Here is a 72,089-nt window from a genome sequence, read left to right as displayed (position 1 = left end):
TTACTTTCATACTTTCTCCACATTTCAGAGGATATTGACTTAATGACTGATGAGCTTCAGCTTTCTTTCGTCCCAATGGATGTATAGTGAAGACAAAAACAGGAGGGAAGGACATTGAGAGATGATCTGAGTATGAACCATTGATTTTTTTTTTATCTGCAAAGAACTGACAGCTGCTGTTTGAATGTAGGAAATTATGGTAAGTCTAAAAAAAATGAAGGGTCTTTGTAAATAAATGTACATTAAGATCCAGTCAGAACCAGTATTCCCTGCATAACAATGTCCAAGGCACTCTGTCTTGTCACAAAACTAAAATGCCTTTATTTCACATGATAAGAATAGATTAAAATGCACTGAGACAGACTGGCTGGTTTTGACTGGATCTTACTGTGTATTTACCAGGCCGTCCCGTGCCTTGGCCCAGTGTGACTCATGTGTGTGTGTGTGTGTGTGTGTGTGTGTGTTGTTGTTGTGGAGGTGAACTCTCCAGATGTCGGGTTGGACGGTGACACAGTCGTGTTCAGTGGCTCTGCTCTGGGGCCTTGATGAAGGCTTCAGCAGCCAAACTGCTTCGGTTTGTCTTCTGGCAGCAAAAGAGCGTTTTGTTTTTTTTTGCAGCGTTTTGTTTCTGGCCTCAGCTGCTGCAGGAGAGAAACCGACCGGCAGAAGAAGAGTCAACTGGTCTGATCCACACACAACAAAATGAATATCAACATACAAGACTGAGACTCAGTTGTGAGTGATGGGTGGGATTTAGGCCTGGGCGATATGGTTGAAATCAATATCAGGATAATCATAAGGATTTTTTTCGACATATTTCACGATAAGGTGTATGTATGTAAAGTCACATGTTAAATAATCAAATTGATGTTCATTGCATTGAACTGCATGGTAACTTTAAAGGAGGGGTATCATTTGCTTTTTCAGCAATTTTATATAATTACCTGGTGTCTATAAAATACATCTGTTAAGTTTTTTTCAGTAAAAATCGTTTAGTTCTAGCTTTAGCTATTCACTTCCCAGTGTTTGTTTCCCACCTACAAGAAAATAGGTTGTTTTACATTAGCAGCTTCTTATGCTAATGAGCTACTGCTCTGATTGGCTGGCCATTCTGGAAGGCCCGCCTTCCTCTTAGCGCTGATTGGTCGATTTCAGACAGTCCAGTGTCTACATAGACACTGGAGCTGAATCTGACTGGCTTGTACAAGGGGGCGTGTTTTATAGTTGGTGACTGTGGGGAAACAGCATAGTAACATGATTCAATTTTTTACTGTGATTACTTCAAGGCAAGGCAAGGCAAACTTTATTTATATAGCACATTTCATACACAAGGCAAATACAATGTGCTTCACATAAAACAGAAAAAATACATAAAATGACATTAAAAACGAAAGAAAGAAAGATATTGAGCAGTCACTCTCACACTGGTGACACCTCTGGTCAGCCAGTAGAACTTCTCTGAGAGTGACTCCCTCAATTTTTCCTCTCAAAAAGGAAATCAATTTAGATGAGATCTTGAAAGATTCTTCGAAGGAGCCTAGAGTCTTTCCGGTGGTCTTACCCCCCCCCCCCCCCCTATAGGCAGGCCCCACAGCCCCTATAGGACTTGTAAATGTTCCTGTAGAACAATACACAGATCATCTAAACAATTACAATTATAAACTTCAAGAAATCCTTCAATTCTCAATACAGGTTTGAGGATCCCGTCAGAGCGGATAAACTACTCACCAGAGTTCCTCTAGACTCCTGTTGGGATCCTGTTCATGATGCCAATTTATGAATAATTTTGCATGAAATAGGTAAAACATAAATAAACGAAATAAAAGAAATAAATAAAGATAACACCTATTGCATCTACATACAGATGATTTAGCAGAAGGCCACAGAGAAAAGGAATGTTTTGAGCCGACTTTTAAAAGAGCTGACAGTGGGAGCACATCTCAGTGCTTCTGGAAGTGAATTCCAGTAATTGGGAGCATAATTACTAAAATCAGCTTCACCTGATTTAGTTTTCACCCTGGGAACAACTAACAGACCGGTCCCAGATGACCTCAGAGGTCTGGGTGGCTCATATCCTAGGGGCAGGTCAGAAATGTATTTTGGAGCTAAGCCATTTAGTGCTTTATAGACAAGCAGCAGAATTTTAAAATCAATTCTATGGCACACTGGAAGCCAATGCAGTGACCTAAGAACTGGTAATATGTTCTGTTTTCTTAGTCTTAGTCAGAAATCTGGCAGCAGCATTCTGAATGAGCTGTAAACGCCCCAGAGTTTTTTTGGGGGAGACCGGAGAGAAGACCATTGCAGTAGTCTAACCTGCTGGTAATGAAAACGTGTATCAGCTTTTCTAAATCAGGTTTTGACATAAGACCCCGTACTTTGGTTATATTTTTAAGATGATAAAAGGCTGATCTTGTAATGGTATTGATATGTTTGTTAAAATTGAGATCAGCATCCATAATAACACCAAGATTCCTAGCTTGGTCTTTACTCTTGAGAGACAGGGAGTCAAGGTGAGCCCTAATTGTCTGTCTTCCTTGGTACCAAAGATAATTACCTCAGTTTTGTCTTTCCTTTATTTATTTATAAAATTTTGGCACATCCAGTCATTAATTTCCTCAATACACTGAATCAGAGAATCTACAGGACCAAACTCACTTGAAGAAAGAGATATATAGAGCTGAGTGTCATCTGCATAATTGTGGTAGTGAATGCCATTTTTCTGTATGATATGTCCTAGTGGAAGCATGTAGAGGTTGAATAAAAGAGGGCCAAGGATTGAGCCCTGTGGAACTCCACATGTCATACTGACCCTTTCAGAGACAAAGTCACCAATAGACACAAAGTAGTTCCTGCCTTGCAGGTAGGTCTTGAACCAATTTAAGACCGGGCCAGAGAGTCCAACCCAATTTTCTTGTCTATCTAATAATATTGTGTGATCAACAGTGTCAAATGCAGCACTAAGATCCAGAAGTACAAGGATAGAAAGCTTGCCTGAATCTGTGTTCATACGAAGATCATTCACAACTCTAATAAGGGCCGTCTCAGTACTATGATGGGGTCTAAATCCGGATTGGAAATGGCCAAAGTGGGCATTTGAAATGAAATAGTTGTTAAGCTGGTTGAAGACAATTTTTTCCAGGATCTTACTAATAAAAGGGAGATTGGAAATAGGTCTGTAATTACTTATCACAGAGGCATCCAGGTAACTCTTCTTTAACAGAGGCCACCAGACAAAAGAGAGCTCTTAACAATTTGCAATAGCTCATTCGCCAAACAGCTAAAGACATTTTTAAAAAAGCTTGTGGACAGAGGGTCAAGGCAGCAGGTGGATGACTTAAGCTGTTGTATAGTGTCCTTAAGTGTTGTGTAGTCAACAGCAGTAAAATCTGCCATATTACTTACATTATTTATGCGTGAAGGAAATGGAGGCATAACCTTCCTGTTAGACATGGAAGCACTGATAGTTTGTCTGATACTCACAATCCTATCACTGAAAAAGGCGGCAAATTCATTACATTTAGCAGTAGAGAGAAGCTCTGGGGCAATTGATGCTGGGGGTTTTATCAGTCTATCAACAGTAGTAAAAAGTGTACGTGCATTGTTTGTATTTTCACTAATGATCTTGGCAAAAAAGGATTGTCTGGCATTTCTCAATTCTATGTTGTAGTTTTGGAGCTCCTCTTTGTAGATTTCATAGTGAACCTGGAGTTTTGTTTTTCGCCATTTACGTTCAGCCTTTCGGCATTCTCTTTTCCATTGTTTTACAGACATAGCATTTCTCCAGGGTGCTTTTTGCTTACCAGAGATTTTCACCTTAACTGGTGCAATGTCATCAATGGCATTCCTAATTTGACAATTAACATTTTCAACAAGGTCATTAATACAATGCGCAGTGGGCATTTGTGACATAGATATTGCGTTCATAAAAGCTGCAGCAGTATTATCATTGATGTAGCGTTTTTTAACAATTTTTGGCCTAGCTTGTAGTTCCAGATTTATAGACACATCAAAGAAAACACAGAAATGATCAGATATGGCAACATCAATAGCAGCAGTTTTAGTGATATTGAGACCCCTAGTGATAATCAAGTCCAAGGTATGCCCCTGATTGTGGGTGGGCCCCGACACATGCTGAGACAGACCAAAAGCCTCTAGCATGCTAGTCAGGTCTCTAGCATGGTTATCATTTGGATTATCAATGTGAATATTGAAGTCACCCGATATAGCCAGACAATCAAAATCTGTGGAGATTTTGGACAGTAGTTCACCAAATTTGTCAAAGAAATTGTTGGACTGTTTAGGTGGTCTATATACAATCAGAAATAAAACTTGAATAGTACATTTCAAAGTAAAAGCAAGGTATTCAAAAGATGCAAAATCCCCAAATGACACCTGTTTGCACTGAAACACATCAGAGAAAAGAGCTGCAACACCTCCTTCTCTCCTGTCAGCTCTAAAAACATCTAAAAAATTAAAATTGGGGGGTGCAGATTCAATAAGAACAGCCATTCTGCCATTTCTGTCTAACCAGGTTTCAGTTAAAAACATAAAATCAAGTTTATAAGTATTAATTAGGTCATTGATCAAAAGAGATTTGTTAACCAGAGACCTAACATTAAGCAAGCCAAGCTTTATGGTTTTTTGGGCTAGTTTTAGATTATTGGTCACAGGCCCTGAGGCAGGATGTCTGCAATTGTCAAGTTGTTTCACTCTTATCAAATTTGATAAGTTTGCAGCATGGAGAGGGTACGTCTTGCTTATTCTACTGCTAGTCAAAACAGGAATGGGGAAAGTTACAGGCACTGACGTAAAAACTCTTGGTGGTGGTTGTGATCCAGCAATACGTGTACTGGGCCCCAGCTTGATATGGGAAATTTCATGAATACCAGCTACATTGCAGCGGGGACCCCAAGGCCATCAGTTGTTTGCTTCTCCGGTGTTGATATCAGCAACGCTGGTGTGACACAGTGCGCTTGGCACCTCCAGGATGGATGAAGGTCGAGGGGGGCAGGGAGGGGGAGGACGTCTGGGAGTTGAAGAGGGGGGGCATGGGCGAGGGGGACGAGGGGGGAGAATTGAAGAGCGGGGCTTTGGGGGTGGTGGAGCCTGAGGGTTGGCTAGGACGGGGCGGGGAAGGGGTCGGGGGGTGAGTTTAAGTCCGGCATTCACCAGTTCTTCCATCTTATCTGTGAATCCTAACAGAGGGGAGGCGGGGGAGAGGGCGAGGGAGGGGGAGGGTGAGGGTGAGGGTGATGTGGAGGAACAGAGAGCTCCAAGCTGATGCTGGGTCAGGGACTGGGGCTGTGGTGAAAGTGACTGGTCGTCTATGGGTTGCTGTTGAAGTTGGGACTGAAGTGTGTCAGAGTTGAGTGCCTCCGGGAGCGGGGCAGATGGGTGATGAAGGGAGTAGAGGAGATTGTCCGTTAGTAGTTTCACTCCGGACCCGTTTAGATGGCGGCCATCTGCTCTGAAAAGGTCTCTACGTCCCCAGAAGAGGTTAAAGTTATCAATGAAGTTCAGTCCTTTTAAATTGCAGGTTTTGGACAGCCATGTATTCAATCCGAGTAGCCTGCTAAACTTATTGATTCCTCTGTCAGCTGTTGGTAATGGCCCACTGATAACGGATTGAATCTCTAGTTTGCCAAGTCTGTTAAAAAGTTCAATGAAATCCAGCTTTAGCAGTTCCGACTGCTCTCTGCGAATATCATTTGTCCCCACATGTACAATGATTTGATTCATTTCTGGGTGGTCAGACAGTACTTGGGGGATTTTTTCACTGATGTCACAGACTGTTGCACTTGGAAAACAACATGTTTTGATCATCTTACCGCTTATGTTTCTGATAGCGGCGTCTCCAACAATGAGAATGTCCGGCCCAGGTGTCTGCTCCACTGGGGGGGCGGGCTTCTTGTCCGTCCAAGCCTTTGACTTTAACCCTTTATCTGTGCGCACCTTAGTCCGTCGCCGTTCTTCCTTGTGCAAATAATCAATAGTGGTCGCCATTTCTGATTCACACAGATTCAATAGTGGTTCAAATCTATTTTCCAGCCGTAATGTCGGGGATGACTGCAGTCTCTTATTTGCATTAGTCTGCTGTCTATTTGTATGTTTATTTTTGGGCTTTGCGCCCAGCGTATACCAGTGGGTAGCAGACTCAGTCTGTTCAGTTAGTTTCTTCGGTACTGGTTCAGGTTTACCAAGTTTTGGGAAGGTTATGGAATCCTTCAATGCTGGGACTTCATTAGCACTCTGAGCCTGAGTTCTGGGCTGTTTCAACTCACCGACTGAAGACATTGGAAGTGTGTCATGCAGTTCTCTGTCATTTTCCAATGCAAAAATTCTGGTTTCTAGTAAAGCAATCTTCTGTAGCAGTTTATGGCAGTCTGAGCATTTTAGAGATTCCAGAGTGTGAGGAGGCATCGTGTAATCCCGAATGGTGAAAAAGTTTGAAAATAGGTGATCACGACCTCTGATCACTTTAATCCTGTAGAATTAGTAGTTAACAGGAACTCCCACTCATAGTTTTGTGCATTGCAGCCGGAAAAACAGGAAAATATTGCTGAAAAATAGATAAGCAGGCAGGAGCAAAGCAGAGAGCGTCTGTAGTGTCGGAGAGGCGGAAACTAACACCTCCAAGTACCAAAATCACCATAAATACTAAGAATTGCCACATCCTAGGACACCCCCCCTTTAAGTGTGATGTCAAACAAAACACTGAAATTTTAAAATAATATAATAATTTAAATGTTTCATATTTAATTTTGTCAGAGCTTTAAAATAATATTAGCTCGTTGTAATTAATTTAGACAGCAGAACTGTGTCAGGATATCAAAATATCTTCATATCATCACGATATGAAAGACATTGAAAGACGATAAACGATAATATTGAATATATTGTCCTAATTGGAGTCCCATTGGAAGTCATGGGAGTTCATCGAAACATGTGACCCCATGAGTGTCTCTTTAAGGCGGTGTACAAGTGTTGTTTTAATTTGTATATTATGCTGTGTGTGTGTGTGTGTGTGGGGGGGGGGGGGGGAGTTAATGTATGTATATGTGATGTATTGTTGTTGTAATCTGGTGGTAATCTGATACCGAAGGTCAGATTACCGGCCTGTGACAGCACATGCAGGCGGGGCTGATGAGAACGTACACACACACACACACACACACACACACACACACACAGTAGTACACAATAGGGTTCAACGGATTTTGCCAATATTGACCTTTTATTAGAAATCAGATATTGGACAGAAATCAATCCAGTGTGTTGTGGGAACCAACACACGGCAGAGAAAATGTGTTTGTTTGGGTTCCAGTGGAGAGTTTTAGTGTCACATGAATCTTTGTCATTTTTTGGAATTGTTTGGCATGTAAATGGTGAAAAAAAAACTAAAAGAAAAAATGGTAAAAATATCGGCTATCGGCAACTCCAAAAGTATCAGTGGCTGTATTGGCCTTCAAAAATCCATATCAGTCCACCTGTAGTACATAATCAATAGACAGATGCATGAGACAGAGTGAGGCACACAGTGTTTTCATGTATCTGTCATGTAGGAGCTCGCTACTGAAAATCCAAACAAGTTTTAATGTTTTTCTGTTCATTTCAAGCCAAACAAACAGTCGCTGTGTGGAAAAATCCCCGAAAAAAACAGCCAAAAATCAGCCAACGGGTGAAGAAACTCTCCGGCTGGTTATCTGTGGGAAAGTGAACATACTGCCGATGTCAGATGAAAACCTTACATCTCCAAAATGTTGACTTATTTTCAGGAACTAAGAAAAACAGCCACCATGTGTTTGTCAGTTTATCCGGTTGGTTTCGACAGTTTGTTTCATCAGACAAAGGCTTGTAGGATTTTCTCATACAGAAATTTATGTTAAAACATGAAAATCACCAAAAAAGAGTTATGAGGTTTTCGCCCTACAACAACGAAAAGCTATTAAGTGAAGACCTAAGGACTTGGATTTCTTTTATTTTTTACCTTGCTTATTTCTTCATTGTGTTTGCTGCTTTTTTTTTTTTATTATTTGTCATGTCTGTAGCTCTAATCTGTTGGGTGGTCTATACATTTTAGACAAGGGTGGAAGTAACTAATTACATTTACTCACAGTATTATAATTGAGTAGCTTTTTTGTGTACTTCTTGAAGTCAGAAATTGTACTTTTACTTAAGTTACGTTTGTGTCTCTGCATCAGCAGCAGAAACTGGATCGACGTAAACTGACAAACTGTGGATCCATTCACAGTGAGAAGAGGAATCTGACTTTACTTTGTTTCTGCACTTTATTTTGTCGTTTCTAATGTTTCCAGTGAAAAGAATCCAGTCTGACCTCTGTCCTCTCTCCTGTTAGAATCACATGGCAAAGATCACAGCTGACAACGTTCTCTGTTCTAAAGAGGAACTCAGGAACTTTTAAATCAGACACTTTTTACTGTTACTGAAGGAGATTTTTACACCTGTACTTTCACTTCTACTTCAGTGAAATATCAGCAAAGTAACAGTACTTCTACTGGAGTAGGACGTTTTAATACTCTTTCCACCGCTGTACTGTAAGCGGCTGCTGACTCCGGACCAGTTTAAGGTGTTCGCATTCCTGAGGCAACGTGCTTTATACACAACAGATGAGAGGATGGAGCGAATCCAGACACACACACACACACACACACTGTACACGCAGGCAGACGTGCAAGCATGTGTGTATATAGACACACATGCAAATGGCCAGGCATCCATGAACCCAAACACACACACACATAAAAAAAAAGAGATAGGGAGCAAACCAAACCATCCCACTCTGCTGAAGGGAATAAAGGATTCACTGGCAGCTTTCAGCAAATTCATGAAAGAGCAAAGAACTGGAGGCAGACTGACGCTCACTTCATGCCAGACTGTAACATGGAACCATCTATCATGTCTAAAGAGACTCTTATTTTACTAGAAAATATTTCTAACAATACAGTTGTTCACTCAAAATTTATTTTATTGTTATTTTACTAAATGCTACTTATTTTATATCTAAAGAGACTGTTGTTGTAAAAGTTCTGTGTTTTCCTCCTGTTGTTGTCATTTAATTTGTGTGTTCTCCAACTAATTTGGGCCATTTCTTGTGGGTTAGGGTTAGAACTTTTTCTTTATGTTTCATAAGTATTAGGTGTTTATAACAAGTTACTCATATCGTGATGATATGAAGATATTTTAATATCGTGACACACATTTCTGCTGTCTAAATTGATGATGACAAGCAAATTTTACTTAAAAACTCATAAAATGAAGTATGGTAGGAATATTATTTGAATACTTCTGTTTTGTTTGACATCACACCTAACATCACCATTCGGTTCAATGAGATGAACATTAATTTGATTATTTAACACGATGTTGCATACATGAACCATATGGTGAATCATATTGATATCGAGAAAAATCCTTATGATTATCATGATATTGATTTCAACTATATCGCCCAGCCCTATTCAACTGTTTTCTTTAGTTTTATGCCGATTCGTCCTCAGTTGAAATTCAGGAAATACTGTATTAGGAAAAAAAGACTGAAATGCTACAAAGGTCTGGAGATGGACTGAGGAGAAGCAAACACAGTTCTGGTGCACAGCGGCCATATTTTGTTCTGAAGTGAACTGGACCTGGTTCTGGTTCTGTTTGGTTCTGACAGAAACCTGCATTCAAGTGTCAAAGGACCTTTAGCAGCACCTAGTGGGCATCGGTTCACCTTTGTGCCCATAAAAAGTGTGGGCAGGACTGGCATCTTAGTTTTAGATGTTATTGGTGGAGTCAAAGCCACTTACAATGTGTGTGATTTGCTGCTATAGCCGACACAAATACACATCACTTTGTGCAGAACTTGGAGGTTAAAGCTCAGTCCAACTGGGAACACAACAGTCTGAATCTTACATTTAGAAAATACTCATCTGCCATCTGTAAACTATAACAGCTTGATGTTTTTTCTTTTTCCTGCCCTCAGATTCAGAATTCAGAATCCAGGATCCAGATTCACTTCAGCTACAGCCCAGGATCTATAGCCTATAATCAATAAAACTAGCCAGATGGAGCTCATTTATCAGATGAACTTCCAAGAAACTGCTTTAGTTTTCTGGACAGCAGTCTGCTTTGACTATTTAGATGAAGAAGCGGTTACAATCCTGTAGTTCCCCAGGAATCTCCTGCTACTATTTAAATATTTTATTCCTTTTCAGTTGGTTTGTACCCAAAACTGGTACAAATGGGAGTTTTTCAGGGTTACTGTGGCGTCTTTTGAGAACTAAAATAAACTATAAACACATTCTGCTCCGGTGTTGCTGTGAATCTTATTCAACAAAACATCTGTGACAAATACCCAGACACTCACCCATCCCCTTCAATCTGACACCAAGTCAGGTTTCTACATAGAACAAGGATTAGTTAACATGAGTTCTGTGTATTGGAAAGACTAGAAACAGAGGAAAAGAATAGAATCTGCCCACTGGATAGCTGCTGATGCAAAAATAAGTTAACAACACCGCAGTTAAATAATAATAATTTAATTTTGCATCAGGAACAATCCAGTGTGCGGACTCTATTCTTTTCCTCTGCCTGTTTATTTTCGATCCGGCACACTTTCTGTCTGATGTGTGTTTTTATCTGTTGTCTGAGAGTAAGAAGGCAAAACACAAAAGTCGTGGTTTTCCACATTTATTCTCCAGTCACAGTCCATGCTGGCGGCTCAGAGCAGCCGCTCACTCGTCCGTCTCCGACTCCTCGTCCTCCTGACTGATCTGGAAGTAGCGCAGCTCGTACGTCTCCTTGTCGGACGCCACCACTCTCAGCCAATCACGGAGGTTGTTCTTCTTCAGGTACTTCTTCGTCAGGTACTTCAGATACCTGGGGAGCGGGGGTGAACAAACCGTTACGGAGGCTGCGGCTTTGGAGAATTGTTTGCGCTATTGTGTGTCTTCTACTTTTAATAGAAACTCATAATGTTCTTCACTTTCATGCCAACATTTTGTCCGATAGATGGATGGTGGATGTGTCATTTTGTGATAAAATCCTTTAGTGCTGAAACGATTAGTCAATTCTAATTTTTAATAATCGATTTATCGTTTGAGTCATTTATCAAGGCACAGCATATCAAGCACAGATGCTAACATTTGCTGCTTTTCTCCATTTCATATAACTACAAATTAATCATTTTTTTGGCTGCTCGTCAGACTAAATAAACAAATTTAAGACATCACTTTGAGTTCTGGTAACTTGTGTTGGCCATTTGTCAGTATTGACATTTTGTAGATTAAATGATTAATAAAAAAAGAATAATAATAGATAATGAAAATAATCGTTAGTTGCAGCCCTAAAACTCTTGACATATACACATTTGAAATTCTATCACTAGGTAGAGGACCTGTTATGATGAAAGGTCGCATCACATGTGTCCGATTTATAAAATTGATGGAATCTTTGATGGAACAGATGGACTGTACAAACCTACACTTCAGTCAACTGTCTATTGTTGGATGAAGGTAAAGTACGGTGGGTGACACTTCTATATAAATCTCAACACTGTATATTTCTTAACGCCGTTTCACCCTAACCTCACTGTCTCCCATCTCACCTCTTGGAGAACTGCTTCTCAGACGTGACGTTGATCTTGTTCTTCATCCGGCCGACCTGGACCATGTTTCCCAGGTTCCCCGTCTTCCCGTTGACCTTAATCCTCTCTTTGAGGAAGGTTTCCTATTGGACAGAGCAGAGTGACACACTAGGGAAGAGAACCCTAGTTTTTTTTCGAGCTAGGGAAGGGAACCCTAGTCCACACACAGCGTTAGCCACTCGCTCCGGCAGACTACACAGGCTACAGGCAACCAGCGTACATTAAGTTAATTAGTAGATAAAGTAAAAGGCAAAAAAAAAAGTCTAGTTAAATGAAGAATCATCACAACAGCTATCAAAGAGAATGTTAAACAGGGTTCACACACATTTTCTCCATTTCAACTTTTTCCCCTGAGCTTCACTTCATGACTGGATTTGAAGACTAGATGATATGTTGATGTTCAATGACGTATATGGATAGTCATATTAATCCTATCAATCCCTATCAGCAACATCATAATCTATAGATTATAATTCTTCCCAACAAATATTGTGTGAAATGACAGGGGGTCTACGACTGCATAATATATAGTCATATAGATAGGAAATTAACAACATTTTACTATTTTTACCCAGTTCCTTAACTTTAACCTGAAAATTAACATGTTTATTCATGTTCATTATAACATTATTATTATATTATAACATGTTCTTTATCCAGTCAGGAACGCTGGTATGAAGCTTTAAGGGCTTTGCAGCAGACATGTAGAGACTTACAAAGTTAGCAGAGTCCAGGATGCCGTCCTCCACCGGGTGGGTCAGGTCCAGGGTGAACCTCCATGAAGCTCCCTTTTTGGCCTTCTTACCAACTGTCGGTCTCTTCTGTTTGAGCTGGGCGGCAACACAGAAGTCACAAGATCAGAAAACTTTGGCAGACACTGGGTTCCCACACTCCCTTGGACAAATTCAAGGTCCTTTCAATGACTTTCAAGGACTCAAAATTGGCCTGTTTTGGGGTTAGACATGACATTGGTCAAAATTAGATATCACAGAGGCCTCATTTTGTATTCACGATCTTGTCAAATCAATAACTCATGGTGAAATCATTCATTAAAATAAATTCTGCTGCTGCTGCTATATCAACACAAATATCCATCATAGGGTTTTCCTCAGGATGTGAGGAGAGATCCATAGATGAATTTGGGTGCTTTACTGTGATAAAAAATGAAATGCTTTTAAGGCCATCTATTCGTTTTCTAAATCTTTAAGAATCTTTCTCAAATCCACAAATTTTACAGGATTGTCAAGGCCTGTGGGAATCCTGCAGACAGCAGGCCAGATGGGCGCCGTTCTGTCCCTCTCTCTCTCTCGACACGTTGGAGAAAACGCTACGTCGAACCGCAATTTGACAGGTTATAATTTTACCTTACTTGTCTGCAAACAGACACACGTCGTAGAACAACACTTTAAAGTTTCCACAAATCGTAAGGGTCCACTAGTAACTTCGGCATTCATATGTTCAGCCAGTGATCCCTTATTTTACTAAAATGTCAAATACTAAATTGATTCGCGCTGTCGCCTGGTGCGTTTCGCTGGAGGGAGACTGTAGGACTAGTGGAGACATCAGTTATAAAAGTTTACATTGTAGTGAAATATGTGCTGTTGGGTGGATCATATGTACGCCGAAGTAACCAGCGGACCCTAGACTAGCAGTAGTGACAGACTTTATCAGTATCAGTACGGTACACCGGCAAACTCTGCTGTCATGCACTCAATGAATGGGACACGTGTATAAACGTTAAGCGTGCAAGCTAATGCTAACACTGATAGCCTCTTGTCTTATTCCATAACAAAACACGTCCAGGGTCAAGCACGTAGCTGTACTGTTAAGAGTTTTGTTGTATCTGAATGAATACTAGGCAAAATAGCAAAAAACTACACGAAATGAACAATAAATTGAACACATCTCTCGGGAGCTATCAGTACATACCGGCGCCATGTTGAGCGAGCGGACGGGAAAGGGAGTACCGGACGTGACGCCGGGACGTATATCACGTCATCTGGAACGCTCTTACCAAATATGGCGATTCCAGTGTGCAGCTTTTATCAGATCAGGAAAGCGTCGGGTCGCCTGGCATAGATAGGAACTCGTTTCTCACATGAATCAGGAAATAGACGGTTACATGAATTATGAAGCAGTGCGGGATGTTTCAGTAATGGCCGATTGTTTTTATTTTATAGAACTTGGAAGGATTTTGCACTTTCGCTATTGTCTTTATTTTAATTCCTTCAAACTGAAAAATCACGCAGGAGCTAAAAACCATTGCAGCAGTCGCGTATGTAGAATGATGCGAGTCCAAGGGCAGCAACAGCCAAACACACCCAAATAAACCTGTCTGCGGTCAATGATTGACCGGCCTGCAGTCTCTCACACACACACACACACACACCATCCCTCCCCTGCTGCAGTGGATGTGCATCAACCCTCCTTCCTAGTCGTGTTTGAACAAACTGACATTTATGTGGATGTTAAGAGGGGGAAAGAGAAACCTCCCCGTGACTCATAGAGCCCATTACTGGTTAGACAGGCATGGGCAGAGAAAAGCGGACATGCCTTTTTTGTTTTTTTCTTTCCCCCATTGTGGTGCAACTTGTGGCTCAGTGTGTCGACCTGCAGGCAGGAGAGGTGCACCAGGCTGAGCATGAGTCATCTTCACATTACCATATCAGGCATCCAGGCAGGGTGTGTCCGCAACTGCCTGAGTCTTGACAAACCATGAGACGCTTTGAAGAGAGTTTGAGCAAGCTGCACTATTGTGTCTGTGCATGCTTGTCTACTGAAGCAACACAAGATATATATATATACACACAAGACACAAAACCAGACAGACACCGGTTGCAGTTTTTTGTCCATTTGTTTCAACTTTTATTTTTTGCCATCTCCAGTCAGGTGACAAAGGCCTCGAGTGAACAAAGTTTGCAACTCTACCACCCTCCCCTCCCCGATTGAGTCCCTCAAAACACACACCTCACTGCAAACCGCCTCCCACAACATTTCGGAGGCCCACACCGCTACACATTCACGCCTCAAAACACTCCTTTTGTATTGGGGGATAGCCAGGGCAGCGGGGCAGGCCCTCGGCTGCCCTGGTGGACAAGAGGTAAGCGCACAGGACCCTCACGCCCCTCAGACTTCTACACAGACACGAGACTGGCATTAAGAGGATAAATCACTGAAGTTTGTTTCCATTTGTCCAAAAAAAAGTGTTCTCTTTTCTTGTTTTTTTTAGAGCTTTGAAATGCCGGGGTGGACCTCAAGTGCTCTTAAGTGCTAGCCACCGGCAAACCCAGCGTTTTGGGAGAAACGGACCTTGTTGCGCCAAATCCACACAGGAACCAGAGCAAAGGCCATGCTGGAAAGCAGTATGGCAGCTAGAGGGACAACCTAACCAGAGTTGAGTATCTATAAAGGGTAACCTCCCCCTCCCACTGCTTTAACTCAAAAACAGCCCCCCTCCCCTTCCCTCTAAAAGGCATTAGACCTGCTATATTCAATCTAAAGAATATAAAAAAATAAATCATACAAAAGCTGGATCCCGGTGTTATTTAAACATTCAGGAATGTGAGTGGCAAGACCAACATTTTGAAGGCAAAAATAAACAGGAATGAGCAACCGATCAATATTTTTGAAGTTATTTTTTATAAAGTAGATTGTTACCAAACAAAACCTCAGTGATCAGGCAGAGGACCACGCAGCGAGCTGCGGTGGAACATTCCCAACAGCAATGGAAAAGAGAAACAAAAAGAAAAGATCAATGAGGAGATAAATCACAACAGAATGATTGAGGTTGTCTGTGAAGGCCGACGCTTTGGTGACAGAACCAATGAGAATGCAAGAGACTGGTTGTGGGTGGTGCTTGTTGCCTGGGCAGCAAAGTCTGTCTCCCTATTTGGTGGACATGGACTTGGTGCCGACAGCGCATTCCTCCCCCATGGCGGCCAAAACGGTGACCTGCAAAGCACAAGAGATGTTCAAGTTAGACGTCCGAAATCTCACCCCGCACTCCTCATTTACTTCATAATCAAAGAGTCAAACGTTTCCTTCCCAAAAGACAGATATTTAACCCCCCCGCTCCAATAGGACATTTCTGGCCCCACAATCGCTTACCATGAAGTCCTCAGACGCTTCGAACTTTGCCTCGATTTCCTTTCCAATGTCATTCTCGGGGACACGCAGGTCCTCTCTGACCTCACCGTTGTCAGCCATTAGGGACATGTAGCATTCGCTGATATTAACCAACTGTGGAGGGAAAGGCACATTAACGGTCAAAGACGCCTTATAACCATGATGACATAAAGCACACTGCCCGTGTTTTATTGGTTGCTACACCAGCTCGCTTGTGGTAACCCACAAGCGAGTTGCCGGTCTTAAATTTCCCCATCTTTTTTTATATACTGCTTTGCAGAAAACTGTCAGATTGTACACATGCATTGGTAACCGTTGTACAAAAGCCAGGAGACTTCTGTGACAGTGGCCTTCAGCAGCACTCAAGTTCCCATAATCAGTCAGGAATGTGCATCACAGAACAGGTGCCTCATACAAAATGCCGTATAAGTTAATGAGACTTTATAGAGGAGTATGGTCATAGAGGAGTGGTCAACATTTAGTCCAACTGATGACAGGAGACGGTGGACCTGCAGATGGATATCGGCTCCCTGGCTTCACATCACCTCCTCTCTAAAAGATAACCTTAATACCACCGTACCACTGCACAAAGCACACCCTAACATACTAAGATCGCTGGGCCTGCTTACACTTGCTGAAAACTGAGATTTTCAATCTGGATTAATGTGAGACAACCCAATTTCCCCACCAGCCAAATGCTGGTAAATGCCAACTGTGGCTACTAAGCCACTTTGGCTGGTAGCCAGACATGGTTCAGGTGTCAATTCTAAAATTTTCATATGGCCGGTAAAATGGTGACAACAGCTGATGGATGCTGGAATCCAGACACTGCAGCGTGTGGGGGGAGACAAAAAAATAAATAAATTCCCTGGCAGGCATAGCGGCTCCAGAGCCACAGACCCTCGAGGGACGACTCATGAAGTGCTGCCACCTCAAACAACTGGAACACAAGCTCTGTGGGACATTACCACTACTCCAACTGGTGGGACATTACCACTACTCCAACTGGTGGGACACTACCACTACTCCAACTGGTGGGACACTACCACTACTTCAACTGGTGGGACATTATCACTACTCAACTGGTGGAGTCTGTCTGTTCTAATTGACGTGTGCGTTTATTTAGAGTAACACTTCAGTGATAAAGTGTTTGGAGAGATGACCTCCTCTTTTGGACTACCTGCATTCCGGTACTTATTTTCATGGACCCGGCACCTCTGGTGGCATGAAAGTTTGTTTTTTTGGGGGTTTTTTGTCTGCCATGTAATAATCCCAGTAGTTGACTCTTCCTTTCCCCTCCATTGTAAAAACCTAATTGGCTCATTTCCATATGAAGACAGGTGATTACCCTATTAGAAGGTAGCAGCAAGCGCATAGTAATCACGTTACATGAGTGAGCTGCTCTGCAGAGTGTGTTACGGTAAACTTCAGACATCGTCATGGCTAAAAGACAGTTGAATTTGCTGTCCATATGTCTGCTGTGTGGACTGTTTTTGGAAAATTAGACCAGGTAAGCATGTTGTTTTTGTAAACGTGTTACAGTTCTCTGCTGGGACAACAACATCTAAATTCATATTTGCATAGATGAAAACAGATATTATTTGGAGTGTGGACATGTAAGTCCAACAGTTAAATATGTGGGACATTGCGCATGTTATGTTGAGTGTCCAGAAATAATTGGTAATATAATTGGTTGAGTGAAGGGCTGTAAGCCCCACATCAATGTGGGCATTTCAAAACCAGCGCGGTCCAGCTGAGTGTCGCATTTAGGCCGACTTCTAGCTGCATGGCATGACCATAACACGTTTTATTGCTGTCATTTCATTATTCACTGACATTGTTTACTACGTTTAAAATAGATATCCTATGAAAGTATTTGTGTTGAATATTAATGCGTAACTACTAGAGCCAGAATTTGTCTGGTAAATGGTTGAAGCCATTGCAGTTTCCTTGATGTGTTTCTGTATGATTAGGATGTCTCAGAGCCAAGTATGTGTGCATTTTTATGTTGTGCACAGCACAGTTATATCTTTAGTCCACTACTAGAAGGGCAGGTTTGTAAAAACCCAACGGTTTGGACAAAATGAGCATTATGTAGCCTACACAATAATCAAATATTGTTACAGATCTCCAGTAGTCGGAGCTCTAAGGTCATATAGTCGGTCATTTAGTAATGTTTAGGCTGTTGGGTCTACAGTAAGCTATATGGCTGTACTGAGCACCACCGTGCCTCCAATGCCTTGTTGTCTTGATATGTTCCGGAAGCTTTTCCCTCCAGACCAACTCACGGGAACACCGACCACTTTGTGTTCCGGGACCTCATCATTTACAAATTAAGCACTGGATGACCTACCTGGTAGTCTAGCCTCTTGATGGCGGGCACATCCATGTTGTGGGTGGAGGGGCACATATCTTCATACTTTTTGTTGGTGAAGATGTCGATACCAACCAGGTTAACCTACAGCATAAAGTTTAGTTTACTGCACAGTAATGTGAAGAAATTAAAAAAATATATAACTATGAAAAAGGAAAATAGTGCAGATGAGATTACAAAAAACACCAAGAGGCTTATGAAAAGCACAGATTACATGAAAACAATAGATCTCAACCAAAACACCACAAGATAGTTGAGTTTCTATTGTATGAATCATATAATTTTATTTTCTCAGCAAGTTGTGTTTTTTATAAGCTCACTTGGGTTTCAAACTTCTCCGGCACATGACTTTTGTATCGTCTTTATTGTTCTTTATGGAGTGAATAAGTAAAACCCCACCCAAGATGCAGAAAATGGCAAGGGGAATAATTTTCTCCATCAGGGCTATTTCATGCAAGTCATAGGAGAGATCAAAGTGCAGCGCAAGTACAAGAGTGTTTGTGTGTGTTCAAAGAAAAATACACTGATAATTTACGTGTTATTACTGAAGGAAAACATCAAGCAGATTGGATCAGACCGGTCCGAAATCTATTCGATTTTATTAAGAGCCCCAAGTCTGGTTTCAGAGCTCCATTTACGGCTGGCACCGTCTGCGTCTCGCACTGCCAACTCACGGCTCCTTTAAATTCACCGGGGCCACAACAAACGCTCTGTTCAGGATAAGTTTCTAAGCTCTACCTTGGCATGCCCGTGCTTGCCGGTCTTGGAGGTGGACATCTCCACAATTTTGCAGGGACGTCCCTTCAGCACCACGAAGCCGTTCTTGCGCAGAGCAGAGCACTGCATGGGGTAGGTGGCGGAGGCGCCAGACTCGCCGGTCTGGAAGTCAAGATCGGGATCTGCCATGGTGCGATGGGTCTGGGGCGCTGGAACAGAGAGGGAACCGGGTTAAGCCACAACCTAACCACCCTCAACACATTTAAAACCCAACTGCACTCTTTGTGAAGTCACACACTGAACTAGTATGTCAATATTTATATTACATCAACTATCCTGAGACTATGCCATACTACAGAATTTTGAACCTCAAGTGTCATCAGATTCAGGGTGGATTTTGATTGATCCAAGCGAGTCAGATGATTAAGATGACAATTAGTGAAAACTAAAGACCAGAAGGAAGCAATATTTGGCACCTCAAAATGCAACTTGAATGCTTTTAAACCTAGCATCATCACTATTTTGAATCTACAGACTCAAACAGACCCTACAATAGACCACGGATGCCCATTTGTTTTTATGATCTATCCCAGGGATCTTCATCCGATTACTTTAACAGTTGGATTTGATAGACTTGTCTATACTGCAGGTGGGGCAGTAAGTGTTTTGAGTGAACCCCAACTGAACATCCTTTTACATCCCCTCATTGTGCCAATTTCTAGGGAGTAACGGTAAAACTAGACTATCCCTGGTTTTGCTGGGGGCCCCCGGAGCCTTTCATGGACCTCGCTTTAGGGCTGCCGCGCTGGAGGCCGGTTTCACAGCAGACCTCGTTATCTGATATCGCGAGGTTTAAAAAAAAAAAAAAAAAAAAAACTTCCCCATGGTCTGTCATCCCGTTAACTGAAAATCCGCAGACGTTCCCTCAGACTAAATTAGATCTATTCTAAACTGGAAATCCTAAGTGCCAAGCCGGCGACAGCGAAGCCGTTCAGTATGAAACACGACAAGCTGCCTGGCTAAATAAATACAAGCCAGGCCACACTGTATATCCACTCTACTTATTCCAACTGTTAGCAGCAACCCGCTTACCTCAGCTCAACTTCCAACTTGTGGACAAAAACTAACACGTTAGCTCGTTAACGCCAATAGCCTGGACAAGGCCTCGGTAAGGCCCGTGCGGCCGGGTATCAAAACATCGTGCTTCATCAGCTAGCTCGTCACGTGCGGGGGTAATTTTAGGTGTCGTCTTGGAGATTATCCATTAAGACTAACAAGCTAGCTGGCGTGACCGTTACATATGGAGTTTAAACGCAACGACGCCAGATAACGGTACATTTGCAGCTAACGCCACCCACCGCGACTTGTCTCAAACGCTTCGGCGAATAAAAAATTTGTGTCAAGTTAGTAAACTAAGCTAATGTTTATAACGTTGACTTGAGCTCGGTAAACTAGCAAACATGAGTACTAGTTAATTCGCATCTACCCAATACCGTTAGCCAACTGACGCCGTTAGCTAGTGCTATGCTAGTTATTCTAGCCGTCCATTCAGCTCAGTCAAAACGCAGACGATTGACGCTCAGTCAACAACGGCCGCCGTGTGTCATTTTGTTTGTGCCAATATGACGCCGGATGATAATTTTACCCTGAATTCTCAAACTTAACCGAAATCGACAACGTTAGCGGAGTGAATGACAAGCAAATCCACCGACCGCGCTGCAGGCCGCATGTCCCTTTGATTCGGGTATAAATGATAGAACATGGACCCCACACCCTAACGTTACCCTGCCGCCGCGCACATCAGCCGGCCGCACGGAAAACTTTACTTTCGCCGCGCGCCCCCCTTCATAGTAAACTACTACACAACCCATTTCATAGCTCACAATCCGTTATCGGTTTATATAAAAGTACATTAAGTTCTCCGTTTATCCCCCATAGCCAGAAACACGCGCCATGCCACACTTACCTTCCAAGAAAAAGAGGACCGAAACTGCGCAGGCGCGGCCAACTTTACTGCAGCATCCGTAGAGAGGGGAGGGGGGGCGTTTATGTGTTCCGGTTGCAGATGGGCAGAAAGGGATGCCAGTTTTGAAGCAAACCTGGCAACCCATCGTGACTCAGTGGTTCCCAAAGTGCGGCTCTGAGGGGTTTCCAGGCGGGTCCAGCACCAAAGTGAAGAGCAGTTTCATGCTAAAATATAGAGCAGTTTCCTTTCACTGTGATTTCGTTTACTGGAACAGGCGTTTCCAAACGTTTTAATGTCAAGGCTGCTCAAAACAGATACACACTGTTGTCCAGGGAAGATTAAGAAGATTTTTGTTGAAGTGGTCATCTGTTTCTACTGGAGGACAGCCAGAGTGAAAACTGTGATCAAAATGCATATTGCTGTATCACTCTGTCTGTCTGAAATAATAGAAAACAAGGCAACAGTAAACATGTCATCCCCCACAGATGATGCAATCTCCTTCTGGCGAATGTGCCACCTTGTTTTGACTTGTAATTGTGGCGCACCCCCTTGGGCAAATCAGTGTCATGTTTAAAATGTCAAAATGCAATGGTGAGAAGAATAATTTCACCAAGTTTCATCAAAATCTCATCAGCGGTGTCTGAGAATTAATAAGAATGAATGGAGGCCGATCCACAGCCAACAAACTGTTCCTGAGACCTCCTGCAAGTCCCTCAGGGACACTTGGGGGTCCCCGGACCTCATGTTTGGGCATATCATAATGACTATTTTGATCATAGGTTTCATAGTGCTCACTTCCCCACACTGCAAAATCACCAATGTAAATTTAACTAAAAGTGTAAAAATCAACAGTATGCCAGTGGTTAAGTCCTCAATATTAGAGTTAACTTAACATTTCAGATAGTTTTGAACAGCCGACCAGCAGCTGTATCTGCTCTGTGATTGGACAATCAACACTGGTCAACTCCTAATAACTGCCATTGAAAAATCAACTCTTATTAACACTGGAATATTTTCTGTGAACCTATAGTTCAAGTTCTAGTGTGTTTATTTGTCATGTACACAGCATACACAGGGTAAACAGTGCAGTGGATCCTCTCAGTATGAAACGAATAGGGAAAATATAATTCACTAAGATAAATAAAGGATTAAAATAAAGAATCCAACTGAAATAGAAAAACCGAAGTTAAAGAGGAAAAAACAAAGCACAAGAACATAAAATGTGGTGCATTTTATGTCTAGGAATAAGAGGTGTGATCAAGTCAACTTTGCTTGAGTCCCAAGTCAGTCTCAAGCCTTGAGGCACAAGTCTAAATGTAGATTACCAAGTCCAGGTCAAGTCCAAGTCATTAATGTCAAGTCTCAAGTCTAAATGTAGATTACCAAGTCCAGGTCAAGTCCATGTCATTAATGTCAAGTCTCTAGTCTAAATGTAGAACAGCAAGTCAAGTCAGAACAAATCAAGAGTCCAGTATCAATTTAATATCTTAAAGAAAACTAAATATCTAGGACTTTTCAATGCAATATGGTTTTAATAGGATAAAAACTTGGTAAGAGCATCATGAGTTTGATTTCTATAATCAGTTTCAACTTCAATAAATTCAATCATTCCATACAAATTCAGAAAACACAATTTAAATTCAGTCGTCTGCTGGAACAAATCTCATCACTTTCAATCTAAGTCATTTACACAAACACAAGATCTCAAGTCAAGACTTTAGAAACCTTTTCAAGTCATCAGAGTACAAGTCAGAGTCAAGTCCCAAGTCACCAGAACCCAAGTCAAGTCTCAAGCTATTAAACAGGGTGTAATGCATCAGTTTGGTTGGTCTTCGGCATGAAAACATTCAGTTTATTAAAATAAAAGGATAAACAGTATTTAAGGAAAGAACAGAGAAAAGTTCAATATGTATGTGTGTGTGTGTGTGTGTGTGTGTGTGTGTGTGTGTGTGTGTGTGTGTGAAGAAAGAGAGCAGAGAAACCGTGCTGCTGTACAAGGAAAGGACATTTATTGTAGAATTTCGAACATCACAGATGTGTGTTACCAGATTGAGGTTGTCTTTTGATTCGATTCCAGTGATTCAGACAAGGTGAAAACATACACACACATGCATTACACACACACACACACACACACACCCGTACACACACACACACACACACGCACCAGTCCACCGGCCCACCTACGCACCCACACACACACCAACAGCCGCACACACGTTCACAGTCTTGATACGTACAAAAATTGAAATACAAATACAAATAATACCACAATAAAAACATTGTATTCTTTTTTTTTCTCTTTTTTTTTTAGAAATCCTTATAGCTATTTTCTCTATTCTGTAGAAAGACAACTAAGCTTTAATAAGTGAACAGAATCTTTTTGTCTTTCTCTAAAATGATCAGTAAGATATCATCATAACGAAATGTACTTATATATATTTTTCATCTATGGTTTCTCAGACTGTCCCCGCCTCCCTCCCTTTGCTCACAGGCTGCTTTTGATAAACGGAAACATCCTGCACATGTGGAAAAAGGCTTCAGCTTCAGGCCTAAAACATCACCGCTTAACACCCATCGCATCCTTTCTGAGATCAATGAACGAGTGAAGAAACGGCAAGTAAAAAGAAGGACCGGTTTCTCTCTCTCTCTCTCACTCTCAGTAGTTTTCACCTTCCGATTTGTGGTTTGCAGATCGTTTACAGACCGTCCCGTAACTGAAACGTCACAGGTTCAAACCCCCCCCCCGAAAAAAAACCAAGCCAGGGTGTCCGTTAACAGCCAGCGCGTCCCGTCGAAGTGTCCTGGAGCACCGGATAAGAGCGTCAACTGAATATGTAAAATGTAACGGGGGAATGCATAATTCTTCTGTCTGACATCTAGATTTTTCTGACTGTTTTATCTTTTGGACAGACTTCCAGATGCTAAACTTATCTTGAAACGGTTTAAATTTACAACTCTCGAGCTGATTTGACGGCTACAAAAAAAACAAAACGATAAAAAAAAAACAGTAAAATACTGTTGGAAGTCTATCCCTCATCGCCAAAAACCTCTACAGCCAGACCACCCAGTGTATTGCCTTTAACTTGTAGATTAGTAACAAGTGATGACAGGTAGAACACGTACGTCACCATGCAAATGCACAAAAGCAACGAAATAAACAGTGATGAACTAAAGGAGAGAAAGAGTCAACTTGGTACCCGACCCAAACGTCCCATCTGAGAGACACTAAAGAACGGACAGATTTACAGAGGCGTGACGAAAAAGCAAGACACACAGCCAGCCTTGTTTTTTTTTTTTTTTTTTTTGCTTCATTTGTTCTTCAACTCTCTTGCTCCCGCCCACAGTCTGTCCTTTAACATCAAAGTGAGTATTTACACAAGTGCGATGCACACAGAACAGCAGGGATTTAGAAACGGTGGAGAAAACCGAGAAAGGGGGTTGGGGAGTGGGAAGTGGGGGTGGGGGGGGTTGGAGCGAAAAGTAAAACGTCCAGAGATCGGCAGCTAGACTACGCCGAATTCTTCTTGTGAGAACTGGTGTGAAGGTTTTGTTTTCTGGTGCAGCAATAATACAATATCTACAGCCTTCCTTTCCCCCCCTGTTCCGGCAGAAAAAACACCTAAAGGACACGGGAGCCACAGCAGCCGAACCCGACGACGCCTGCGGGGGATTCACATCGACAAGTGTAAAAATGTCCACTGCACATTTCCCCCCCCCTATCATCACACAAAACTGCTTATTCATAGTATTTTGGTCCTTGACATACAAAGATGCACAATTTCAGCAGCAGTCTTAACGGTGCGTTCACACTGCAAGCAACAAGTCACCGGGAATCCAGCCGTTTTTTTTTCCCCGATAGGCCGTCAACAGCCGATCAGATTTCCGCGCTTCCTTGTTTCCCTTCCTGATGGGATTTCGGTTTTCATGAAGCCATAGTTCCTCTCGCAAAATGGAGAAAGAACTTGACTGCAGCTATTCAGAGCTTCCCAGTTCTCTACAGCTTTTGTTTGAAAGACTACAGGAGTGAACATCTAAAAAAAAAAAAAAAAAAAAAAAAAACGATGCTTGGAGAACGGTTGCCGGTCGACGGTGAGCTCTTAAGTCGTTTTATTGAGGTTTTTTTTCGATTAATGCTACCTAAACAGCAGCGATGTTTACTCGCCAAAACGACATAGCGATATGAAAGGCAAAACCCAGAGCAGCAGAAATACAAGATTTGACCGGTCAAAACTTTGTAGCTGCAGACCTACAGGATATCCCACTGAGCACTGGATGTCATTTCAACGTTGCGTCTCTGCTTTAGCTCTCATATCACCCAGGATCTTTTTTTTTTTTGCTATGTAGCCTATAGCCCAGTTTTAGACCATGAAGTGAATACATTATTACATATTTAAACAATGCATAAACAGCTGTAAATATCAAAAATATGCACCAGAAGTACAAGATAACGCTTTATTTTTGTCATCTACTCCAGAAGACCTAGTCTAAGATTTCACTTTTAAACCCTACGGAGCCTCATTTTAGCCTCGACGTCTGTAACCATTTAAACGGCTAATCGACGTAAAATTGCTCAGTGGGATAGTTGCAAGCGGAGCCTCTGGCCCCGCCCACCGAGCCGCTCGCAGTGTGAACGGATCATTCTAGACTTGACAGATGTGGCCCTGCACTACACAGAGAGCCACTCCATAACCCCCATCGATTCCAACGGGGGGGGGAAGTCCGAGGCTACTCAGCTTGATGTTAGTGTCCTTTCCAGTCAAAACTCTCGAGAAAACAACACACACACCGGCCCGGCGAAACAGTCCACAGAGAAAGAGAAGGTGTTATCCGTTGACAGTGTGTGGCATCACCGCGGCACCTTAGCACCTTTACTGCCCTTCAGCCGCACTGAGGCCCCCGCAGCGCCCCTCCCCCCCCCCAGTGGTCAGAGGGGCGGTGACACGCTTCCTGTGGTTAAACTTTTCCTCTGGCCGCTCGATCGCCCCCCCACCCCAGCCCTCTCTCTCTCTCTCTCGTTCCTCCTGTCATCCCTCCGTCCTCTCTCTCCCGGGCAGGCAGGCGGGCGGGCGGGCAGGCGGCGTCCAGAGCGAAGGGGGAGTGGGTTGTGGGTCGAAAGGGAAGGGTTACCAGTTCATCATGGAGCTTCTGTTCAGGGTCATGAAGAAGACTTGGCTGCTGCCCCCGGAGCGGACGGAGGCAAAGAAAACCTGCAGGGGACGAAGGTCAGGGAACGTTAGGGTCAGACCGATCTATCGGTTTGCTTATTTATCGGGCCGATATTGACTTTTATTTAAAATCCCACATCAGCCAGTCAGTGTCATCCACTTCCCACATGATGGAGGATATGATGCAGTTTTTCTTTTTTTTTTAAACAATTTATTTATTGACTTTTCTCAGACACAGAGCAGTTTACAGGAGAAAACACAGAATTTAAGTATTGAGGTATCAAGGATATAAAAAACAAATAAGAGGATATGATGCAGTTTGTTTGATTCTGTATTTATTGTACAATTGAGGAACTGTCTATGGGAAACTCTTCTAACAAGACATATTGATCAGATTTCACACACGTACGCATAAAAATATGCTTTACTACTGTTTTTATTATCATCATCACCCTGGGCTTCAATGGAGAATTTTAGTCTCCCATGGCCTTAATACTGTTTCAGAGGCTTTTCCACCTTGCCAGGATTAAAACTATTGTCACAAATAATAATAATCAACAAAAAATCAGCAGCTTCAATCCCAAAATATTGGTATTAGCTTTCAAAAACCCAGAGCGGTCAAACCCCAGTGTGTGTGTGTGAAGATGTCTATTCCAAAACACTATGTATCAATTTTAGAAAAAAAAATCTCTATATATATAATCTATCAAAAAGCCAACTGTCCTTAATCGGTGTAATAATTTGCTTTAAGTTTGTGCTATCAATCATTTTCTAATTATTTTGCTTGTTATGATGCATAACAGAAAATCGTATCGTATCTCATTTTGACACAAAACTATGCGCTCAACATGTATGTATGTATGTACACTGTGTAACTCTGTATTAGGGCTGGGCGATATGGTTGAAATAAATATCACGATAATCATAAGGATTTTTCTCGATATCAATATATATCACGATATGGTTCATGTATGCAAAATCACGTTAAATAATCAAATTAATGTTCATCTCATTGAACCGAATGGTAATGTTAGGTGTGATGTCAAACAAAACAGAAATATTCAAATAATATTCCTACCATACCTCATTTTATCAGAGTTTTTAAGTAAAATTTGCTTGTCATCATCAATTCAGACAGCAGAAATGTGTGTCACGATATTAAAATATCTTCATATCATCACGATATGATTCCACTGAAAGACGATAAATGATAATACTGAATTATCGCCCAGCCCTACTCTGTATGTATGTGTGTGTGTGTGTGTGTGTGTGTGTGTGTGTGTGAGAGAGAGACAGCGAGACGCACCTTGTCGTTCCTCTCCGACAGGAACTTCAGTCGCTGAGCTCGCTTGTGCATGAAAACTCCGTCGAGGTGTCCCGTCTCCACGGAGCGGATCTCGATGGCCTTCTCTCCCCAGCCCATGATCTGGTTGGAGTGGATGTAGGCTGCGGGGGCGGGACAGGGGACACACACACACACACAGACAGGGGATTGGACAGGAGAGGGCTCACCACCGGTCTCACACCCAAGCCAATCACACCCGAGGCCACGCCTCCTGGGCCTCGCCTCCGGGAGGAGATTATTGCAGCAGTTTCTGAACGATCGATAAACGGCTTTCCGAGCTCTCCGGCTCAGAAGGGGCTCGGTGTCGGGGGATTTGGCGGTTTGATGATGATATTCGATTAAAATGAATTATTTTACAGTCAGTGACGGAGCTCTGATGGTATGCTGTCGGCTTGATCTGTGCATGTACGCTATATCATTCATTGAAGCTCAAAATTGATGCCACCCTTAGAGAGGGTCCAGCTGGCAACACGCACCCTGCTGGGAGGCCGTGCTCCTCTGTCTGAGAAATAAACCATTTTATTCCAGTGGAAGCTCTTTGTGCTTTTTGCTCTTTTTCCCCCCTTAAAAACCAGTTTTGATTTGCTTTCGGGGGACAAAACTGATCCCACCTGCGGAGGAAAGGGATGGGGCAGCAGCTCGTCACAGCATGTGTTTGATAAACGCTACAATGCAGCCCTTTACCGCTTATTTCGGTTTGCGTGAGTTTCCATGGTAACATTTGGAGGGGGTGTTCAGTCTGGGAGATGGGGGCTGAGGGCGGGCTTGGTTGTGAGAAACTCTGGTCTGACAATATACACACACACATCAGTATTAACCGGAGATGATGTGCTGTCTCCACACAAAACACAACACATAACCGCCACTGCTTCAAGACAGAGACGCAGTCAATCAAACATACATGTTTAATCAATCAGGACATTGTACACTGACATCTGATAATCAGAGAATGGAGGCCGAACGGAAAAACACCGGGGCTTTGATTGACTCGGATCATAAGATCCAAGATCCATCCTTGATGTGCCAGACTCTGCCCAACTCCACCGTGTCCTGTTTCCTTGCCATTTGCTACATCTGAGTGTAGTGCTAAATAATAGATTAATTTAGATGTACTGCAACCTGCTATTTTTTCATGCAGAATTTTCTAGGCCACTGAATCTCATGAGCATCTCTTTCTTTTCCATAGCAAGACATTTTTGCTTTTGTGTTTATTTTTAAGAAACAGGAGCCCGCACTATCAAGGATGAAAGAAAGAATGGATACAAGCTGAAATCGCCGTTTGTGATATTTCACCGTTAACACTGTCACACAGAACAAGAGGACGGGACCCAACACAAACAACAACGTCCAGACACGAGCATTCCTCCCTACGCTTAGAAAAGAGATCACTGGAAGAAGTTGGAAGTGAGAAATATATACTGTAAAAAAAGGGTTGTGTGTGTGTGTGTGTGTGTGTGTGTGTGTGTGATGGGTGAGGAGTAGCGCTCTGTGGGACGTGTTGTTGTTTGCCGTTGATGTACAAGCATGCAGTGGATGGATTTTCAACGCTTAACATTAAAGGAAGACACCAAGGTTTTGGGAGATTTTGTCCCGTTGGTCAACTTACCTGCTAAGTGATGAGAAGACAGACACCAAAATCATCCATGTGTCCCCGGCAGATCATTGGCTCTGGTCGCCTACTGAGTGACAGTAGGCGACTAGCATTATCCAAAGAAAGACTGAGCTTTTAGTAATAAAGAGCTGTTAATGGTTTTTATTATATGGCCGGTAGATTCATACATTTAAAAGATGAATTATCATTAACTCAATAGCTGCTGTCACCAGGTTTATGTTTGGAGCTGTTTCAGGTGCGCAACTGTGTATTCATCTGCTGCGCAGTGATTTTTAGCTGTACACAGTCTTCTATCACCCACCACCTTCACTTCATATGGAAACAGGTAAAGTAGTCCCAGGCAGTACATTGTTTTTATATCATATTTTGTGTAAATCTTACCAAACTCCTACACAAAACTGCCAGACTTGGCCACAGATTATTAGCATTAGCATAGATTAGCATACTTACTATTTAGCTTTAGAGCTGCTTATTTTCTCACTTTTGAGATAATGCTAGTGGCCTACTATCACTTAACATAGTGTATGCTATAGTGTTAGCATGGAGCCTACTATCACTCAACATATTGTATGCTAAAAAGTTAGCATGGAGCCTACTATCACTCAACATAGTGTATCACTCAACATATTGTATGCTAAAATGTTAGCATGGAGCCTACTATCACTCAACATAGTGTATCACTCAACATAGTGTATGCTAAAATGTTAGCATGGAGCCTACTATCACTCAACATAGTATATGCTAAAATGTTAGCATGGAGCCTACTATCACTCAACATAGTGTATCACTCAACATAGTGTATGCTAAAGTGTTAGCATGGAGCACTAGAGCCCATCATCTACCAGGGACACATGAATGATTTTGGTGTCTATGATCTCATCACTTAACGGGTAAGCTGACCAACAGGACAATCTCCCAAAAGCTTGGTGTGCTCCTTTCAGCAGGTGCTAACATGAGTGAGCCTACAGTGCTTTGGCAGCTTGTTTTGGGGTGTAATCGACAGGCATAAGCTGGGGAACAGAGAAAGAACGAAGAGGAGGAGCATGTTTCAGCCTCAGGTGAGAGAGAGAGAGAAGTTTGGCGGGGGAAAGCGAAAGGAAGGAAGAGAGGGGAGGAGTGTTGTTTTGAGTGAACGGAGAAGAGGGGGGTAGTAGCAGCAGTAGAGTGTAGGTAGTGAAGGTGACAGATGATCTGCTGAGACCGCTAAGAGAGGTCAGAGGTCAGGGGGAGGAAGATCAAGCGAGCTGATTGGTTGACGTACCGACGGAGGTGGGCATCTCGCCCCACTGCAGCACCACGTCTTTGGTGATGCGTCCGTAGGTGTTGACGTAGACGCCCTCGTCCTCGTAGCACAGCAGCATCTCCATGCCGTCCGTCTTGGGCAGAACCACGATGGCGTGGGGGGTCACCTGACTCTGAATCTGCCGGGGCGACACACGGGAGGGGTTGGAGGGTGGGTGGGGGGTGGGGTTTGGAAGGAGCTGGCGTGAGCCTCGAGGGGGGGGGGCGGGGGGGGTGGAGGGGGGGTCGGCCAGCCCGGGGGGGATGGCACACAGAGCACGACCCTCTCTCCGTTTCCTCGTTTATGTCTGCTTGTGGCTGACTCTCTCTCTCTTGTGGCCAGCGCCCCCTTGACTCCGCCCCCTCCCCCGCCCCCCGCCCCCCCCGCTCCTCCTCCCCATTCCCCACCTTGAGAGAGAAGAAACTGCTGCAACAATAGAGTCTCCCGCTCCCCAGCCACGCAATCGCCATGGAAACAGACATGAGCACAGCGTGATTCAAGACACACCGCTGCCGAAAACAATGTGAGGCGGTTGCTGTGGTTACCGTCTCCTTCCTCCCCCCGTCCATCTCTGACTGTAACCAGACTGCTGGGGTTAGAAGTGGAGGCTGGTTCACTCACTCACTGATTCATTCACTCATTTGATTACTCGCTCACTCACTCACTGATTCTCTTGCTCACTCACTCACTCACTCACTCACTCACTCACTTGTTCCCTTACTCACTCACTTGCTCACTTGTTCCCTCACTCATTCACTCACTCGTTCACTCACTCATTCACTCACTCACTCACTTGTTCCCTTACTCATTCATTCACTCACTTGTTCCCTTACTCATTCACTTGCTCACTTACTCATTCACTCACTCACTTGCTCACTTGTTCCCTCACTCATTCACTCACTCACTTGCTCACTTTTTCCCTCACTCACTCACTCACTGACTCACTCACTCATTCAATCGCTCGCTCACTCACTCATTCATTTGCTAGCTCGCTCACTCAGTCATTCACCCACTCACCTGTTCCCTCACTCAGTCACTCACTCACTCATTCACTTGTTCCCTCAATCGCTTACTCACTCATTCACTCGCTCACTCATTCACTTGTTCCCTCACTTGCTCACTCACTCACTCATTCTCTTGCTCACTCACTCATTCACTTGTTCCCTCACTTGCTCACTCACTCACTGACTCCTCACTCACTCATTCACTAACTTACACAATAACACACTCTCATCTTAAAAACATAGCAATAAAATTCTTTTTTTTTTTTTTTTAAATATGTTCAATGCAACACGCCATCATTCAGATACATATCCTTCTCTTACTTTCTCTCCCAAACACACACACACACACACACACACACGACTCTTACGTGGGAGGGGATGTAGATGTCATAGGGGTTTCCAGAGTCCACATCAATGACATGGAAGCCTACACTGGAGCCGTAGATGACCTTTAACCTCTGACCCTCCTCCACAGTCAGGTCAACCAGCTGGGGGCGGTGCTGCAGGTCGGTGAATGACTGAGAGAGAGAGAGAGAGATTTGATGTTATTTAATGAAACACCTCATGTATGAACTACTAAGAAAAAAATCCATTAAAAACGGCTAAAAGCACCTTAAAAACCACCAAATCTCATACTCACCCACTCACACACACACACAGCGCAGCCACAGCAACAACAAAACTGAATGAACCAAAAACTAAAAAGCCAGAAGCCCACACAAGCACATTCATCATTCAAATACAAACAGTCCCATCTTGAGACAGAAAAAGACACACAGAGAGAGAGAGTTGACATCCCTTTATTGACCAAATAAAGGAGTATGTCATGGCCAGTTTCCTCTCAAATACATAAGCCAAGTAATAGAGGCTTTGCAGCTGCATCATAAATCTTCCAGCAACCGTGTCTGCCACCATCATGGAGGTCCACTGGAGAATTGGCAGTGCCTAAATAATGGCTAAATATAACAACCAGGCTAGAAAAAAGAGAGCTAGCTGATGCAGCTTGTTGTGGTGTGGCTGTAGATCCATTCAGTAACGTTCTCAGTAAAAGTGAATAGTGTGATAAGGTGGATCAGTTTCCAAATGTAGGTTACTGTGACACAGTAAACTGTCTTGTCTTTAGCCCTAGTCTAGGGTGACCACATTTTCAAACCCCCAAACCGGGACCCTTAAGTGTCCCGCACGTTCATGCACGTGCACATGTATGTGCTTATGCACGCACCATAGGTGTTTTCATCAGGATGGGGGACAGTTACTTCAGCGCTTAGCACACCTAGTGACTGCACCTTTCAACACCATGGACAGAGCCTCAGCAAACCAAAAATTATGTTTTGTCTCCAAAAATCCACCAAAACATAGTTTATGTGGTGCATTGTTCATGTTTTTTGATTGGGTTAGGTAATAATAAGCGGGACAGAACATGATAAACGTCTATGTAAGCGCTGAAAACAAGTATAATACTATTATTATTATTTTAATTGTGGTGAAAACCGGGACAATTTGGTAGTGAATGTTGAAAACCGGGACATTTTAGTGTTTTACAGATATTTGTCGGAACTCGGGACACCCATCTTGAAACCGGGACAATCCCGGACAAACCGGGACAATCCCGGACAAACCGGGACGTCTGGTCACCGTACACAAATCTGATGTTTTTACAGTGGAGGTTAACTGGACGCTGAGATTATCTAAACGCAAAATCAGTCGGACAAGTCTGCGTTGAAACCACCTAGGTTGTGTTATTGTGGGCGGGGCTCCAAACCTTTTGAAGGACTTTGTGCAAATTTAGCGGATGAAAAGTTAGCGGGTGACTTGTACCTGTGCTCCGTCAAAAGTTCTAAAACTAGTTTTAACTTTTTTTGATGGACTGGGTTGAGATATTTTCACGCACTGAGCTGTCAATCCATGTCATCCGTCAACACACTCAAAAATACATGGGGTATTGTCTGTTTTTTGACGTAGCAGAAATGCTGATGTGAACATCTCAAATACATCCTGACATTGGCCTGATTCCACCAAGACAGAGAGAGAGAGAGAGAGAGAGAGGAAGGGATATGATTAGGGCCTGAACATAATGTGAATGTGTGTGTGTGTGTGTGTGTGTGTGTGTTGCATGTCTTACCTTGAAGGCCATAAACTTGTGGTAGGGTTTAGGAGCCCAGGCGTAGATCTCCACCGCGTTCTTCAGAGCAATCACCAAGAATTTAATCCTCTCATACTTCACTGCAGGAGAAGAGTGGAGATTTTAGGAACCAGCACATACAGTATATACACAAACTATGTTTACTGTATTACTGAAGCGTTGTAATTTACACACTTTCTCTCAACCTGCCTCGTCTACTTCATTTCTACTTCAGTTAGTGATGTCCTACGTTTCCCACAATCCCTTTAGACGGAGTGTCCCATTCAGCTGAGGGTTATACTGTATGTGTAGATGGGGAGAGAAGAGTTTTTCCAATCGAGAATACAATCGGGACTTGTGCCCCTCACTCAAAACCCAACACGTCTTGTGGCTGCATTGCATTCTGGTCTATTTCCTGCTCCTGTCGGTAGAGAAATTGTCACAAAAAAGAAGAGTCTTTGGTGTGCTTTTTTTTAAGGATGGTAGTGGTGGTAGTGGTCTCCCATTTCAAGGAGGAGGAGAGAAATTTATAGTTGTCCACCTGCTTGATTTCCTGGTTGTTAATTGAACTCCCTCTAAACTTCCTCACAACACACACACACACACACACACACACACACACACACAGACGAGGTGTCGTACCGACTTTGTAGTGCACGCAGCCCTCCAGCTCCCCCACAGTGATCCAACCCTGTTTCTTTTCCACCTCGGGGTCGTTGTGTAATATCCTGTTCCTCAGCCAGGACAGGTAGTAAACACGCAGCTTGTTCTTCTTCCCTGGGTGGAGAGAAGAGAGGGAAGTCTGTTAGAGCAAAGAGAACAATCCAATTCTTCTCCCTTCACAATCACAGAAAAATCAGTCATTCCTATGTTTCCCAGGGTCCTATGTTCCCCAGATTTATATGGCACATAATGGGAACATGACAAAGGGTCCTATGTTCCCCAGTTCTAGGGTTAGGGTTAGGTTGGTTGTGTGTAGATGTTTACCCAGAGCTCTGACCACAACTGTTTCACAGAACAGAGGGCTTTTTATCAGAGCTATAGGGTTAGGGGTTAGAGACCTTCAAAATCAAAATCAAAAATGATAACCACTGGTTTTGTTGTGTTTATATAGCTGTTTTGAAGCCTTGTTCAAATAAAAAAACTGGATAATATTTATGAAATATTTTAACTTGAAACAGGTCAAATTTGACCCGAACACAATAGGAGGGTTAATGTGTGTTAACAGAATATTGAACTGGGGAACATAGGACCCTGGGAACATAGGAGCCTGGGAACTTAGGACCTTGGAAACATAGGACCCTGGGAACTTAGGACCCTAGGAACATAGGACCCTGGGAACATAGGAGCCTGGGAACATAGGACCTTGGAAACATAGGACCTTGGAAACATAGGACCCTGGGAACTTAGGACCCTGGGAACATAGGACCCTGGGAACTTAGGACCCTAGGAACATAGGACCCTGGGAACATAGGACCTTGGAAACATAGGACCTTGGAAACATAGGAGCCTGGGAACATAGGACCCTGGGAACATAGGACCTTGGGAACATAGGACCCTGGGAACATAGGACCTTGGGAACATAGGACCTTGGAAACATAGGACCTTGGAAACATAGGCGCCTGGGAACTTAGGACCCTGGGAACATAGCACCCTGGGAACATATGACCCTGGGAACTTAGGACCATGGGAACATAGCACCCTGGGAACATAGGACCCTGGGAACATAGGACCCTGGGAATATAGGACCTTGGGAACATAGGACCCTGGGAACATAGGACCTTGGGAACTTAGGACCTTGGGAACTTAGGACCCTGGGAACATAGGACCCTGGGAACATAGGACCTTGGGAACTTAGGACCTTGGGAACTTAGGACCCTGGGAACATAGGACCCTGGGAACATGTATACGCTCCCCAGAAAACACTAAGGCAACATTTTACTACCAGATTTCAGCATGCGGTTTGACGTGCAACAGAAGAACAAGACAAACTCGATTAATTAACTCGGTTTAGGAGAAGCGAGCCGACCTGAGATGGTCACCAGGACGTTGAGTCCCTCCAGGACGTCCATCTGCTGGAAGCGCCGTCGGTTGATCAGGTTGTAAACTTTCCCCTGACCGCTCCGGTCCAGCAGCATCAGACCGTTCTCCGTCCCCACCAGCAAGTTCACTCCTGCACACACACACACACACACACACACACATTCGTTTTCAGTGAGAAAGGAGAGAAACTGGAGCACACAGATCAAATAGCAGCCTTTATTGTGCAAACATTTTGACATCAACTGTGTCTTCATCAGAGTCAAATTCACATTGGTTTTCATTTACTGTGTGAGCGGACATCTGTTTGTGATTGAACAAACTGTGATTGAATAGCCACAAAGATTTAGAACAACTCTCCTGAGGAAATTAGCAAATTCTGTTTTCTTTAAACACCAGACAGAAATAGAGTATGAGCTTGTATTTTGTATTTCATCACCAACTTTTTCCTGGCATCATGCTGCAGTTGTATTTGTCTGATGGGAGACCAACATGGTTTGACTCCAACTTAACGAGTTATGGGCATCAAGGGAGTCATCAGTGTAAAACGGCCCTTTATTATAGCTGACTGTTAGTTGATGTGTTTGCTTTGCTTTTATTTTACAGTACTTTGCAACTTTGTGAAGAAAAGTATTATAAATATAGATAAATACACATAGATATACATTAATACTCTTCTCCAGAGCAACGTACAAGTGCATCAGTAGAAAAATGCCTAGATCAACAACTTTGCAAGAAACCAATTGTAAGCAGAGTCATAGTGCCCTCTTCTTCTTCTTCTTAATATTATCATGCTTTAATCATAATAATAATAACACATTTTATTTGCATAGCGCTTTTCTAAATACTCAAAGACGCTTTACATCTTTATATCAGAAATATCAATGAAAAAGACAGAGAATAAAACATTTCAAATAGAGAGAAAGACAAGAAAGTTAAAATTAAAAGACCAGGAGGCCGGAAGAAAGTTAGAGATTAAAAGCAGTTTTAAACAGGTGTGTTTTGTTTTAAGGGGTTTTTTTGAACGTGGAGAGTGAGGAAGAGTCTCCACTCTGCATGTCTCTGTTGTTTCCGGTGCCTCTCACCCCAGAGTGCTGCGCAGAGGATCTCAGAGTTGAAGCGTTTCTTGTACTTGCGGATCTCGGGCGTGTCGCTGTGCGGTCTGATGTTGGTGGGGTTGACGTTGACCACGGAGATCTTCCTGGCCTCGTTCAGCCGGGCCTGCTCCTGCTCCTGCCTCAGCAGCTCGTCGGCGAACAGCGCTGCAGTCCAACACACACACACACACACACACACACACACACACAGTATGCTATCCGAATCGGAAATGAAGACTATCCAATGGCAAAGCGCTATTAACAGCACCATGGATGTAACTCAGACTCATTTAGGGCAGCGGGTATAGAGGCCATAGAAGTGACTAAGAGGGGAGGAGACAGGTTGAAAAAAGCTGTTGCAAAGGGAATCTTATTGGATCTTCAACCTAAGAGCCATCAAGAATCCAGGCTTAAATGAAGAACTTGATTTTGTCCCTTATCTGTAACTTTGAATATGTATATGCTCGCTCGCTCTCTCTCTCTCTCTCTCTCTCTCTCTCTCTCTCTCTCTCTCTCTCTCTCTCTCTCTGTCTCTCTCTCTCTTTGTGTGTGTGTACTTTGCAGCCCCCTTTATCTACAGGTGACTGGCCTTTTGGGGTAACCAGATTATAAAGAATTTTCTCCAGTTTAGATGGAATTTTTCCTAAGGATTTTTCAGATATTTTGAATAATGGTTGTGAGATGTTTTTTTTTTTTTTTTAGAGGATCAGCCATCCCAGCCACTAGAGATGAGCTGTAACTGTATCTAAACCTTGACTCCAGCGAGCACCTTTTTTGAAACTTGGTAAGCAAAGCAGCGCTCCTTTAGCTTCACTCTATGAACACACACACACACAGTATACTGATAGAACGCACCGTAACGTAAAGCTGTTTGGTGGATGACTTCACCCAAAGCGCCTTACAGAACTATGAGTGCATTTATTGTTGTAAATACACTCTAACCCTGGCAGAGTGAGTGCCATGCTCTGTCCATTGAGCTGCACATGAGCACATGGTGGAAATAGGTAGAAGAACATGGATAAAAGTCTTAGGTCATTATATTAATATATTATATATAAGTAAATGATGAAGGCAAAGCACAGAAATCTAACTTAAAGTATAACTCCAGCTATTTTCAACCTGGACCCTATCTTCCCATCTTTTTCCATCATACCAGTCAATTCTAACCAAAATTTTGTAAATTGCTTAAATCTTGTTTGCCTGGGTGTGGCTCTCCAATCCAGTCCTACGGGGCCAACGGACGCTCAAAAAATACGCAAAAATCAACCACAAAAGCACCCAAAGCCTGTCTTTTTCAACATGTTGATGCTTGTTCTGAAATCACACGTCTGCAAAAAGAAGTAGATGAAAATGATCTAAAGTCAGGCCTTTCTCGTACAGTTTTTTTTTTTTTTTTAAACTTATTTTTTTATTTGGTTATTTCTCACATCCCCTTTTACATCAAAAATATTTCAACATAGGTTGACAGTTTCCTTTACAAGGGGTTACAATTGAGATAATGAAAATAATAATAATAACAATACTGAAATCTTGTACAGTTTTGATGCTACCTCGGTCATTTCTTTAGCACTTCCTGAGCTGATGCAAGACTTAAGTAGCTCTACAGTGAAGCAATGGACAGGATTTTTGGTTAGAATCGATCGGTATGACGGAAAAAGATGGGAACATAGGGTCCGGGTTGGAAATGGGTTATGCTTTATGTAAAAAAAAAAAAGTAGAGCAGATCATATAACTGTCACATATGATCATAGAAAAGCACATTTTATGGAGATAGAACGGATTGTAGATTTTTTTCAAGATAGTCACGGTTCCTATTTCATCAGCTAAATTTCAGTATTTATTTAATCCCTATTTCCCTAGAACAATGCGAGGCCATGTTCGGTGAGGACACGCACCTGAGGCAGAGTTTTCATCGTCATCATCAGTCGGGGAGGTTCCATACACCCTCGGATCAACGAATGGAGTGAAGGAAGACTTGGAGCCTCCGCTGCTGCTCATCCCATACTGAGAAAAAATAAATCTACAGTCAGTCAAATGTTTATACTCCACTTTTAAAACTGAGAGCAGGTGGATGGGTCTGAGACTGAGCGTAACGGATACAGCTAACTGCTAAAATAAAGGAAACATACAGTGTATTTGGTGTGTTGATAAGGTATTTGGACATAACGAGCCACTGGAGCAACTTTAAAGTCCCTTGGCATCTATTCTACAAGCGTCTTGGACTCTAATGTCTAATGACCCCTCATTTTGGTCTTGTCGTCCCGGATGATTCCACTTCCATCAGGATAGATGCTTTCAATTAACTTTGTTTTACCCTCTTTTACCAAAGTGTTTCCTTTATTTTGTCAGCTACCTGCATCACGTGCTTCAGGCAGACGGGAGAAAATGTGACCACACACAGTCAGAGAAAGGATCAGAGGCTGGAAAAGAGAGAGAGAGAGGGATCAGACGAGTGGAGCAGGTAGGGAGGAAATCCAGACTGGTCCATCTATGGGGAAAGGAGGCAAAGGAGGCAAAGCAGGATCGAGGTTTACTGGGAAGGGCAGGAAATTAAAGGTGCTGCATTTAGCATTTAGTGTCTCTCCAGATTAAGACCATAAACCCTGTTGCTTCTTGTCCCCCCCCCTCTCCCTCCCTGGCGTCGCTCAGGGTGCGTTTGTTTTGAAGAGCAAGGAGAAGGATAAGAGACGATAACAGCCCTTCATCACAGTGAATATGCCTTCCAATGAGGCTAACGTGAAGCTAACGTGAAGCTAACATGAAGCTAACGTGAAGCTAACGTGAAGCTAACATTAAGCAAAAGTGAAGCTAAAGTTAAACTATGCAGTTAAAATAGTGGAACTTGTGTATTACTTGCAAAGTAAAACGGTTCCTGTTTTGTGCCATAAAGCAATCTTCCTTTGTGCCGCAAAGCAATCCAACAGCTCTCCTGTGAAATCCGACCTGGTGTCAAAATGTGAAAAGTAAGATGGAGTATAAGAGGCTGGTAGAGGATGCTGATCTTCTCAACGATGCTGTTTTGTTTGTTTACGGTAATTATACTAATATCTCAAAACGAATGGTACATCTGGTACATCTCAAAACTCACTAGCCACTTTCGCTTTTCAACTAGCCAGCTAGACTTTTAGAAAACAGGATCTCCAAATGATGGCTGGTTACCTAACAAAGGCAGGTAGAGAAAACACACCTGCTAGCCAAAATTTACTAGACTAGCATTTGACTGGTGGCTGCTGCTAATTTCCCACCCTGATAAAAGACTGTGAGGGGAAACAACTAGTTTATAGGGTTGTGGGCGGGTGTAGAGGGTGACAGGGTGACAGGGTGCCAGTCTGTCAGGGTAAGGTGTGGGTGCTGGGCAGACAGGGTGCTGGGCGGACAGGGTGCTGGGCTGACAGGGTGCTGGGCTGACAGTAGGGTGCTGGGCTGACAGGGTGCTGGGCTGACAGGGTGCTGGGCTGACAGTAGGGTGCTGGGCTGGCAGGGTGCTGGACAGATGGGGTGCTGGGCTGGCAGGGTGCTGGGCTGACAGTAGGGTGCTGGGCTGATAGGGTGCTGGACTGACAGGGTGCTGGGCTGGCAGGGTGCTGGGCTGGCAGGGTGCTGGGCTGACAGTAGGGTACTGGACAGATGGGGTGCTGGACAGACGGGGTGCTGGGCTGGCAGGGTGCTGGGCTGACAGTAGGGTGCTGGTCAACCTACTTGGGCCCCAGAGCCATCGCCTGGGGAGACCAGGGGGGAGGTGCTTTGCTGCACCAAATCGGGCAGATTGGCGTTGCCAGGGAACAGATTAGCGTTGCCGGGGAAACCATTGCTGGCGGTAGAGCTCCGCCTCCTTTCCCCATGTTTCTGGAAAAGAGAGGAAGAGAAGGACGGGCTACTCTACAAACTGAGCTCCACTGGGAACTAGACTCAGGCTTGTGTTAGAGGGGAAGTAGGAGCCTGTTGTGGAGAGGAGGGGTGGGGTGGGGGGGTGCAGTGTGTGTGTGTGTGTGTGTGTGTCTGAGGGTGGGTGGGGGGTGTCGGGGGGTGGGAGGGGGTGCGGCTGTGGCTGAACCCAGTGTGAAGCAGAGACCCAGACGCATGGAGGCTTTCAACAACAGGCTTCAAAGCAAACATTAGGTACCACACATGTAAACGTATGTTTATGTTTCATATACAACACACACACACACACACACACACACACACACACACACTATGCACATGCACACACACACACATCATCTACACACACCATCTACACACACACTTGGGTTAGATCAATATGGGTTTCTGAAGGTTAATAGCCATACTGATATTTTTGGATTGAAGCTGCCAATAGCCGATATTTTGTGCTGATATTCAATATCTTTAAATTTGACTAAATAAATAAACTAATATCCAAATAAATTACAAGTATTCAGTGTTTCCCCCCAGAGTTTTCTTCTCGTCAGGGTGGAAAAGCCTCATTTAGAGCATCATGGGACACTAAAACTATCCATTGGAACCTCAATAATAATAATAATAATGATAATAAAAACATATAAATGCATACTTGTGTGGAATCGGATTAAAATTAAGGTTTAGGGTTTCCAAGACAACCAGTGAAGTATTGATCAATTACACAATAAATATGTAATCAATCAAACTGAATCATATCCATCATATCAGAGGTGGACGACACTGACTGGATGATATATAAATATCAATACATCATATATATTAACCAATATATTGGCAAACCAATCAATAAGTCTAACCCTACTACACAGCCAACATGAGAGATCAGACTAACCCTCCTCTCTCAACACGCGACGGTCACACACACACACACACACCCACACACACACACACACACCCACACACACACCCACACATACACACACACACACACACACACACACACCAATGCAGCAGTGGAAACAAAACAGAAAAGAGCCACGCATGCAGAGCTGGTGAAAGAGCGTCTGAGTGCTGAGTGTCGCTTTCTGCACAGTCAGCAAGGCTAAAATCCCAAAGGTCAAAGGTCAGAGCGCCGGCGCCGGGAGGCCTCACGCTCACCTCACGCATCATCAGGGTGCCGTCCTGCGAGCTGTTCCCGTACAGGTCGCCATGGGAGTCGTTGTGACCGCCCATCATGCCGAAGGACTCGTTCGCACTCTGACTCGCAGCCGGCCTGAAACACAGATGTAGCCATTTATTTTTTAAATCTCTTTTTAGCAATTTATTTATTTAATTCAACCATTTGTCATTTTTTTATCTCCTTTTTTATATATTTTACAATTCCTTGTTTTAATGCCTTTTTGTAAATCACTTTGTAAACTGCTTAGATAAGTGATATATAAATAAAGTTTATTATTATTATATTTTTTATTATTGTATGCTTTTAAGTAGGAATCACAGAACATATAATATAAATATTGAATGGCAATTTTGTGCCAAAATTCAATATCTTTTTATGATCAAACTTTTTATTCTTTTTTTACCATCAACAAATCAACCAACCATACTGCTACGTATAGACATACATGAAAAACAAAAAGAGAAATAAATAAATAAATAAAAAAATAAAAAAATAGACATATCTGCATATATAAATATATACGCGTGTGTGTTTGTAAGTACCCTGCAGTAATTTTACTAAATCAAAGTATACTAGAATAATTGGGAAGAGAGACAAAATATACAGAAAAAGCAAAACTACAAAAAAAAAACAGGGCTTATTATACACAGTCAAAAAGACTTGGCACAGGACTGGATTGCATTTAAAATTCAATATCTTTAAATTTGACCTTTTTATGCTCCAAAAATTACAAGTATTAAGTATTAAGTTTACCCCCTTGGCAGGAAAAACGTTAAACAAAGAATTAATTTTCAAGAATATTTTCAACAATTAAATGATTAAATAAAATATGAAAAGAAAAGAAAAAATAATTGTTTCACAGACTGTTTCATGTAGCTTTTATGTAGTTTTTGTGTCGAGAGGAACCTCCACCATATAAGAGACACGACATTGATCTGATATTTCATAAAAGCCCAATATTGACCTTTTATTTACATATCGGCAAGTCGATACATCAGTCTAATCCTAACACACACACACACACACACACACACACACACACACACACACACACTCACATAATGCGGGGTATGTCGCTGACGGCCACGGTCCCGTCGTTCGTCCCGCCCTCTCCCTCCTCGTCCTCGCTGCTGTGGGACTCCTCACTGGACGAGGAGTAGTCCGTCACTTTGACGGGCGGGCGGCTCGTCTCCTCGCCCTGCCGCAGCTCCCGCAGCTCCTTGGCCAGAGCCGTCAGGTCCTGCAGGGGGGGGGGGGGGGGGGGGAACCAGGAGAGCGTCACCGACAAGAAGTGTGATGTCACAGATTCAGATTCAGCTCCTGGGTGTTCACCAGAACCAGCAGGATTCAAAGCCGACACTCGAGTCCTGGTGGAGAAGCTTTGGGAAGAACGGACTCCACAGGAAGGCGAGCACAGAGGACGCAGGTAGAAACGTTTCAGATGCAGTGCATGCTCGCATTCACGCAATCACGCAATAAACACAGGAGCCCGTTTTTCTAAATGTTTCTGTTTCAACCATCATGAAAGTACTAGGGCTGGGCGATGTGGACAAGATCAAATATCACAATATTTTTGACCAAATACCTCGATATCGATATTGCGACAATAATGTAGGGATGACTATTGGCGCTTTCACAAAATATTTACACAATGAGATTTTTGATAAATAATCATCAGTAATGTGGATATAATGACTAAGTGGGTAAAGGCAAATAATAGAACAGTCTGGTAAGTTCAGAAAATGACATCACTTTACTGTAATGCAGCCTTTAAAACCAGGAAAAGACACTTATGCCATATCATGATATTACGATGTCAAAATCTAAGACGATATCTAGTCTCATATCACGATATTGATATAATATCAATATATTGTCCAGCCCTAGAAAGTACACTGTATTCTGTAGCGAAAAGTATAAAAACAGATGGAGAGGATGTTCCAACCATCTAAATAAAAGAAACAAAGCTGGAAAAGCCAGTGTATTTCTGACTGAACGGAGATACTGAACGTTCTGAAACTATAAATGAGGCAAAATAAGAGAAAGGAAACCAGGAAATTAATTGTTAAGGGACATGAAGTTCAACTGTATTTAGTAAAGCAGATAGGATGCAGAACCCAATTCTGTATTCATCATGCAGTGCTACGAAACTTGTCATTACATGGTGAAAAAATAAGACCTCTAACAGCTGTATATCAGACATTTCAATATATTTTAAGGCCTTTTCAGACTTTTTAAGGATACCCTGAAATATTTTTGGTAGCAACATGCCGGCACTTGGTGCTATGAAGCTTTCAAAACCAACAAAAAAGAAGAAGAAAAGGGAGGTTTTACTTTTTGTGGCACAATGAAAGGTTTTGGTAAGATATTGCAGTACAGATGTTTGTTTTTTTTACAGTTTATTATTACAGTAGAGGCAGCTAATCACGAAAATTGTTTTTTTTTGGGAGGGGCAGCAGGACAGTGCAGGGAGAGAAGGAGAGTCGAACTACAGATGCCACCATGCCTCAGTGGAGGAGGGTCAGGGGGTTAAGGGTCAAAGGTCAGGGAGATCACTCCTTGGGACATTCCATAGTTAGCAGAGAGGTTAGCAAGAGGAAGCTGGTCGTGCATGTGAAGAGGAGGATGGGGGGGGCGGAGGTGTGTGGAAGAGAGGGGGGGGGGGGCTTATGTTGTCTTACCAACTCCTCCTGATGACAGAGAGAAGGGATAAAATGAGGAAAGAGAGAGAGAGAGAGAGAGAGAGAGGGAGAGAAAGAGTGAATGGGGAAATGAACAATGAGCGAGCGGAAAGGTCTAAAGTGATACAGGAAATGTTAAAGGATAAGGCTGGTGTTTTTAAATGCATTGCTTACCGTCAACAAATCCTATGAAAATAACAAAATCAGCAATGATTTTGTTTTGCTAACAAGTCTCGTCCATGTAGCCGGAGCCCAATGCAGCCATGTCCCAGCAGCCATAGAACTCCATTGTATTAAAAAAATGATTAAAAACCCGTCACAGAGCCATGCTGCTGCTCTGCAGCATATTTCATCATCACCATGCACCAGGCCGGCCGACTTTTTCCTCAAACAACTTAATAAGCCGGCTGTAAACACTTTGCGATCTCAGGAAAGTAGTTCCATAGCACAGAAAATAGTCCTCGGCGTAATGAAGAATTTGTTCCCATTTGAATTTGATTTGGTAATAACTACAACAGTCTGACTTTTCGTGGTAACAGTTAACGATTTTTAAAATGTAAACTATGTCTTTGTGAGCTGTATTTCAAGGTTTTTAGCTTACAATTGGAGCCAATGACTTCCGGGTTGACGGCTAAAAACGGAACGTGGGAAGTCAGAAAGTAACGGGAGGAGAGCAAACGCATTGTTGATTTTGTTATTTTCATAGGATTTGTTGACGGTAAGCAATGCATTAAAAAACACCGGCCTTATCCTTTAAGTGAATATTTAATGGTACGGTATGATGTCATGGGAGAAATCCTGCAGTAATAAAGCCATCCCATCAACAACAGCCTCATCCCTGCTGTGAGATACAAACCATAATCTAAACAGAGAGTGAGAGAGAGAGGAGGAGAGAGAAGGAGAGAGAGAGGGAAGAGAGGAGGGTGCATGTGAAAGTGTGCATGAGAGTGACTGAGTGAACGGGTTCCTATGTGTTTTCAATTTCAGAACTTCTTCCAGACCTTGATTTTGTGACTGTTTTTGAAACTATGTTCAGTATGATGCATCTAAGCTAACAGTGGAGGGCCTGTCAACCAGTCCATATCACTCTCTGGCGGCCATATTGGAGGTCTGCGGCTCTGGTGGCTGAGAACAGCTGATTATGTTTCCAAACATACAACTTGTCCGTCTCAACAGAACTGAATAGACGATTAAGTTTTGACTGGGAACTGATCATTTCATCACTGATCCATCTGATTGATTTAGTGTTTAGATAATGTCAGCTTGTTAGCTAGCTAATCATAGCATCTGGTCAGCTAACCATCACTGTCTTGTTGTTAACACATCTGATTAGCACACTAGCTAACGTATCTAGTAGCAGCTAGCGTTAGCATGTTCACATTAACATCAGTGTGTTTGCTGGCTAGTTAGCTAGCTAACAGTTTGTTCAGGTTAACTGAGCTGACTCTTCTCAAGCTACAACTCTTCATGTTTTGGAGTAGAGACTAGGGCTAAAGACAAGACAGTTTACTGTGTCACAGTAACCTACATTTGGAGACAAATCCACCTTATCACACTATTCACTTTTACTGAGAACGTTACTGAATGGATCTACAGCCACACCACAACAAGCTGACTCAGCTGCTCTCTGCTTCTAGCTGCTTGGTAGATATTCACAGCTAATTCTCCAATGAACCTCCATGATGGCACCAAACTGGTTGCTGGAAGATTTGTGACGCAACTGTTAAGCCTCTAAGGCTGAAGATTATTCACAACAACAAATATCACAACATATGACATGTCACTGCGGTTTAGAACGACATACACTCACCGAGCACTTTATTAGGAACACCTGTACACCTGCTTATTCATGCAATTATCCATTCAGCCAATCATGTGGCAGCAGTGCAAAGCATAAGATCATGTAGATACAGGTCAGCAGCTTCAGTTAATTGATGATTCACATCAAGCATCAGAATGAGGAAAAAATTTGATCTCAGTGACTTTGACCGTGGCATAGCTGTTGGTGCCAGACAGGCTGGTTTGAGTATTTCTGAAACTGCTGCTGATCTCCTGGGATTTTCACGCACAACAGTCTCTAGAGTTTACACAGAATGGTGCAGAAAAAAAAAAAAACATCCAGTGAGCGGCGGTTCTGCGGACGGAAACGCCTTGTTTCCGGTTGGAGCTGACAGAAAGACTTCAGTAACTCAAATAACCTCTTTACAACTGTGGAGAGCAGAAAAGCATCCCAGAATGCAACACGTCCAACCTGGAGGCGGATGGCACTTTGGCAGCCGGTTGACAATGAGCTGAAAGCTGATACCTACCCCAGTATTAGTATGGTGTTCCTAATAAAGTGCTCGGTGAGTGTATATTGTGTCCTGTGTCGGAACTGAAAAACTGTATTTTTTCAGGTTTCTTCCTCTCTTTTTGTGCATTTATACACAAACTTTTCAACACCGGAGAAATACCAAACTGATTTTCCACACTTTTCCAGACCTGTGTAGGAAACCCTGGAGTGAGTGAGTGGGCGAGTGAGTGCAAGAGAGAGATAAGAGATAAGAGAGAGAGACGAAGAGATATTTCATTCAGAGAAGGAGGAGGGATGGAGTGAGAGAGAGAGAGAGAGAGAGAGAGAGGGGTGAAGCAGGAGAAATGTCACTAACCTCGTCTACAGCTTTCTTATAGCTCTGAAGGAAGATGGAGAGAGTCGGAGGAGATGGAGGAAAGGGATGGAGGTGTGAGGAGAGAGAGAGGAAGAGAATGAAAATGACAGGAACACGGTTAGTTCAGAGAGAAGAAGAGCCAGCTGTTAGAATGTTGTCTGTCGTGTGTGTGTGTGTGTGTGTGTGTGTGTGTGTGTGTGTCAGGGTTATGATCGTTAACGAAAACTAACGAAATAACGAAAACTAGGTGTGAAAAAACATTTTCGTTAACTGAAATAAAAATAAAAACGAGGCTTTACAAAAAAACGATAACTAACTGAAACCGTATTGTGTGTTTACAAAACTTACTAAAATAAACTAAAATTATAGAGAAAATGTCTTTAGTTTTCGTCTTTGTCAATTTATTTCATACATAAGCCTAGTATTTTGAATTTTTGAATCTCTGAATAACACTGAAACTAATACAAACTAAACTAAAACCAAGCATTTTCAAAAAATACAAACTAAACTAAACTAGCAAACCCACTTTAAAAACAAATTACTAAACTGAAATTGAAAACAAAAAGTCAAAACGAAATAAAAATAAAAACTAATGAAAAATGCAAAACTATAATAACCTTGGTGTGTGTGTGTGTGTTTGTGTGTGTGTGTGTGTGTGTGTGTGTGTTTACAGGAACTCACACACACTTCTGTTTAAAGCTGGCTAGTCACACGGTTCAACAAGTGATTTCCTCATGTTATATTCTACAAGGTGAATCAGCTTCTTTATCATCAGACACATACAGTATATTTCCATGACACCTTACTACAATACCCATAAGCCTCGCCAACTCCCGGCCAATCACACGACCAGAACAGATCTTACGCTCGTTCCGCTGTCACACGCTACTATACAAGTCTGAACTTTAAAACATTCATTGTTTGGGGGAATCTGGAAAACGGCATACAATTGGTGAAACAATCCAGCACAAAGCACTATGGGAAGTGTAGTCTTTTACCAAGCTAAGGCTGTTCCGTTTTTTTTGTTTTTCCTCAAATTTCAAAATGCAAATACAATTTAGTTATATGTTATTCTTGCACTGTAAATTCTCTGATCGACTGAATGGATAGAACCATGTAGAACCATGTGGAACCATGTGGAACCGGCTATTTTGAGCCAAAACACTTCCTGAACCTTGATGATGTCAGGATAATCACGTGACTAGCCAGCTCGATATTTAATTATGCATGTTGTTTGATTATGCATGAGATCATGTGTGACTGAGGTGTAGCTGCTGTGTGCTTTATAATACATGGTGTGTGTGTGTGTGTGTGTGTGTGTGTGTCATGAGGGACATTAATATGTGAGTGTGTACTTTAAAATGACCTGGATTTATGAAAACCAGCACAGTCCAGCCCCGAGTTTGAATATGGAGCAATCAACCTGCAGTTTGGAAACCCCCTACTAATGTGTGTGACGTTTGATTACGCGTGTGTATGTGTGTGTGTGTGTGTGTGTGTGTGCACTGTGTGTGTACTCACTGCAGGCCTGCTGGGTCGTGTCACCTCTCTGCCGTCATCTTTGGTCTCGTGGGAAGGTGCTGTGATACCTTCAGTCTTAATGGCTGAATTACCTGAAAACACACACACACACACACACACATACACACACACAAAAACAACAACAACACAATGTCACATCGCTGAATTACTATACTGTGAAAACCCTAATAACTGACAATGGAACACTACTTTTACTAGTGTGTGTGTGTGTGTGTGTGTGTGTGTGTGTGTGTCTGTGTGTGTGTGTTAGTGTGTTTGTGTGTGTAGTGATAAATGTCAGTAGTAGGTATAGTGCCAAAGAAAGAAAGAAAGAAACAAACAAAGGAAGAAAGAAAGAAAGGAAGAAAGAAAGAAAAAGAGATAAAGGGTATGTGCATGTGTTTTTATGTGTGTGTGTGTGTGTGTGTGTGTGTGTGTGTGTGTGTGTGTGTGTGTGTGTGTGTGTGTGCACCTCGCTCGTTGGAGCCTCCCTGGGAGCTGGGGGTGCTGGAGCTGGAGGAGCTGCCGCTGCTCGTCCTCTTCAGGGGCGTCTCCATGGAAACGTCGGTCCTCCTCAGGTCGGGGTTGCTACAGCAACACACACACACACACACACACACACACACACATGAACATGCCGCATGTCTCATTCATGCAGGAAACTGTTGAATCCTGTTTGAAACTGGAGTCACACTTAAATTTACATAGCTCTAGATATATCTGTGTTTGTGTGTGTGTGTGTGTGTGTGTGTGTGTGTGTGTGTGTGTGTGTGTGTGTGTGTGTGTACCTGGCCCGTATGAGGTGTGCTCCAGCCCGGGGTCCAAGGCCCGGCCCGTTTCCAGGGGAGTTCTTCCGGACCAGAGCGGGAGAGATGGAGGTCGTCCTCTGGGGAACCTGGAGAACACAACACAGGTCAGGGGTCAGAGGTCAGGGGTCAGGGGTCAGGAACCCCAGATTTATCAGAGGGAACCCCCGATCTGAGAGGATTTCTGTTGCGAAGTCATTCCTAGAGTGAAATTATTCCCACATCTCTCCTTCATTGTTTCTTCAGTGTTACGAACCCGCCAGACCCCCTCAGGTCCTCAGGTGCTGGTCTGCTTCCTGTTCCCGAGGCCAGAACAAAGCTTTTAGTTTTTATGTTCCTCAGGCCTGGAACAAACTTCCAGAACATCTGAGGTCTGCCTCCACTTTACAATCTTACGGAGCCTGGGAGTGGCCATTGGGAGAGAAAAAAAGTTATATTAAGTCCACGATTTACTGTAACGTGAGCAAGTTTTAGTCCATTCATGAGCACGAGATACAATTCATTCCCTCGATTTTGTTAAACTGTGTAGTTTAGAAAAAAATGCAACTTAAAAGGAACCTTTTAGGTGTTGCAGATGTATGTTAATATCCATTGTCTGTTTACACTGAATAGGCAAATCCCCCAAATATTGCAACATATTTAGCCTCTTAACCTTCAGGCCATGTAAACACAATCAGGTGCTGCAACACACCCAGGACAGGCCACATTTAAACATGATCACCAATATGTGACTGACTCTTTATAAGCTTGTGAAGAGCGCATGGATTATATATCCAGAGCACCATATCACTATTTCGAGGGAACGTTTTGGCAATTTGTGCGAAAAAATAAATCGAGAGCTCAAACTGCATATCGTGCACGTTACAGTAAATCATGGCCACAACATAAATTATTTTTCTCCCGATGGCCGCTCCCGGGCTCCATAGAATCTTTTAAATCAGAGCTTAAAACTTTTCTGTTCACCTGAGCTTTTTACAGAAATTTAGGGCAACACTTATCTGCATTGGTATATTTCTACGTTTCTTTTTTTATTGTGATTTTAAGGCAATTTCACTTTTATTACCTATGTACCTTTTTTTTCTTTTATTTATGTAAAGCACATATCGTAATTGCCGATGTGTATGAAATGTGCTGTATGAATAAACTTGCCTTGCCTTCTAAACTTCATACGAGTGAAATAAATGTGAAAATAAACAAACTGGTGTTTCCTGGATCCCAGTTTGAGAACCGCTGGTCCGGGACGTCCCGTAAAGAAGAGCTGCTCTCGGAGGCCGATGGACGTTCTGAAATTGATCTTTATATATTTTAGAAAGTTTTGTTTTTCTAGGTGATGCTGTCAGGACTCAGAGTCATCTTCAATATTTTCTTGGGGATTCATACCTGAAGTCTGATTTTGATATCAGTTCAGAGACCCATTTTGATCTTCCTATGACCCATCTTTGGGTCCCAACCCAGTCTTTGAAAAACAATTTATTTTTTCTTTTACATTTTAGCTGGCAGCATTTAACAAATTCCTATAGGATAGATATTATAAGACAGATAGATCGTATATGATCGGTTCAGCAGCATTAATTTGCTGCCCACAATTATGTTTTTAATGTGGTTGTTTTATTTAAATTTTTATAATTTATATTCAAACACCCTTTTAACTTTGATGTTTTTAGTGTGGTTGTTTTATTTTAATATTCAAACATCCTTTTAACATTGATGTTTTCAATGTGGCTTTATTTTAACTATTTTATTTGCTTGCTGTATGTTTTGTCCTATGTATTCTTTTAATTGTAAAGTGTATTGGGACCATGCTTCATGGTGATTCTGCACTTAAATAAACTGATTGATTGATTGATTAAACAGATGCACTAATGCTGCACTCTTTTGCTGTAAGATGAAATATTTTAACTCCTTGCACTCTGGTTGTAAACAGTGTGATCTCAGTATTAACTGGAACAGGCAACAGTGAATCCTTTACATTGAAAATGAAAACACGGTGCTGTCAGTAGAGGCTCCCAGTCGACACAGAGACTAAATGGACGGTAAAATCTGCAAAATTTCCATCTCAGCAGCAGAGTTCAGACAGAGAAAGGCTTCGTCCCACAGGAGTCGGGACCAGGTGGAGTTTAGAAAGTCAAAGCAGGGAGACTTTTCACACTGAGACCCCGTGGCGTTTGAGAAAGATCAGCGTTTTATCACCTGGAAGCTAATGACAGCTAAAAATACTTCCTGGTAGTCAACTGTTAGACAGAGTTAAAGGGGCAGAACGGGCAGAACAGTCCGGACGGTCACAGAGAATATTTGTGATAATATATTGTTCTGCATTTGGAGGATTTTGGACCAAACTAAATGAAAATATACGCATACGATTCACATGAGTACAGAAATTTTAGCAAACAGTGCCGGTCATGCACAGCTACACACTACACATGCACTGGTTGCACAATTATTTGAAAAAATATTGAAATTGCAGTGTTGTTGTATACAATTACGATTGTAATTTCTAAATTACAAGAAGCTTAAATTTTTTCTCACAGGGAAAGGTGTTTTTTTTTATTGTCTGATATATGAAATATTCTGTTGACATCTATCAATTTATACTGCAATCCCAATATTCAGCAAAGACAAATCGAAATATGATTTTCTGTCAGTATCATGCAGCTCTAATACACACGCTTTCTCACTCTGTCTCTCACACACACACACACACACACACACACACACACACACACATACACAGGGTTGGGTAGTAACGTAATACATGTATTTTAAATATAAAAACAATGTAACTGTATTCTGTTAAATTACCTAAAAAGTATTACGTAAAATGTATCTCCACAATGTTACCTGGGAAAAATAATGTATTCTGATTACAGAAAATTAGATGAGTGAAATTAAGTGAAAGGCCATATAAAACAGTGGCAGAAAATTTGTGGAATACATTTTTATCTGTACCTTTATACCTCAAATATGGCAAAGTAATCTGAAAGTAATCAGAATACATTACTGAGTTTGTGTAATCCCTTGGATCATGTTACTGATTACAGTAACATACAGTTTGGATGGGAACTAGCAGCATAAATGTAATGTAATCAATATTTAAAGTAACCTACCCAACCACACACACACACACACACACACACACACACACACACACACACACACAGCTGTATTAGCCTGCTATACTTGTGAGGACCTTCACTGAAAACCATTTCCTAACCCCTAAATTTAACCCTAATCCTAATTTTACCTCTAAACCCAAATCTAAACCCTAAACTTTAACTTTAAACTGCACTGCTGTGAAAACCTAACATCTGTCTTTTATCTGTTGTGTTTTAATGTTTATCTGTTGTGTTTTAATGTTTATCTGTTGTATTTTAATGTTTATCTGTTGTGTTTTAATGTTTATCTGTTGTATTTTAATGTTTACCTGTTGTGTTTTAATGTATTTTGTCATCTGTGTGTCTTGGCTGCTATGACAACTCAATTTCCCTTCTGGGATCAATAAAGTTTTCTATCTATCTATCTATCTATCTATCTATCTATCTATCTAAAGTTTTCTATCTATCTAAAGTTTTCTATCTATCTAAAGTTTTCTTTCTATCTATCTATCTATCTATCTATCTATCTATCTATCTATCTATCTATCTAAAGTTTTCTATCTATCTAAAGTTTTCTATCTATCTATCTCTCTATCTAAAGTTTTCTTTCTATCTATCTATCTATCTAAAGTTTTCTTTCTATCTATCTATCTATCTATCTATATCTAAAGTTTTCTATCAAAAGTTTTCTATCTATCTATCTAAAGTTTTCTATCTATCTATCTAAAGCTTTCTATCTATCTAAAGTTTTCTATCTATCTATATCTATCTATCTATCTATCTAAAGTTTTCTATCTATCTATCTATCTAAAGTTTTCTATCTATCTATCTATCTATCTAAAGTTTTCTATCTATCTATCTATCTATCTATCTAAAGTTTTCTATCTCTCTCTCTCTCTCTGTAGCTCTCTCATTACCCAGCCTGCTCTCCTGTAGTTTCCAGTGTCTGCTCACTAAACACTGAGGCACAGACCGGCTGGTCGGCGGGTCACGCATTAAAAAGATTCCTCACTCAGATTTAGTCCTGAGTGATCTCCAATCCCTGCTGTCTCGCCACAACAAACAAACACCAAACACTTTGTTTTTCACCCGGTTGTGCAAAAAGGGAGCTCGAGAGGGAAGAGCGGCTCACAGCAGTTACTGTGTTTTCACTCATTAGCGCTCGAAAGAGAAGAAAGAAGAGGGCTAGATGCCGAATTTAGAGGAGAGAGAGCAGAGCGGCTGGGGAGACGCAGGCAGCAGGGCGGAGAGAGCTGGAGGTAAATAATGAAGCTCAGGTTGTGTTTTGTTGTTGTAGCTTCTGCCTCTTATCTTCTTCAAAAACCTTGTCTTTACATATCTTTTACTACAAGACATGTTTGAAAACCTCCGGATGTCTGAGTCGGGTTAAAGACTGGGTCAGACTGTCTCTCTGATCAGTTCAAACTTAAAGAACCCATGAAACAGCTTCTTTACTTCCTTGATTTGATGTATCTCTTGTTGAAACAGGTTGTTGGGGCGGGACATAGTGCAGTGAGGGATCAATCAGCAGTCTAAACCAAAGGAATATCAGTCAGGGAGAGACAGTTTTATTTGATGGGAGGGGCAGAGGGGCGGGACTGTTAAAAAAATCTGTAAAGTAATGGGGGTTAATTTAATGGGGACTTTAACAAGCTTTGGTGAGCTTCACCAAGTCAGCTGTGACATGGGGATTTTGTCTCACATCTCTAAAACTTAAAGCTAAATCAGGCCTAAACTAGTCCTTCACCCTAACCTAAACCTGATCCTAGTTCTAATCTCAACCCCCTGTCATTAATGTCAAGTCTCAAGTCTAAATGTAGAACAGCAAGTCAAGTCAGAACAAATCAAGAGTCCAGTATCAATTTAATATCTTAAAGAAAACTAAATATCTAGGACTTTTCAATGCAATATGGTTTTAATAGGATAAAACTTGGTAAGAGCATCATGAGTTTGATTTCTATAATCAGTTTCAACTTCAATAAATTCAATCATTCCATACAAATTCAGAAAACAGAATTTAAATTCAGTCGTCTGCTGGAACAAATCTCATCACTTTCAATCTAAGTCATTTACACAAACACAAGATCTCAAGTCAAGACTTTAGAAACCTTTTCAAGTCATCAGAGTACAAGTCAGAGTCAAGTCCCAAGTCACCAGAACCCAAGTCAAGTCAAATCTCAAGTCTTCTCTTCATGCATCAAGTCAAGTCTCTAGCAATTAAAACTGTTAATTGAGTCTGACTTGAGTCCAAGTCATGTGACTTGAGTCCCCACCTCTGACTGAAGGTTTAACACTGAAACTGGTTCTCACAAGGATAGAAGAGTAGAAGCACAGAAACACACACCTCACACACACACACACACACACTGGGACAGAACGACTCGGGTCGCGGCATGCAGAGACCTTGGGGGGCATGTCGTCATCCTGCCGCAGCCAGGAGCTGCGGTCCAGCTTGTCGAGGGGGGGCGCCAGGCGGGGGAGGGGCGGGGGAGGAGGGGTGTCGGAGGTGGGGTCGGAGTTCTGCCGGGGCATGGGAGGCCGGGAGGGGGAGGGCGAGGCCGAGGAGGAGGACGACACGCCGTGCGGGTCGTACAGGGACTGGGAGCCCGACAGGCCGTGAGTCTTCACCTGCACCAGGTGGGCCATCTGGACACACACACACACACACACACACACACACACACACACACACACACACAAGCAGGAACCAGGGAGATTCAGGGTGGAGGGGTTGAGGTTGGGGGGAAATCAGGAGCAAGACCAGGAGCAGGATCAGGATTCAGGTTCACACAGTGCGTTCAGGAGTAGGATATGGAAGAGGAAGGGAGAGGAGAAGATGCAGCAAGTGCGATGATGATGATGATGATGATGAAGAGAAGATGGAGAAATGAGGTGAGGAAGAAGAGGAGAGGAAGAGACGTTTGGGGTGAAATAGATGTCTGAGGCTGCGTTCACACCAAGCATGTTCTGAACGGTTTATTAAACTCTGCAGTGTTTCCTCCTTCAGTTCAGTCGGTTTCCCCAGGTGAGAGCGATGACCTTTGACCTCTGGTGGCACCAAACAACGCCACCGAGAGTCTCAGTCCTCTAACAAGAGAACTAACCGACTACAGGAAACCACCCCAAAAAACACAAGGCATTATGGGTAGAAGGAGACGGATGCGGTTCCTCCTGCTTGGAAAGCCTGGCAGAACAAAATGAAGTCTGGACTGATGCTCATATCCAGCTATTTTCTTCATGTCTTCTTAACTGGTATGAACACCACAGAAGAAGAGTCATCAGATTTGTTTTGAATCTCTCACCTGACAGGATGACATGTGACCAAAACTCTGAGTCATGTGACTTTTGTTTACAAGTCCTGGTTCACTTGTAATTGGACCGAAACAAACCAGATACAAACTACAACAAAGTACCAAAGAACCAAAAGAACCAAAGAAAACAAACCGAAGGTGTGATCGCACCCTGAGAGAGATGAGTTTGTATCCCATGCAAACACACACACACACACACACACACTGGCTACACACCTGTGGCTCGACGGAGCGGTGCATGGGCGGGGTGCGGGCCTGCTGGATGCCTCCGCTGCTGAAGGACTCGGAGCGGGGGGGCAGGGACGGGTCGGAGATCCGGTTTGAGACTTTATGCTGCAACGCAGGAGAACTCTGTCTGTTCATCTTATAACGCTCCTCCACCTGACACACACATACACACCGTCAGACCACGCGCTCACATGCAGTGTGTGTGTGTGTGTGTGTGTGTGTGTGTGTGTGAAGGATTGGTTTCACGGTCAAAAGTGTTTCTGTTTTGAAAGCTACTGTGTAAACCTGGCTGATAACTTCACTGAAATCCCATAATGAGATTTAACATTAGTCTTGTTTTGGACTGAAATGGACTTTTGTGTGTTGGATTTAATTCCATTCTGCTGTTTCCATGGTAAAAATGACTAGAATTTATAACCTCCTCCTCTCCTTCTCTCCTCGTCTCCTCTCCTCTCCTTCCCTCTCCTTGTCTCCTCTCCTCTCCTCTCTCCTCTCCTTGTCTCCTCTCCTCTCTTCCTCCCCTCTCCTTCCCTCACCTTGTCTCTTCTCCTCTCTTCTCTCCTTGTCTCCTCTCTCCTCTCCTCTCTCCTTGTCTCCTCTCCCCTCTCCTTGTATCCTCTCCTCTCCCTTCCCCTCTCGTCTCCTCTCCTCTCCCCTCCCCTCTCCTTGTCTCCTCTCCTCTCCTCTCTCCTTGTCTCCTCTCCTTGTCCCATCTCCTCTCCTTGTCTCCTCTCCTCTCTCCTCTCCTTGTTGCCTCTCCTCTTCTCCTCTCCTCTCCTTGTCTCCTCTCCTCTCCTCTCTTCTCCTCCATGGTGGGACACACAAACACACAAACCGCTCTCCAATTATAGTAGTGGGATAGGTAGCTGAAAATTGTTAGTCAATATTTCAGAAATGGGCTTGATTTAATCTTCAAAAGTGTTCAAAAATTGTATCAGATTCCATAATGAGTTGTAGATTTATGCCAGAAATCATTTTCTAAGATACTCTTTCTCTTTCTGGACTGAAACTCTGAGTGTTTTTGAAGGATTTAATTACATTCATTTGATTCCGCTCTGCTTCAAATTAAAAATGATAGCCACCTGAAATGTATTAGTCAGTATTTCATAAACAGACTGGATTTCATCCTCAAAAGTGTCATCAGTTTGTAAACAGCTCGGCTTTGGTTCACTGCATTCCTTAATGAGCTGTACTTTTATTCCAGAGGTGGGTGTCAGGTTTTCCAAATGGTGGATATCTGCTTTTAGCCATGAAACAGTCTGAGTGTGTGTATGTGTGTGTGTGTGTGTGTGTGTGTGTGTGTGTGTGTGTGTGTGTGTGTGTGTGTGTGTGTGTGGGTGGGTTATATTGGGCATATTCCCTCAAGTAGAGCTTTGAGGAAAAAACCTGGGAGGCTGTGACGAGGGTAGACCTATCTGTGCAGTGTGTATGTTTCTGTGTGTGTGTGTGTGTGTGTGTGTGTGTGTTTCCATGCATGGTGGCAGTGTGTGTCCACAGGGAGGCAGAGAGAGACTGATATAGCTACAGCTGCCCTACATCGGTCCACCAGCAGCCACCAGAGGGCAGGCCTGGAGAGCTGCTCTAAATGTGTGTGTCTGTGTGTGTGTGTGTGTGTGTGTGTGAGAGAGTGTGTGTGTGTGTGTGTGTGTCACTGGGGAGGGGTATTCACATGTGAGTGTGTACTTTTAAGTGGCCTTGATTTAGGGCTATATGAAAACCAGCACAGTCCAGCCATGAGTTCAAATATGGAGCATCAACCAGCACTACAGCATGTAAAACTCATCACAACCAAAATATCAGAGAGGAAGAAAGAAACAAAGGAAGAAAGAAACAAAGAAACAAAGAGACAAAGGAAGAAAGAAATAAAGAAACAAAGGAAGAAACAAAGAGGGGATAAGTAAGGAAGAGAGTGTCTTATAAACCAGGAATTTAAGAGGATTTGGTGAGTGCAGCGATCATAAATAAAGCCTAGAAAAGTAGAGTAGAGTATTAGTATCTGTTAGAAAGTGGTTACTAGTCGGCCATCACACCACAGCATGCAGCAACACAGCGGCTCTCATCCTATTTGGCTCGCCGCCCACCAGAACAAACTTATGCAAATAATAATTTCTACTTTCCCTTTTCAGGCTCTGTCGCTCAATTAATCATCAGAAGAAGCCCGGAGCCTCCGCATATTCATTATTTCACAAGAAAAGGGCTTTTATCGCCAAGATTACAAGCATGATAATAGATTTATATATCAGAGGGGGTGATTCATGTTTCAGAAATCGTCAGGTTGAGAGCCGCTGCAGTAAAGTACATCGCCCAGCATCGTCTCCAGACTGGAGAGGAAAAATCCCAAAACGCTGCAAACATCAACCGACAACATCCAGACAGAATCAGCAGTGAAGGTCACTGATAGAGACGAAAAAGCTTTTAGAGTTAAAGAGAGAGGGGGTGGAGGGGGAGGGGGAGTGAAAGCATGACAACAGCTTAAAATAGAAGGAAGAGATGAAGTGTTCATTTCCAAAATGCAATATGTCCATTTTTTTTAAAAAGATCATTGTCGGAAATTCCGCATTTCTCTAAAATACAGAGAAATCCAGTCTTTATGCGTCTGAATTTGTCAACCAAGGACATCAGTTACCTGTTTTTTAAAAAGTCCCAGCATTTGTTGTTGTTGTTGATTTCACTGTCAACATTTTTGCAAGAGTAGATAGTAGTCAAATGTCATTTATTGATATCAGAGTTGATTTATTAGCCTGGTAATGCTGGCTTCAAGTCATTTTGTCGACCTAACATGTAGATTTCCGACTATCCTTTAGAAACTATTATGATTTCTTTTCATTTTTCTGCTATCAATAACAGCAGTGTAATCCCACCTACTGCTGTCATAATAGATTAGTTTCAGTTTGGAATGAAACTCTTCAGAGGATGGAAGGATGGAAGCAAGTTTTTCGGTACAACAGCAGCAGCCGAGGAGGAAACTGAGTTAACCGTCCCAGAGATAAAAAACAGAGATAAAGAGGTGAGAAATGAAAGAGTGACAGCAGAAGAAGAAGAAGAGTCCACATCATCTTTTCTCCCTCCGGCCCGGTGTTAGTGAGGATGAGTCCACCTGGTCAGAGAGAGGCGGCATGGCCTCGCTAAACACCAAAAAACCAAATGTTAAGGGAGAAAAAGAGCCAGATGGAAGGATAAGAAGTTAAAGGAGAAGTCTTTCCACCAGCCAGTTAGTGTCAGCCTGCACAGAGGGGATGATGGGAAGGAAGAGAGGGATAGAGGACAGACAGGAAGGAGCCGATTCTCCTCCGACTGACCCGGCGGCCGGGGCTCCGCCCCCTGGAGTCCGGGCTCCTGCTGGCGGGACTCCGCCTGCGCACGACCGGCTTAGAGGAGCCGGGGGCCCGTTCGGGGACGCAGGTCACACGGATCCGAGGCACGTTGGCCTGCAGGAAGCTTTCCCTGGAGGGACTGACATGGGCGGGGTAGGAAGGGGGGCGGGAGCGAGGTTTGTAACCAGGAAGTAAGAGCAGGTTTGACAGGCTGGTGTCCCGCGGCTCCCTGAAGGAGTGGTATTTCTTGGGAGGGACGCGGGGCGAGTTGCTCTGGGCTCGACGCATCACCTGGAGGAGCGGTTACAACAAGCAAGTCAAAACGGACACACACACTACACAGCTGGGTGCATACAGAGGCTTTCAGATGATGTCACACATCCTCCGGTGGCCATATTGGAGGTCCACAGCTCTTGGACAACAGTGGCTGTTAACAGCTGATTGTGTCATTCTCATTGAGTTTGTCTCAACAGAATTCAATAGACATGGTTCATGTCTGTCTGTTTCTGACTGAACTGATCATTTCATCACTGATCCATCTGATTCATTTAGTGTTTAGATAATGTCAGCTTGTTAGCTAGCTAATCATAGCATCTGGTCAGCTAACCATCACTGTCTTCTTGTTAACACATCTGATTAACACACTGGCTAACGTATCTAGTAGCAGCTAGCATTAGCGTGTTCACATTAACATCAGTGTGTTTGCTGGCTAGTTAGCTAGCTAACAGTTTGTTCAGGTTAACTGAGCTGACTCTTCTCAAGCTACAACTCTTCATGTTTTGGAGTAGAGACTAGGGCTAAAGACAAGACAGTTTACTGTGTCACAGTAACCTACATTTGGAAACAAATCCACCTTATCACACTATTCACTTTTACTGAGAACGTTACTGAATGGATCTACAGCCACACCACAACAGCTGCTCTCTGTTTCTAGCTGGTTGTTTTAGATTTACAGATTATTTTCCAGTTCTCTGCTGGACCTTTAGCCGTGGCTGCTGGGAGATTTGTGACACAACTGCAAAGCCTCTATATGTGTGAACTCAATAGCAAAACACATTTGAAGGATTTCATTCCAACTTCCTTAATATCCAATTTGGACAAAAATGTGCTGCCTGGAATTCATCACTCTATCAGTGAGTAAAGAACAGAGATATTATCCTCAAAAACTAAATTATCTTGGGAGAAAAGGTCTTTTGATGGATCAAAGCTTTACAAGTAAAGTGTTTTACTCGTCTGACGCTTATCATTTTGTAAGAGTATGTCTCATTTTTTCCAAATGGTGGATATCTTGTTTTGGAATAAAACTCTTCATTTATGCGTACACAAAGCTAGCACATAAAAGAGCACAAACACATCACATCGACTAATAGCCTACAGTCTATGAATAAATTCTCCGTTGTTGCACCTACAAATCAGAAAAAAGGGCAGTTATTTCAAGCAAAAACACAGATGAGAAAGTCTCTTTGGCGGCTACAGACTGTACTAGAAGAGATAACTTTACATGCACAAGTCGAACATGTGCTGTTATACTCCTGAGAGTCCTAATGACTTAATAACAAATTCTTACACAAGCTAATATGCGTGTGTATGTGTGTGTTTGTGTTCATATGCATGGAAACCTCCTTACAAGGAACTCAGGGTTGTCATTGTTGTAGCTGAACAGCTGCTTGTACTTTTGTGTGTGTGTGTGTGTGTGTGTGTGTGAGTGAGTGTGTGTGTGTAGGTGTGTATTCTAAGTACAAGCTACTCCGTGGGTGTGTGCTTGTTTGCACATGCATACCTTTGTCTGTCTGTATTTGCAAATGCTTGCCTGAGTGTCTGTGCACACACATTTGGATGTTGGCAGTGCTTGCTTGTCTTTGTGTGTGTGTCAGTGTGTGTCAGAGTGTGTCACAGTGTGTGTGTGTGTGTGTGTGTGTGTGTGTGTGTGTAGGTGTGTGTGTGTGCCCCAAAACCAGACAAATCACGGCGGTTCACAGGTAGCTACACATCCTCCTATAAAAGCCGTGTGAGCAATGAAAAACAGGAAAAAAGGCATCTGGAGGCACAGAATGTAGATGACTGTATCTTGAACAGTCATCATCATTATTATTATGGGCTGCTCTGAAAACACATTCATCTTAACCAGTCAATAAGCTTTTATTCTTTTGTGTTAACGAGTGAGACAAATGCCAGTGGGCTGAGATCATTTCCCTTTTGTTCTATTGTAATTCCAGTTTGGAGCCTTTTTCACTTGTTTGAAGAAAAATAACTGAGTTGAAGACAAATAAGAGACAAAGTCAGGATGGACATTTGTGTTGTTTGTTGTTTCCTTTGTTTGTTTGTTTTTACCACTCTTTCTGTTGAATGTCTCCCAATTTTTCTTGTTTTTAGCATGTAATCCTATTCTTTGTTTTTATGTCTTTTTGTATAGCACTTTGTGAGTAATGGTGATAATTATGATATGCAGAAATAAAATATAAAAATATAAACATTATTATATTATATCTTATTTACGTAATACTAAGAATAACAATAACACTAACACTAGTACTACTAATACTACTAAAAATAATAATAATGGGCATGTATATGTGTGTTGTTATTATTAGTAGTAGTATTGTTATTGTTATTACAATAATATTAACAATACTACTACTACTAATAAACTTTGCATGTATTGGTAACACTTTACAATAAGGGTACATTAATTAATTAACAGTTAACTAATGTGTCTGGTAATCATTTACTAATGGTGTTCATGTTAACTAAGGTATTAATTCATACATTATTCTATAGTCATCTTTATAAACTATTAAATAATGTATAAATTAATACCTTAGTTAAACATTAGCTAACCGTTAATTAAGGGTTAGTTGATGCTTATTAAGCATTAACTAACCCTTAACTTAGTGACCCTTATTGTAAAGTGTTACCCATTTATTTATTAGTGACACATATAACAAATATAATTCTGAATGTAGTAGTATTTTAATTCCATATTAAGTGTAGATGTAATTAAATATATAAAATGTGAAGCTCTTCATAAATACTAAATAGATGATAAAACATGAGGAACAGTGATGTATCCGGTGGGTCACCTCCTTGGCCCAGGCGGGCTTGTCGTTGGTGCCGGGCGCCTGGTCCTTGTAGTGGTACAGCTGCTTCTTGTCCTGGGGCGGGCGGGGCTCCTGCTGCTGCTGCTGCAGGGACACCAGGTACGCCCGCTCCTGCTGCAGCTGCCTCTGCAGCCGCTCCGCCTGCCGCTGCTCCTCGATCTGCTTCCTCTTGTACTCCTGAACACACACAGAGAGAGAGAGAGAGAGAGAGAGAGAGAGAGAGAGAGAGAGAGAGAGGTGGAGAGACACAGGGTGAACAGAGGGAAAGGTAAAGAAACGAGGTGTCCATTTCCAAAAGAATATAAATGAGAGCTTCAATAACAGAACAGTAAAAACAGCTCTTTTATAACTCAACTCAACTTTATTTATATAGCACCTTTCATACAAGCATGCAGCCCAAAGTGCTTCACATAGCAAAATTACAATAATAAAACAAGAAAATGTTAAAAAATCAATAAATAAGAGTCAATAAAATAAAATAAAAATACAATAAAATAAACACCAGGGATAAAAATAAAGCAAAAACCAATGATTAGAATTTAAAAACAAAAGCTATAACATTACTCCAAATTAAAAGCCAGATTAAAAAGACAGGTCTTTAATTTCCTTTTAAAAATACACAGAGAGCTTGCCATTCTAATATCCAGAGGCAGTGAGTTCCACAGTTTAGGGGCATAAAAACAGAAGGCGCTCTCACCGGTACTTTTATGGGACACATAAGGAACATTTAAAAGAAATGTAGATGAAGGCTTTCGTTCCAAAAGACTACTAGATCTATTTTGGAAAAAAATAATTCCCTGAAGTTTATCGTTCAGTATTTTTAAAATCTAGAGGACCCAATCATTACAAGTGTTGCCAATTTGAAAACCAAGAACTGATGTTGCCTCCTAGTGTTGATCTGATACAGGTTTTTGATTGGCGATACTGATACTGGTATTTGTAGACTAGAGTCGATGATAACTGATATTTTGTGCCAATATTCAATATCTTTAAATTTGACCATTTTCATGTCAAAAATTATTAAAATAATAATAATTAATAAATAATAATAAAAAAAAGTATTCTGTTTCCACCCAGAGTTTTCTTCTCATCAGGGTGGAAAAGCCTGAAACAGCATTCAGACCATCATGGGACACTAAAACTCTCCACTGAAAACCAGACTGATGAAATCCTTTTAGTGTCAGCAGCTCTTTAAGGCAGAGTGACACATCACACCTATTCAATGGTAGAGAAACTGTGGGAGACATTACTGCCTTTAAATTAAGAATTAAGTTACAAAAACATAATTCAAATGATAATTGATGATAATTCAAATAAATCAAATGTGCCAAGAAACTGAAATTTCACTGCAGGTTTTCCAGTGTGTTTTTCTGTAGTGGTCAGGAAGAAACCTCCATCATATCAGAGGTGGACGAGACTGACTAGATGATATTGATATTTAATAAAAGCCCAATATCAGCCTAATATATCAGCAAACCCATATATTGATTCCACCCTACTACCTACTAACCTTTGAGAGTGCCTTAGTTTGTTTTAATTTTATCAATACTTTTTCCACCGGCTGAGTTTTTTTCAAGTGTTGGACGTCTCATTTTGGAACAAAACTTGACAAATGTCATCGACTGACATCCGCATCGACTGGAGGCTCCCATTGAACCGCTGTGTTTCACGCTTTCTTGTCAATTGAGCGGTCTGGCATTTATCTGAGCTGTCAGGGAGAAACTCTTCTCAGAAACAAACCAGGTGGGAATACACCAGTTTCTCTGGGCCACATGTTTTGGTCGTGTCCAACACTGATTCACTTTTGGGCTTCCATCTTCGAATCCTTTTCATCGGCTTGTAATAAACGGCTTGTGCCTAACCCCCTAATTGCTATTTTTGGGGTTGCTCATCCAGAGGAGGGCCTTTCTAGTTACCACAGTAATGCAATTGCGTTTGCCTCTCTCTTGGCCCGTTGCCTTATCCTCCTTAACTGGAAGACGAATAAACCCCCTTCCTTCATTCAATGGGTTCATGAGGTAATGCTTTTTCAAACTTGAAAGGGTCAGGTATACAGTGCAGGGGTCCCGCAGGAAGTTTGATTTGACATAGTCATTCATCGACTATGTCAAGAGCTTGCCCTTTGTTCTTAAGCTGCTACCCTAACCTTTGATATGTCTATTTTTATTTTAAAGCACATGTAATTGTAAATTTTTTATTTCCAGATATTTTTCTCTTCAATCATTTATGCCATTTTTATTTTATCTTATTCTATTTGCTCGCTTGTAATCTATTTTCTGAATGATGGTTTAAATGTATTTATTTATGAATGTACTGTTAGCGGTCTTTTAGGTTAGTTTTTGTTTATTTGTTTTTAGTCTTCTTTACCCTTACTGTGTTCTCGGACTGGGAGGAGGGAGGGAGACGGGGAAGGGGGGTCGGGGGTTGTCTGTCTTATTCATGTTTTCATATCATAAAGATGTTACTGTTGTTCATGCCGACTGTATTGTAAAAAATGTGAAAATACAAATAAAGTGTTAAAAAAAAAAAACCCAGAAACAAACCCAGGTGGGTGAAGCAGGACTTCTTATTAAAACATCTGGTTTGGTCTGGGAGGGCCGGCTGTTTTGGCGTTACTGAGAACTCCTCCGGCGCGGACGGCGTCTTTATGAAGGACGAAGCCAAGTGAAATGTAATTCGAGGAGTGAGAGCTATCGACCGACACACCCGTCGCTTTGTTTTGTCCATTGATTGATGTGTTTGTTAACTTTTCCCTGCGCTCGGAGAGGAGCCGCGGATGTGAGCCGGTGCGTGTCTCTCTCCGTCTCGGCTCGGTATTGATCGAGTATCGAGCCGAGTCACGATTTGTGGAAGTAAAGAAAAAAAAAAGGGGCTGATGTGGAATCGGCGCTCGGCTCGCCGCGTCCACCGAGTCCTCGTACCAGTGCCGTTTCCATGGTTACCGCACTTCTGAGCCGTTGTCAAGGAAACTTGACTTTTGACGCTGATGTTGTCTTGACCCAAAGAATTCATGGAAGTTGGTCTGCAAACCTGTGCCATTCATTAGTGTCTATATATGTGTGTGTGTGTCTGTATGTGTGTGAGTGGTGTGTGTGTTTATGCGTGTGTGTGTGTGTGTGTGTGTGTCTATGCGTGTGTGTGTGTGTTCCATTACCAGCAGTAAGGCCTGCTCCTGCAGGAGTTGCTGCTGCAGAATCTCCAGTTGCCTCTGCTCCTCCTCCAGCTGTCTACGGATATACTCCTAACCAATCAGAACCCCGGCAGGCACGAGGAGCAGCCAATCAGAGCGCAGCAAGGCGGGAGAGAAGCAAATCGGAGCCCAGGCAACCAGTGACATCATCAGAGCAGGAAGAAATTAGGTAAAAAAAAAAAAGAAAAAAAAAAGGAGACAACAGAGAGAGAGAGGACAGACAAAAGTAGACAGATTTTTGCAGGACAGATTAGAGAGGGTTTATTGAATGACGGGAAGAGGAATAAAAATGTGTGAAAGCAGGGATTAAGTTAAAAATAGAGGAGAAATGAGGGGGGCAGGAGAGGTGGAAACAGAAAAAGTAGAGTGCAGTAATTAGCAGGAGAGAAAGAGGCGCTTATCACCGAAGAGCTGACAGTTAACAGTAAGTATGAAATCAAGTGTGCAAGAGGTAGAGATTTGTGTCTGAAAGATACAGTGCTGTGAGGAAGCCACCGGTTAGTAATGCAAAAGCCTCCTATCTTCTGTTATATGTTGGATGTGTGTGTTGATGCTCTGCTGAAACTAAGCTTACACATGCCTTTCTCCCTCTCTCTGTTTGTATGTGAGAGAATGTCACATCAAACTGCATCCTACACGTTGACAGCTTAATATTAACAAGCACACATATCTTGTTGAATATGACTTAAGACCTAAATTGAGCATAAATACTGTATGATCCACCAAGCACCAAGTATTTCAATAAAATGTCAACTTTGAAAACTGATCTGTAATGCTGGACAGGCAGAGGGAAAAATCACTTCCAACATGTTGATCCTAAAGAGAAAACCTTTGACTGAAGACGAGGACAAGTAGAAACATCCTCTTGGTGACAAGAAGCAACAGGGCTTATGGGAAATGTAGTCTTAATTTTACTAGCACCAGCAATACCACTGGTGTGTGATAGAGGCTACCAATCATCTCTACCATGGTCTCTTTTGTTTACAGTAATGATGTAAAGGCAGAGGTGGAGACTCGAGTCACATGACTTGAGACTTGACTTGACTTGGGTTCTGGTGACTTGGGACTTGACTCTCACTTGTACTCTGGCGACCTGAAAAGGTTTCTAAAGTCTTGACTTGAGATCTTGTGTTTGTGTAAATGACTTAGATTGAAAGTGATGAGATTTGTTCCAGCAGACTGAATTTAAATTTTCTGAATTTGTGTGGAATGATTGAATTTATTGAAGCTGAAACTGATTATAGAAATCAAACTCATGATGCTCTTACCAAGTTTTTATCCTATTAAAACCATATTGCATTGAAAAGTCCTAGATATTTAGTTTTCTTTAAGATATTAAATTGATACTGGACTCTTGATTTGTTCTGACTTGACTTGCTGTTCTAGATTTAGACTTGACACTTGACATTAATGACATGGACTTGACTTGGTAATCTACATTTAGACTTGAGACTTGACTTGAGACTTGTGGTAATCTACATTTAGACTTGAGACTTGATTTGAGACTTGGGACTTGGTAATCTACATTTAGACTTGAGACTTGACTTGAGACTTGACTTGGTAATCTACATTTAGACTTGAGACTTGATTTGAGACTTGGGACTTGGTAATCTACATTTAGACTTGTGCCTCAAGACTTGAGACTGACTTGTGACTCTAGTGAAGTTGACTTGGTCACACCTCTGCCTTCAGTGTAAGGATGTCTTTGGGAAGTGAGGTCATTTTGGCCGGTCCTCACTTCTTCAAGAGGTGAGTTTAGGGTTGAGGGCTGGACTTGACTTAGTAATCTACATGTAGACTTGGGACTTGACTTGAGACTTGTGCCTCAAGACTTGGGACTCGAGCAAAGTTGACTTGGTCACACCTCTGTGTAAAGGTATTGGAATTAATCACATGAATTAAAAATCAAAATAGCACCTTTAAGTCATATTCTACAAAACATGTCCGTCTGATAGTAAGTAAGGGAACATTAAACTGAACTTTTGGCTGTCAGAACATGACCTTCTCTCTGATACAAAAAGAGAAAAACAGTTTGTATGGGATGATTGGGATTGGATGATGGGGACGGTGTGGTGTGATGTGTCAGTGCTCCTACCTGGGTCTGAGCTCCTACCTGCTCTCTCTCCGCGTGCCTCCGCTCCTCCTCCCGGCGGATCTGCTCCATCTCTTCGTAGCGCCTCCTCTGCTCTCGCTCCTGCTGCTTCCTCATCTCTCGCTCCCGCCGCTGTTGCTGTTGGCGGGGGAGGAGAGGAAAACGCTTCAGTTGTGTGTGTGTGTGTGTGTGTGCTTGTCCGGTGTTTCCCTGGCATCTGGACAAGCTCAGGTGGTAATATTACAATTGGGATGGGATTTGCATGGAGGATAGACTGATTTTAGACTGTTTCATACTCAAAAAGTCAGTGTTTTTCAAAAGAACAGAGCTGTAATATCTTTGTTTTACACGTTTTATTGAATCGGTCAGCTTCACTGTAGTGGCCTGGTTTGGAAACGTGAAACATGTGATCCAGTCCTCAGTGTTGTGAGAGTGGAAAACACTCACTGATGTCTATGTAGGACATGTCCTGTGTGGAGCTCAGAGCATCACACACTGGCTGAATTTGATCCAGTGGCTTCAGCTCATAGATTCAGCCAATCACAGGCTGAAACATCGTATCAGATTAACTCTCCATGCTATGCCCCCTCATTCAGTTTTCTGCTCTCTCCAGCGTTCATTTCAATGTATCTTGTATGTTTCTTAATATGAATATTCTTAATATTTTGTTTATTGTATTCTATTGTGTGCCTTGGGCAATAAAGTCCCTTCTAAAACTGTTTATTGACCGCTTTTAAGGTTGCCTGGTCGGAGATAGTGGATGACTAATCAATAGTCATCCGCCTGTTCAATAAGGCTGCATGATATTGATGAATAATTCTATTGCAATTATTCTGCTGAATATTGCAATTGTGATATAAATTGCAATACAGTATACAGACATTTTTCATTTTAGATTTTTTCAGAAAGAAACATTTTTAATAAAAAGTGGGATGTTGTGCAGCACTTCACACCCAGCTGCTCAGTGGTTAACAGGAGAAGACTGTGGATGTTCTGGGCAGCTGACAGGTGTGAATGTGAAGTGGGATGTTGGTGAAAAACGGCAAGTTTGCGCAGTAAGCCTTCCATGGATAAATAAAGGTAACATAAATAAATTAACAAGGCAACAGTTTATATGCCATCCCCAACGAATGATGCAGTCTCCCTCTGGGCCGATGAGTAAGAGAGTAAGATGTCAACTTGTTCTGAGCTGTAATTGTAGCGCTGAAAATGAAAATGTCAGAATGTAGCGATGAGATGCATCACTGTCCCAAGTTTTGTCAAAATCCAATCAGTGTTTGTCTGAGATAAACAAATGACAGACGAACAAACAAACACATGACAGACGAACAAACAAACAAACAAACGGAGACTGATCTATAGTCCTGGGGCCGGATTCACCAATGTGTTCTTAAGATAGATCTTAAGAAATGACAGAGTAAATTTTAGGAAGTTCTTAAGAAGGCTCTTAAGTGCAATTCCTCAATATTTTCTTAGTAACAGTCTCATTTCTTACGAATTTCTTTAATTTTCCTACTTAAGAGCTGAAGAAGCTTTAGGCTTACTGCCATTGAGGCTAGGAGACAAGGCTAGGAGGCTAGGAGACAAGGCTAGGAGGCAACCCAAAGTGCTTCCATCTACAAAACAATTGGGGAAAAACCTATTTAGAGCAACTAGAGCAAAGATTGAAACATTGGTTGCTGTTGGTAACTGTAAAATTTGCAGCTTATTTCCAACAGACATGAGACAGAGGCCTACCTGGCCCTACACCAAATCTTAACGTTAGGTGTAGGGGAACCTATGAAGACTTTGAACTATAACCTTCTTGTCTAAAATGTGTTTAAATATATGATATTAGAGGCTTACCTTTTCACTGTAGGAGTTTTAAGACAGGTGAAGGGCCGTCTTAAAGTTAAGAAAAAAATCAAGAACAAATTTGAGAACTTTCATTTCAAGAATACCATTTATACGTACGTTTTTTCTTAGGAAGAAACATAAGAGGAAAGTTAAGAAAATATATAAGAACTGTTTTCGAGAATAGCATTTTTCCCTATTTTTTTTCTTAAGACTAAAGTTAAGAAAAAAAATGGCACTTGAGAAGATTTTTTTTTCTTAAGAGGGTTTTGTGAATCCGGCCCCTGTGGTGAGTAACTCCACACTTGTTTTCTGTATCTACCTCCTCCAGCCGTCGCCTCTGCTCCTTCTGCTCCTCGATGCGTTTCTGCCTCTCGGCCAGCAGTTGGCGCTTGTGTTCCTCGTTCTGCTGCTGCTCCAGCTGCTGTCGCCGAATCGCCTCCGACCGCTCCTTATTGGCCAGCTGCAGGCGCAGGAAGTCCCGCCTCAGAGTGGACTCCCCGGGGATGTTGATGATGGAACTGGAGGGGAACCAATCGGAGGGCAAGAAGGTGAAATCAATTCTTCATACAGCACAATTAAACTTCTATTCCAAAATACTGTATATCATATGTAGCAGAAAGTCGTTTATGCATGGAATGTCACACGTACTTTTAATATGTTTAAGGTAGGCTGACAGAATTAAATGTTATTATTATTATTAATATTAGAAATAGTAGTAGTAGTAAGAGTAGTAGTGGTAGCAGCAGCAGTAGTAGTATTAGTAGTAGTGGTAGTAGCAGTACCAATATTAATAGTAGCAGTAATAGCAGTAGCAGTATTGGTATCAGTAGCATTAGTAGTAGTAGTTCAAGTAGTAGTAGTAGTAGTAGTAGTAGCAGTAGTAGCAACAGCAGTAGTAGTAGTAGTAGTTCTAGTAATAGTAGTATAAGTAGTAGTGTCAGTAGTAGTAGTCGTGGCAGTATTAGTAGTAGTAGTAGTACCAGTAGTACCAGTAGTAATAATAGTAGTACTAGCAGTAATCCTACCTTGGCTCCCCCATGTCCCTCTCCTCATCCTCTTCCTCACTCCCACTGTACTCGTACTCTGTCTCATCTGGAGGAAACACACACACACACACACACACACACACACACACACACACACACAGACCGCAGGTTAACACATGTTGACATTTCATGTCAGGCAGTCAGCTGACCCAGTCAGTCCAGATAGTGTGAGGTGAATCGGTCCTGGTCTGGCCTCACCCCTCTCACCCCTCTTCTTCTTGGTGCGGTCGATGTGGTCCTTCAGCTGGATGCGGACCTGCCTCTCGTTGGGCAGGTCTCTGATGAACGGGTGTTTGAGCAGCTGCTCTGTGCTGGGCCTCTGGCTGTGGCTCTTCACCAGGCAGCTCTCGATGAACGACTGGAACTTCTTCGACCTGCCCAGAGAGAGAGAGAGAGAGAGAGAGAGAGAGAGAGAGAGAGAGAGAGAGAGAGAGAGAGAGAGAGAGAGGTACATAAAGAGACAGATCGCCTTTGGGACAGCCATTGGGAACAATAGGCGCAACCTACCAAATTAGAAAACCGGGGAATTTGAATGAATCATCTACTAGCTCGCAAAACGATTCCAAATACAACTTGAATTGTAGAGAAATTCAGGTATTTAAGGTAACTACAGCGGCCATTTCAGACATGCACAGTTTAACAAGGACCTAATGAAAATCCTACAGTCTCTTAGCGACGGCACCACATGTAGCCAGCATGATTGTAGCCAAACCTGAATATGGCTTGTAACAACGCATTATGTAATAACACCACATTATGTAATAACACCACATTATGTAATAACGCGACAAAATGTAATAAATTTTCACTTCATTATGTAATAACACCGGCATTTTGTAATAATCTGCCGCATTTTGTAATACACAGCCTGAACGCAATATGTAATAAATTTCCCCGCATTTTGTAATAAATAAGAACAATGCATAAATAAATAGTGGTGTAGATAAAAACAAGATTTAAAATAAGTTTATTAGTTTTTTAAAGAACTCAACTTAACTAAAAGCATCCATGAACAGTGTGGTTTTGAGTCCTGATCAGTCAATCAATCAAGTTTTTATTTGTCACGTGTAAACATTCAGGTACAATCACAGTGAAATGTAGTTTAAGTAAAAAAAATTTAATTAGCTTAATTTAGCTTAATTGTTAAAAATATAACATGTGTACAGATGAAGACATCCATTTTGGTTGGTTATTACATAATGCACTGTATTATTACATTTTCATCATAAAAAAAAGTGCAACTCCCGTATTTTGTAATAACCACCGCAATATGTAATAATTTATTACAAAATGCGGGGGAATTTATTACATATTGCGTTCAAGCTGTGTATTAAAAAATGCGGCAGATTATTACAAAATGCGGGTGTTATTACATAATGAAGTGAAAATTTATTCCATTTTGTTGTGTTATTACATAATGCGTTACAGACCCTGTACCAGTTTGTTTGTTGTTTATGTGTGTTGTTTCTCCCCACTGCCTTTGTGTACTGTCCCATACCCACAGAACATCATATTTTTATATTATATTATTTTTATATATTATATTTTCCCGATATGTTTTGCTCACTGTTTGTTCAGTATGGATGTGGCTGAAGCTTGCCAGCAGATCAGTACAGGTACAAATACTGATATTGTGCCATGACCATAGTTAGCTAGCCAGTA

The 72,089-nt window shown here is 42.2% G+C and overlaps 3 protein-coding genes across 5 annotated transcripts; all 3 read right to left on the bottom strand.

Moving 5' to 3' along the window:
- Window positions 1–10,682: 10,682 nt before the first annotated feature.
- Window positions 10,683–13,621, bottom strand: rpl22l1 (ribosomal protein L22-like 1). Of its 3 annotated transcripts, none has more exons than XM_071512981.1 (4): window positions 13,580–13,621; window positions 12,367–12,480; window positions 11,612–11,733; window positions 10,683–10,884 (listed from the first exon to the last, which is right to left on the bottom strand). In XM_071512981.1, exons 1-4 carry the CDS (start codon window positions 13,586–13,588, stop codon window positions 10,740–10,742), a joined length of 390 nt encoding a protein of 129 aa, XP_071369082.1. In that variant the 5' UTR covers window positions 13,589–13,621; the 3' UTR covers window positions 10,683–10,739. The 3 variants fall into 3 exon arrangements, with proteins under 3 accessions (XP_071369082.1, XP_071369083.1, XP_071369084.1); XM_071512982.1 differs by having other exon boundaries at window positions 12,367–12,471; window positions 13,580–13,588; XM_071512983.1 differs by lacking the exon at window positions 13,580–13,621 and adding an exon at window positions 13,202–13,213 and having other exon boundaries at window positions 12,367–12,468.
- Window positions 13,622–14,846: 1,225 nt separating this feature from the next.
- On the bottom strand, window positions 14,847–19,075 carry eif5a (eukaryotic translation initiation factor 5A). Its single transcript, XM_071512977.1, has 4 exons — window positions 18,888–19,075; window positions 18,129–18,233; window positions 15,758–15,889; window positions 14,847–15,601 (listed from the first exon to the last, which is right to left on the bottom strand). The coding sequence occupies exons 1-4, from the start codon at window positions 19,053–19,055 to the stop codon at window positions 15,536–15,538; spliced, it is 471 nt and encodes a 156-aa protein (XP_071369078.1). The 5' UTR covers window positions 19,056–19,075; the 3' UTR covers window positions 14,847–15,535.
- Window positions 19,076–25,821: 6,746 nt separating this feature from the next.
- tnikb (TRAF2 and NCK interacting kinase b) lies at window positions 25,822–70,801 on the bottom strand (the record flags this gene model as incomplete). The annotated part of the gene is made up of 26 exons (XM_071512993.1): window positions 25,822–26,042; window positions 27,307–27,446; window positions 30,219–30,378; window positions 31,612–31,761; window positions 33,366–33,466; window positions 34,008–34,142; window positions 35,395–35,538; window positions 36,491–36,667; window positions 38,398–38,506; window positions 40,030–40,038; window positions 40,202–40,348; window positions 41,543–41,657; window positions 42,623–42,804; window positions 46,894–46,917; window positions 48,415–48,506; window positions 48,887–49,002; window positions 49,203–49,309; window positions 54,716–54,958; window positions 55,840–56,004; window positions 59,151–59,456; window positions 62,246–62,440; window positions 65,418–65,504; window positions 67,549–67,683; window positions 69,701–69,899; window positions 70,407–70,473; window positions 70,626–70,801. Coding segments are annotated over 26 exons (3,565 nt in total), but the record flags the coding sequence as incomplete, so codon positions are not given.
- Window positions 70,802–72,089: the final 1,288 nt, after the last annotated feature.

The sequence above is a fragment of the Centroberyx affinis genome, unplaced genomic scaffold (assembly GCF_046629955.1).
Source record: "Centroberyx affinis isolate AG114_WGS23_722 - 3 ecotype Tasmania unplaced genomic scaffold, CSIRO-AGI_Caff_v1 ptg006693l_1, whole genome shotgun sequence".
NCBI classification, from domain to species: domain Eukaryota; kingdom Metazoa; phylum Chordata; class Actinopteri; order Beryciformes; family Berycidae; genus Centroberyx; species Centroberyx affinis.
Note: the sequence above shows the minus strand (reverse complement) of the source record. Positions and strands in the feature narration are given on the sequence as shown.

Coding starts and splice junctions, on each gene's coding strand:
- rpl22l1 (XM_071512981.1), bottom strand. Junction 11,734..12,366: donor TCCTGGACTCTGCTAACTTT/GTAAGTCTCTAC, acceptor TCTGTCCAATAG/GAAACCTTCCTCAAAGAGAG. Junction 10,885..11,611: donor GAGAAGCAGTTCTCCAAGAG/GTGAGATGGGAG, acceptor CCCGCTCCCCAG/GTATCTGAAGTACCTGACGA.
- eif5a (XM_071512977.1), bottom strand. CDS start 19,055: ATGGCAGATCCCGATCTTGACTTCCAGACCGGCGAGTCTGGCGCCTCC. Junction 15,890..18,128: donor TCAAGAGGCTAGACTACCAG/GTAGGTCATCCA, acceptor TTCCCTCCACAG/TTGGTTAATATCAGCGAATG. Junction 15,602..15,757: donor AAGCGTCTGAGGACTTCATG/GTAAGCGATTGT, acceptor TGTGCTTTGCAG/GTCACCGTTTTGGCCGCCAT.